Raw genomic sequence first — 72,089 nt, 5'->3', positions numbered from 1 at the left:
AACATAGACACACTAACTAAATGAACAAGTTTTGTGTCACCCGCGCACAAGCAAACATGAACACATCTCACTTGATCACCGTGGAAACTCGCTATAAAAACGCTGGAGTGAGCCAGCGTTTTTAATAATAACTAAGCAAACATGAACCGGAAAACGTAGTTGTGCTTAATTTCCAACACAATGGAGATTGAAATTTTGACAGGAAAGACATTCTACTTGAACATGGGTCTTTTCTAGATTGGTTTGCAGCTGGAAATTGAGAGCTGCATAAATACATTTGTAACAGGCAGAGTATATTCCTATTGATTGAACAGAGTCATACTTCATCTCCTTAAAGACCAAAATGTAAAATATGCGCAGGTACACATAAATCTCGTAATTCAGACTGCAATTCAGGTTGCCGGTAGCACTTGTGCTTCCAACTTCGCATCTAGCGCTTCTGAGGTGCAGGTTACTGTCAGACGACAAATCGCTGACTAACTTGTGAATGTTCAACTTATCGGTCGCGGCATACCATGCGCGGTATACGCGACAACTAGACCGATCAGCCTGATCAGCCGACTCGTCGGCAGTGGAGTAACGTAAGTGACGGGCAGCGGAGAACTACCTCATTTGTGCAGTTTGCAGAAAAAAATTTGGAGAACGCTTCAATTTCGCCTTTAAGAGTGGAACGCGACTGCATTCAACGATCCCTGGCTACTTATTTCTCGTATATTCAAATTACATTCCGATGCTATCACGTCTGTACGTTGATGATGATTGTTGGAGTTTTTTGGCGCAAGGGCCAGATGTGGCCAAAGAGCGCCAAGGCGATGATAATGACTTGTCAGTGCTACATAATGGTGAATTAGAAGGTGTGGATAAAACAGATGCGTCATGGCTGTAAAGAGGCCTAAAATAGTCGCTGTAAAATGCGTAAAATCTATAGGTACTAAGAATATGGCAATGACTAATGAAGTGTGCTATGGATACGAGGGATGCATTGTGAAAGATTGATGATATACTAAAATATGTCAGAGGCTAAAAGTTTCAAAAACACTAATGCCTTAACAGAGCCCTTGAGATGTAAGGGCCTGGAGGCATGTGCTATACTGAGCTATTATCACAGTGGCATCCTCTTGAGAGAGGATGCGCTACGTATTTCTTGGGCTGATAACATGCAAGACAACATCATTCAAAAAAGCGAGGACTGCTTTGGTAATGAAAAGCGGTTCTTTGCCAAGAAACATAGCGGGATGAAGAGGGATAGAACAGCGGTATGCCAGAGAAAAATGTTTCTTCCTCTCTCTCTCGGCTTCCCTACACTCCAGGAGGACGTGAAGAACGGTGACCCTCTCGCCACATCTACCACAGGTTGGAGGATCATTACCATTCAATAGAAAATTGTGGATACCATGTGTGTCCTATTCTGAGGCAACAGAATAGGACATCAGTTCGCCGTGTTTTTGATGCAGCGGGCCAGAAACCTGACTGTGGCTTAATCAAGTGAAGCTTATTATTTGTTTGCGCATCCCACAAGCGTTGCCAGTGGCTTCGCAGTTTCTTCCGCAAGAAAGGTTTCAAATCTGTTACAGGGACAGCAGCGGTAGGATTAATAGCGTGCGATGTTATTGATGTGGCCATTTGGTCAGCAAGAACATTACCCTCGATGTCTCTATGCCCAGGCACCCAGCATATTATGATTTGTTGTTTAGACGCATAAACAGAGCAGATCAGTGAGTAGAGGTTGATAATTACAGGGTGTTTATGTTTTTGCGGCATCATTAACGCTTTAACAACGCTTAAAGAGTCGGTAAATATTACAGCCTTTTGGAGTTTCAATCTATCAATGTGTTTCACCGCCGATAGAACTGCATAGGCCTCTGCCGTAAAGATGCTTGTGTGGGGATAAAGTACATCGGATTCCGAGAAGGACGGACCGACAGCCGCATAGGAAACGCCAGCATGTGACTTTGATGCGTCTGTGTAAAATTCAGGGCAAGAGTATTTTGACTTTAGTTCTAAAAAGTGCATTTGAATGTGTGCATCTGGCGCGTGTTTTGTGACTTCAATAAACGATGTGTCACATTCAACCAGCTGCCACTGCCACGGCGGTAGCAGCTTCGCTGGAGGCATTAGGAAATGTTCAAGTAGTGCAGCACCCATTTCTTCACTGAGCTTTCTCACGCGTAGCGAGAAGGGCTGCTTCGCTGTTGGTCGATTATTAAATAGTGTGGCAGATGTGGTATCGTTTATGGTAAAATAGGTAGGATGTGTACGGTTTCAATGTATTGTATATTATATATTATATATAATATACATATTATATATATGTATATATATATATATATATATATATATATATATATATATATATATATATATATATATATATATTGCAATGTATATTTTAAGGAAATATGTAAAGCTGGCATAAGTCCTCTGAAGGTGGAGCGACCACACGTTTGCTTCCACATAAAGGCTTTGTATGGGGCTTGTCCTGAAGGCCCCAGTCGCGAGGCGGATTCCTAAATGGTGAACAGGATCCAACATTTTTAAAGTGCTGGGTGCAGCAGACTGGTAAACTATCGCCCCGTAGTCAAGTCGTGAGCCGATAAGACACCTGTACAAGTTCAAAATGCATTTCCTGTCACTGCCCCATGTTGTACGCGACAGCAGCTTCAATAAGTTCATTGTTTTCAGGCACTTAGCCTTCAAGTATTTGATGTGCGGAACGAATGTGAGTTTTGAGTCCAATATGATGCCTAGAAACTTGTGCTCTTTGCTTACAGGTAATGTGGTACCAGACAGCTCAATAGCAGGGTCTGGTACTATTCCTCTCTTATTAGTGAAAAGGACGCATGTGCGTTTCTGTGGACTCAACCTAAAACCGTTTTCATCGGCCCATTTAGCCACTTTATTAAGCTATGCTGGACGTGTCGTTCGCAGACAGCAAGGTTGCACGATTTAAAACCAATCTGGACATTATCTACATATACAGAGTAGAACATCGTTAGTGGAATAGCCGTGCGTAGAGAATTCATTTTCACAATAAACAGTGTACAGCTAAGCACACCGCCTTGCGGGACACCAGTTTCCTGGGTGAAAGACCTAGACAAGGCCTGGCCCACCCTTACACGAAAGTTACGGTTAGAAAGGTAACTTTGGATAGTACTCATCATGTTGCCGCGGTTACCCATAGCGGAAAGGTCTCGGATAATACCAAAGCGCCATGTGGTGTCATACGCTTTCTCTAAGTCAAGAAATACGGAGAGAAAAAAAACTGTTTGTGTATAAAGGCATCCCTTAGGATTGTCTCCATGCGGACAAGGTGGTCTGTAGTCGGCCTACCTTCTCGGAAGCCACATTGGTAAGGATCTAGTATGCCGTTGCTTTCTAGGACACAAATTAAACGCCGGTTAATCATCTTTTCGAAGAGCTTGCACAGACAGCTTGTCAAAGCAATTGGTCTGTAGCTACTGGGCAAGGACGGGTCCTTGCCCTGTTTAAGTACGGGGATTACTATAGCTTCTTTCCAAGAAGATGGAATGTAACCAGCGGCCCACATGACATTAAATATAGAAAGGAGTGTCTTTTGTGTTTCAGGGTGTAGGTGCTTGATCATTTCATACATGATACGGTCATCACCTGGTGCCCAACTGTTGCTACAAGCAAGTGAAGCTTTTAGTTCAGCTAAACTGAACGGGCAATTGTAATGTTCATTTCGGGCACATTTCCGATCGAGGGGCTGTCGCTATGCACGCTCTTTGAACCTAAGGAATGTTTGTGTGTAATGAGATGCACTGGACACATATTCAAAGTATTCGCCCAGACAATCTGCCTGATCCTCCAGGCAGTCTCCTTGGATATTCACTAAGGGCGACGGGTTCGTCTCACGGCCCTTTAAATAATTAACCCTATTCCATACTTTTGCCTCATCTGTGCAAGAGTTTATACCAGAAATGTACCTCTCCCAACTCTCTCTCTCTTTGCACCTCTACGTGTCCTTCTGCCTTGCGATTTAACCTGTTTAAAATTAGTAAGGTTTTCGGCAGTAGGAGAATCGCGAAGCAATCCCCATGCTTTGTTTTGATTTTTGCGCGCTTTACGACATTCTTCGTTCCACCAAGGAATGCGGCGCTCCTTAGTCAGTCCGTTAGTTTATGTAATACACTTCGTAGCAGCATCAATAATAAAACCTGTTAGATATGTTACGGCGTCGTCTACGTTAAGAGCAACAATGTCATGACGGCCTAGGTGTGTCAGCTCTCGGAACAGTTCCCAGTTGGCCGAGTCTACGCTCCATCGAGGTGATCGTGGCAAGCATCCATCTTGTTTCGTTGAGTTTAACATAATTGGGAAGTGGTCACTTCCATGGGGGTTCTTCACGACGGACCACTCCAGGTATGGCATTAGTGTGCTCGACACTATGCTTAAGTCTATGGACGAGTATGTGTTGTGTGTAATGCTGTAGTATGTAGGTTCTTTCTTGTTCAATAAACATTCACCTGAAGAAAACAGAAACTTTTCTATAAGGCGCCCTCGCGCATCGCAACGAGAGTCGCCCCACAGGGGGCTATGGGCATTAAGATCACCTACGACTATGTATGGTGGAGGAAGTTCATCGATGAAGCTCTGAAACTGCGTTTTGGAAAGCTGATAGGAAGGGGGGATGTAGACAGAGCTAATGGTGACTAGCTTATCAAACAACAATGCTCGGACAGCAACTGCCTCAAGGGACGTTCGGAGGCTTAATTGCTGACATGCAACGCCCTTATTGACCATTATGGCTACACCCCCCGATGAGGCGAGAGCATCGTCGCGGTCTTTGCGGAAAGTGACATATTGCCTTAGAAAGTTTGTCTGTGTTAATTTTAAGTGTGTTTCTTGTACACACATCACCTTTGGAATGAATTTGCGGAGGAGTTCTTTTACATCATCAAGATTACGTAGAAGTCCTCTCACGTTCCATTGTAACACTTGGGTATCCATATTGGAAGAGAAGTTAGTGATGTGTGCAAAGAGAGATAGAAGTTACTTCACGGGACCTTTCCAGGCCCCGTGATGGGGGTTTTGCCTTTCTTCCGACGGGCTCGAGGGAGCTGCGCCGTTCTTTGGGCGTCTGAGACGCCGGTGCTTTGCTTGTATCCATCACCTCATCTGAGGCGGTGGATAGTGCCCGCTCAGCGGGGACATTCGTGGGGGTTTCGGGCCTTATTGCACAGGCAGTGGCCCTGGGTCCAGCAGGCCAGCGGGTCTGCTGGCCCTCCTTGGCAGGGGGCGGAACAGCGCTGGCTGCTCCAGCCGGGGGGGGGGCTGGTGACGTGACCGCCGTCACACTCCGTGTGACTTGGGCGGCCGCCGGATGATGTGGTGCTGCCCCCCGGCGCGCCACATCGGTGTATGAAGGACTGGACTGATTGTGGAGATGGAAACGCTTACGTGCCTCTGGGAAGGATAAGTTTAGTTTGACTTCCAGTTCTATAATTTGCTTCTCTTTTTTCCACGAGGGGCACGATCGCGAGTAGGCGGGATGATCTCCTTCACAGTTGGCACAACGGGTTGCTGAAGTGCAAATGTCAGAAGCGTGTTCGTTTGAACTACACTTAGCACAAGTAGCGCGCCCTCGGCAGTTTTGCGACCCATGCCCAAAACACTGACACTTGAAGCATCGGCGGGGATTCGGGTTGTATGGTCTGACACGTAGCTTGCAGTAGCCGGTTTCAATTGATTCTGGTAGATCGCTAGTTCCGAAAGTAATGATAATATGCTTGGTAGGTATTTGGTTATCATCTCGCCTTAGTGTTATCCTCTGCACCTTGACTACGTTCTGGTCTTGCCATCCTTCAAGTAATTCACTTTCACTCAGTTCAAGGAGGTCATCTTCCGAGACGACACCGCGCACTATGTTCATCGACCTGTGTGGGCCCACTGAAACAGGAATGTCTCCAAATGCCACAAGTTTAGAAAGTTTATCGTACTGTAGTTTGTCGCGGACTTCGAGAAGAAGGTCGCCACTTCCCATCTTTGTTACCTTATAGCCTGGGCCGATTGCTTCCTTGAGAGATTTTGCTACAACAAAGGGTGAAATCATTCGGACTGTCTTAGTATCGTGTTGACTATGTATTACATGGTACTTAGGAAACATTTCTTTGGGTTGCAAAAAAAGATTGAAAATTTCATCGGTGCGCCCCCTTTCCAGGGAGCGATCAGGTAGTGGGGGAAAAGCGTTAGCCATATAAAATTGTAAAATTCGGCGGCGATGGTAGCCACCCACCATCGAGCCCAACAAGGGGACGCTACAAGGTTGGAATACTTGCAGACGCCAGCCATGCATCGCCGCTATAACCTAATATGAAATACCCAAGGTTGGATAAGTACACTAGGTTAACCCTTGCCGCCCAGAAATTCAGAAGTGAGAAGAAGTGACTAGAAGACAGGAAAGATAGAAAAGCAAGAGAGAAAGACAAAAGATTGAAGAGGGGGACAGGAAAAGGCGACTGCCGATTTCCTCCAGGTGGGTCAGTCTGGAGGTGCCGTCTATGTGAAGCAGAGGCCGAAGAGGTGTGTTGCCTCTGCTGGGGGCCTTAAAGGTCGAAACACCCGGCATCGGCTCAACCTCCAGGATCCCTCTTTCCCCAGACACGGCTAAGCCGCGCAAGCTACACGCAGGAGGGTCCAACCCCCATGTGCTCGGGTCCATGGTGTCGCAACACACCAAACGCCTGCTGACGCAGACGCCCCTGCGGGGCCGTCTGTACGTTGTGGTTAAGTCATACTTTACGAAATTTCTGAGAGATTTTGTTTGAAAAATTCAATTTTTGTTAACTAAAACCTTGCGCCACGCGAAGGGCCTGCCCGGTCCTGGTGATTCGAGATAATGTGGTTCGGGATTATTGTTTCCGCCAACTACGCCGGCGAGCCCACGCCGACGCTGACGCCGGATTTTCTGCGACACGGGGCCCTTAACACTTTCGCCGTAAACTACACTGCCAGTCGGTGTGCGACCACCGGGAAGCTTGCAATGTGCTCGGGCCTTAACTTCCCTTAACGCGTAATCATGCAGCCATCGGTATGCTTATGAAAATTATGCTCAAACATTTATGGTCACTCTTTTTAATGTATAATAATAGCCATTTTATTACCTATGAAACCTTCGTGGTGAAAAACACATGAGATTGGTCGTTCAGATATCGGTTCTTGTAGCATCCTTGCCCGAATAGCACCTTCAACAGAGCAAATACCAGACAGGATAGGCTGTTTGTATGAAATTAATGACTGCGATGAATAACTTTCCTAACCAGCAATATCTCTGCCGAGCATATACGTACACAATACGGAGCACACGCAATGCAGAACATCTACATTAGGCGCTAAATAATAGCGCAGTCACAGCGGTACAATAAGCAAGTGCCCGCGATACAATCGAATACAGCAACGGCTCTCACGGATTGCGTGGTGGTGCACCGCGTGACCCCAAAGACCGCTCACTTGACGCACCACTGAAGCAATTTTGTGCCAAAAAGATACAAGCAGACACCGAAAACTATGACAAATCAACAGTTAGCCGCCATTAATTAAGCGCGAACCAGGACTAATATTCTTTTTACCTATATATTCCAATCGTCCATGAATGGCAGATGAGGGGCTGCAATATATGCGCCAACCATATGGAAACGCTGTTCCTGCGCCGTGAGACCTGGGTGGATTTTCTTTCGTAAACTCCACACAGTTGCACTCTGTATGCCTGCGCCACCCGCACTGTACGCCATGAATGTCTGTAGAAGTGAACATGGCGATCCACACCAACTCTGACAGTTAGACCGAAAGCTCCGCGCTGCAATGAACGCCCGTCGTGACAGTCCGCCGGAGAATCCACACCAAAAATGGCCGAGAGCAGTCTTCAAAACACTACGGTCTTCATCAGCCTCCCCAATTAAAGTTTCGTATCCCCGTATATAGACCGTTTTTTCGTGGGCGCCGCCATTGCGTAGGCAGTGGCGCCATCTATGGGCAGTTGGCATGCTGGCTTGGGCGAACGCGCGTGTTGTATGCTGTGGTATACGTTCGGCGTCAGTTTCTGGTGGATTTTTTCGCACTCGCGCGGTCTACTTAGCACGAAATGGCGTCTTCTACGTGGGGAATGGTCCTGTGAGGCGTAGTGAAGAACTTTAAGCCTGAAGTAATTAAGCGGCTGGAGTAACTGCTGGTGTTAGGGCGGACGGAGCACCCAGCGCGATCGAGGTGCTCGCGTTTGTTTGAGCTTACAATCAGCCTCGGATATCAGTTAGGTATTTCTTAAAATTCGTTTCACGAATATTACCTTACTGTAGCATTCTCAGCACTGTAATTCTAAGCGCTGGGTTAGCTGCAACGAGTAGTTTCGAAACATTTCACGATCCTAACAGCGTGGGTACCCTTCTGCTGGCAAATAAGTTGTGCTGTTTACTTTGACAAGCGTTGAAGTTGTTATCTGTAGATACATTGGGCGACTGCCTTATTTGCTGGGAAAGGTTTCCGCCTACAAATAAAATAGTTTGGTTAATAATAACCGCATACCGTACAGTGTGAATCACACTTTTCGAGTGGTCGAACGACCAGCTGCAGACTGTGCGAGCATAAATGCTGTGATATAGATCTGTTTGTTCTATATAGCGTATGATCCAAGTGGTCAAAGCATACGGCATGACCATGCGGAATCTTATTGCGTCGTTACTTATCCCGTGTTCTGTTTTATTTTGCCGCAAAACGAGGACATTGTTTGAATTTTTTTTTTTTTCAGTCTCCTAAGTTCAGTCATTTGCGACGCATTCACCCACGTTACGGAAATTGTGCACTTACAAATAGCTGTTGGATTCTCTTTATGGGATCCCATTTGTATATTGTGCCTTACAGTGCAAAAAAGGTAATGCTGATCTACGCACGAAGCAATTGTGTGTATCATTCTTTGGCTTGCCAACCGCAGTGCTCGCTGTATACTGAGCAAAGCCTTCGGCCTCTTGCAGGAGGCTAACGTACACATAGGAATTTGAAGTCTACTAGACTTAAAATGCGTGAGAACGATGCCGGTGGCTGATGCAAATGTTCTACAACAACTCTTCGTCGAGTGAAAACCGATACATCCAACATAGTTCACAGCACATACACACACCGCGGATGGTAATACGCGTCGCATTTTTGCACATCCAAGAGAAATTTCCGGATACTGTAGCTACTGCTGCACCTAAAGGCTACACAGTGGTTGTTCGACGACCCCGTAAGAACTGACATACTGTAAATTGCACTCAGAACTATCTAAAACGCCTCCAAATCGTCCTGCAGCGCGCGACCGGCAACACATTCAAGCCTCGCCGCGCCGGCTCGCACAAGCCAGAGAGGAGGAAAGGCTCGTCGCGCGCCTTTTCCTCCTCGCCCGATGAAAATGTCTATAGAGCGGTGAAAAGGCGCAGCACGTTGCACTCCCTCGCTCACGCTTCGTGCAGATGACTTGTTGTATCACGGCTCCATTATTTGTATTTTTATACGCGTAATGAAAAGTTCGCGCGCGAGCGCTCCGCGGGATGTTAAGCATGTAATTTGTGTTTCTCACGCGTACGCGGCTCGCTCACGCTCACCAAAGTCCGAACCATGACACGCAGTCTTGTACTCACGCTTACATGAAGGAATGTCACGCTTATTTTTGTCAAGTGGAGCTTGAAACGTCATCCACGCCTCATTTACATGCGCATCACGCTTAAACTTACTTTTTAGCGTGAGATTAAGCGTGGAATGTTTTTAGAGTGTAAGTTAGGCTTTCATGCGCCGATGTTGAAAAAGAATATCAAGAAGGCCACCGAAATAACGTCCAAGCATTGCTGGTGAGGTGAAATGAGCGGTAGGGAGAGCGTACAATACCATTCGCTTCCCTTGAAGGGGTCAGTGGGATTAAATACGTTAGGATTAAAATCTGGACATCTTCGTTTTGTGTCTTCAGGCCAAAAGCGCGAAAACTACGACGACACACAGATAGACTGATGCGCACAAAGCGCCACTTCCAACAAGTTTATTTAGAAGAAAACGGGGATACTTTCTATATTTGTGGGACGCACATATTTTTGTGTGTGCCAGTGTGTCATCTTTTTCGCACCTTTTGCCTGAGGACCTAAAACGATTAGACTTAGTGCCATCCTGCTGGGCTACGTCGTAGTTTGCTTCATTCTGGTAACGGAAGTCTGCGAGAGACCTAGCCAAAAAATCGCTTCCGTGGTATACGGACAAATTGATGACACGTTTGCGCAGTACGATTCCAGAAAACGCTCTTCATTGCTGCCTCTTCAGTGCTGCTCCAAACTCCTTTTTCGCCAGGACCTCTTCTTTGCGAAGTCTCCTACAGGCGTTCGTTCCACGGAAACTACATCATCGCTAGACGTGATGGTACCAAGCCTGACCGCTTCAAGCCAAACGGATAGCCATTTCTGACCCATTAACCCAAATCACGGAAAGTCAATGGTGTCCCAGGCTAATGCCATCCTTTACTCACCTCGGCAGCAATGTGGATCGGTGGTCGTCTTGAGACTAGTTATCGATATCAAGGCATAAAATCTTAGCTCTCGTAACACAGAAGGTGGTTGTCATTGGCTTTGATTGGCGTGGCTTCCAGCGAAGAGGGGGACGGAGTTGTAGGCAAACAAAACTTCGCTTTCAAAAGTTACGAGCCCAGAACGCTCATGAACGCCAAAGGTTGTTGGAAATCACAGTGTGGCGCATGACGGCAGAGGAAGACTTAGATTGGGCACACCCGTTCGGCTTGCGAGGCTGACACCGTCACGCCGCCATGTTCGAACGATTTCCCATAAAGCCTAAATCATCACCATCAGCCTATATTTATGTCCACTGCAAAACGAAGACCTCTCCTTGCGATCTCCAGTTAACCCTGTCTTCCCGATTCCAACTAGCGCCTGTAAATTCCGTAACTTCATCACCCCACCGAATTTTCTGCCGTCCTCGACTGCACTGCCCTTCTCTTGGTATCCATTCTGTAACTATAATGCCCACCGGTTATCCATCCTACGCATTACATGGCCTGCCCAGCTCCATTGTTTCTTCTTAATGTCAGCAAAAAATATCGGCTATCCCCGTTTGCTCTCTGATCCACCCCGCTCTCTTCTTGTCTCTTAAGATTAGGCCTAACATTTTTCTTTCGTTTCATCGCACTTTGTCCAGTCCTTAACTTGCTCTCGAAATTATTTGTTAACCTACAAGTTTCTGCCCCGTATGTTAGCACGGGTAGAATTCAATGATTGTATATATACACTTTTCTTTTCAACGACAGTGGTAAGCTCCCAGTCAGAATTTGGTGGTGCCTGCCGTACGCACTCGAACCCAATTATATTCTTCTGTAAATCTCCTTCTCATGGTCAGGCTCCCCTGTGAGTAATTGGCCAAGATAAACGTACTCCTTTACAGACTCTAGAGGCTGACTGGCGATCCTGAATTCTTGTTCCCTTGCCAGGGTATTGAACATTCTCTTTGTCTTCTGCATATTGACACAAGGTGCCTTCAAATCTCGTGCGCTAGCCGTCTCCTACGCCAGTCCATGTGTTTACGGCTACGTACGAAAGATAGCAGCAGCGAAGCGGCCAACACGTGCTCACAAGGCACGTGCGATCGGAGCAAGGTGTCATCAGGGCGGGGCACGAGGAAAAGCAAGAAGTCGTGTGGAACTCTTGGCGAAGACTGTGTACGTTGGAGCGGGACTCTCGCTTAGCTGTTTGTCGGGCACAAGTTCGCCCAACGTTAGCTAATTAAAGTACCTTCACTCAACTGTGCGTTACAATATTAATCTTCAACCCCACTCTTACACTTTCTCGGTTAAGGTCCTCAATCATTTCTTGTAATTCGTCTCCATTGTTGCTGAATAAGACAATGTCATCTGCAAACCGAAGGTTGCTGAGATATTCGCCGTTGATCCTTACTTCAAAGCCTTCCCAGTCTAAGAGCTTGAATACTTCTTCTAAGCATGCAGTGAATAGCATTGGAGAGATTGTGTCTCCTTTCCTGACACCTTTCTTGATAGGTAACTTTCTACTTTTCTTGTGGAGAAGCAAGTTAGCTGTGGAATCCACGAAGATATTTGCCAAGATATTGTCACGTACGCGTTTGTACCGCTGTGGACCAAAGGGTGTTGGTTGGTGAAGAAGAGGCTGAAGTGTCTCGGAGCACGTTTGACGGTGTTACCCTGGACACAGAGCTATAACCTACTAACTGTATATATTGTAAATACATATATTTTCTCCCCGTAACAATATTCACGTATGCCTCCTGTACTCCTTGATTACGCAATGCCTCTATGACTGCTGGTATCTCTACTGAATCAAATGCCTTTTGATAATCTATGGGAGCAATATAGAGAGGTTGATTGTACTCCGCAGATTTCTCGATTACCTGATTGATGACATGGATATGATCCATCGTAGAATATCCCTTCCTGAAGCCAGCCTGTTCTCTTGGTTGATTGAAGTCAAGTGTTGCCCTGATTCTATTGGAAATTATCTTGGTGAATATTTTATACAATACTGAAAGCAAGCTAATGGGCCTATAATTCTTCAATTGTTTAAGTGAAGAAATTAATTCTTAATAAAGCCTACATTCACCCATAAAGCCTACAGAAGGAATTTTGCCACAATTTTCAACAGACATTATCGGAGAGCACTCAATTATGCTCACTAGCTACTCCATCTTCAACAGCAGCACTTAACGCAGGGACAAGTTTAAGAATAGGCTTGCTTTGACTACCAATTGAATTTATGACATCAAAACAGCGGGTGATATACCCCACTACCCTCACCCCTGCGACCCCGCGTGTACACACATTGTCTGTAACCAGATGCCAGATGCTAAGACGGATCTTTACCAACTTACCCAATTCGCAATGCTAGTAACATCAGCGATTCCACATGGTGCATGATCGCAAAAGAAACATGGAATCCATTTAAAGATCGTGAGAATTGACATAGTGCTTAGCAGTTTAAAGGGCAGTAGACTAGAGGACTATGCTATAGCATGTTGGAGTTAGAAGTGAAGACGAAAATGAAAACATCATGAAGACAATTTGCAACGTGGGCAATGTTTTATTTATAAAGTCTGTGCAAACATCATGCTCGCCACATGCAAATCACAGAACGTGGCAAGTCAGAGGATGCCGAAACGTCACCGCAATGCATATAATTTAAAGTGCAGGTATTAAGGAACGCGAATTTGTACTGTGCCGCAGTAATGGCATGCACATTTTATTCAACGGCTAATTCTCATTGATTCTAACGGCATAGCAGCACATGCACGAAAGAACATCAGACAGGTAGTGTGCGAAAAGTCGTTTGTTTCAAAAGTCACAAGTTTATCAAGCTGCCCAAAATCGCAAGGTACTGCGCTGCAGCCCAAGTCGTTCGCTATTCTCGGAAGGAGCCAAGCACGTTAGCAGAGTCCATACTGTCACCTCGCGCTACTAAGCTTCGTATGATGCCTGTCATTCTTGACATTACCTTTCGCACGACCGCGATTCATTCATTCTCGAGTTCAGTTTCAGCGCTGGAGGACAGCAATCAACTAGCATCAAATCTGCATAGAGGAGGCTGCAAGTGTTGAAGGTAGTGCTGCCAACCCTGGGTAAATTTCCCTAGCTCTAGTGACTTTAGGCTTCGTTTAGGAGCAAGGAGAAATTTATCTAAATCTGGAAAAAAAAATTGCACTAAGACTTGGCGGAAAGAATAATCTCAGAGACGTGAGAAACCACTGCCGCGACGCCGCGATGACCGATACATGGAACTGATAAAGTGACGGCGTGTTCGGAGTTAAGTCAGTGCAAATTACTTTTGCATTAGCTTTCTAAATGTAACATATGACCATACTGCAGCGTAATGAATGCATCTTGCCAAGTAGACGACAAGGTACGGATGTCCTGTGCTCGTAAACGCAGCACTGCTACTGCGCTTTCGGCATTTGTATACCTCTAGTTGTGCTGTCGATTTAGGTGCCCTTTGAATAAAATATTATTATGTAACCAGCAAAACGAACCTATGCTGCAGTACCAAACAAAGTAGCACAGGCAAATCTCGGTATAAGCGAGCATATATACCTAACCCTAAGTACGGCAAGGTGGTTGTGGCGCTGTGCAGCTGCAATAAAATTTACCCGAAACCGCACATAGGTAGAGCATGTTATGCCGCGTGGCACACGAAGCGAAAAAAAAAAACACGGACAGAGTCCCATTGTAGAAACTAAACGGTCACGTGTTTCTGTGAGTTTTGGCATGCATGAAAACAGAAAATTGGTCGTGTATCAGCGTGCTGCGCTGCAAATGACATGTAAGCGCGCAAGTGTAGTGGTACTACGTCAGCACGTCGCGGCATGCAAAGAAAAAATCATTGCACATATTTTACATTAGTGTCGTGAAATGGCCCACTAATTTGACCCTGCTAAATTCGGAAAGGGTAGTCCGGCGACCATATTTCTTACAATTCGAATAAGATTCCATGTTAACATTGGCAGTTTGTTGTTGTCCTAAATTCGTTTGCATATATAGGAAAGTATAAACGTCCTGATATCTTCTGTGAATATGGCTTCAAGCAGCAGGCTGTGTTGTTATCAGAACTTGCAATGCGACATCATTTCAGCTTTAGTGAAGCGACTTGAGAGTATAAATATTTTAAAACATGCTTAGAAATAAATTTAAATTATAGTTCTGCAGTCTATTTGCTTAAACATCATCTTTACAGAAACCATAATGACAAACTGAACAACCCTATCAGTAAAAATGCTGAAAAATAAGAGAATTTTCGTAACCGAGTTAAAGAAAAACAGACTTCGAAGGCTGGTAGCACTGCTTGAAGTTGACTTCCAGGGTTTACCAACGCGTCGCGTTTGCTTTTCTTGACACGCGTTTTCTAGCAGCTCAAGCGGCGGGGCAAATTTCTCCCTTGTCATCGTAGCGTGAGAGGAAACCTAGCAGCTCTTTGTGAAGGTATATTCCGTTGGTGGTAGACACGAGGAAGTGAACGTGCGTGTAGAAGGGGTCGTCGATGTAGTAGCTCTTCTTGACATGTCGTTGCAGTGATGTCAGGAGTTCGCGCACATCTTCAGGGGGAACGAACTCGTCGCCGGCGCTCCAGAAGATCCCCAGGTCGGTCTTTACGTTGGACAGCTCGTATTCCGGAACACTCCGCTAGAAGCGAAAGAAAAATGATCACAACAAAACAGGAAAAATCTTAATTCCTTCTCTATTTCCTGCTAGTTCTACTGTACGATGTACTATGAAGCCTACTTACTGCAAGGTACTATGAAATGTAAATCACATGTCATCACAACTTCACATTGTAATAATTATGCGCAACTGCATTTCAGAAACACGTAGGACATTGTGCACAGAACTTCCGTCACGTGCACATGTAGTCGCCGTTCACAAGTGGCGGCCCTTCTGTCATAAGTTAGCCGGTGTGCTTTTTGTTCCTAAAAACAGTTTCTTGTGGTCCGATCGCTTTTTTCATGTGTCTCTCAATGATTATCTCGCAGTGCCTGTACTTGCAAAAACTTCTACAGTACGATGATTTGTGAGCATTCTGCACCTCACCGAACATTCCATTACGCTGTTTCCTTTAGCCGTCATTACATTCCACACATTGTTATGGCGGTACAAAGCGCCAACTGGCGCAGGCATTCGCAGACCGCACTTGTTTAAACCGTCAGGCCAGGCAAGATCGTGCTATAGTTCAACCGTTCGGGTTTACGTGAGCCAAATTCCTGGAATATCAAGCTAGATAGAGTTGCCGTGCCTGTTTGGCGCCTTTCGCGCCGCCAATCGTCGAAAGCTGTCACGTGGAACTTCAATGTTCACATTAAAAGCCAACGTAGCAGCGGCATTCCCTTCCCTGGGCTGGTTTCAGCGCTGCTGTCCGTGCTGAGAGCACCAACACGTTTTTAACGGCACTCTTCCTTGCATTCACGTACGCCACAGGGAGTATTGTCTTATAGTTCACTATACTTTAGAGACACGATCGTTGTCGGTGTTTTTCAGCGCCAAACTAAAACTATTTGCTCTTTGTGTCTCCATTATGGGGCAAGCATACAAATACTCGACCCTGTACACTGCCGCGTTTGTTGTGTTATTTAAGACTGAGATAACCGTTTTGAGCATATCTATATAACTATATATCTATCATGACAATGAGCAAAACGAGAACAAGGTGAAAACAGGAGCCAACGTTTCGACAAGTGGACTTGTATTTTTCAAGGCGACTTGCTCTACTCGGCACAGGATATATAGGCACAGTTCTCTTAAAACGGAGAGAGGGTAAGGCGGGTGGGCGAGGGAACGACCGAGGGTGTGTTAGCGGCGAGGGTGCAGAATTGAAAAGAAAGGTGTGCTGCTCAACGTCGGTAGAGGAATGCCAGGTAGCGCGATGTCTCATCTCCGTTGGAGGTCAGTGAACTATCGTCTCTCTGAAAGAGAGCTTAAAGTAGCGGCATAAAATGGTGGTCGTGGTAAAAAATGAATAATATATAAATGAGCGAAATGAATGAAAGAAAGAAAAGGGAGGAGGAGAGTTGGGAATACTATTGATAACAAAAAAGGTAAAAAAGACAGCTAAGCCACCCAATGAAAAGTAACTCAGTGCTGTTGCCTATGGTATGAAATTTCGCATAGCGAATAGATTCTAAAGCTTCCCTAGAAAGGTTTATGCCTATTGGTTGCAATGTCTTAAATTTATGGATGAGGTGTGATTCTCTGTATTTTCTGTCTTGTGCAGAACAGAAATTTGACTGTAGGATATAGAGTTTAGTTCATCAAAGTTATGACCTGGTTGGTTGAAATGCTTGGCGATAGCTTTGGGAAGCTCTTTAGGTGTGTCCGCGCGATGTCCGCTTAATGTGACGTTCATTTATTGTCCCGTTTCACAGATATATTGTTTCGTACAGTAGTAACAATCAAGCATGTAAATTCATCTACGCTAGTGCAAGTAAAAATAGTTTTCACTTTGTGTGTATAGCTAATTGCGGTGCTTCTAATTTAAAGGCCACCTTCAAGGTGACGGCATGTTTTGCACATGGGGCGAGAACATGTTTTTATTACATGGGAATGACGTTGGCTGACTTTTGCGTCCAGTAACATTTCTTTAAACTTTCAGTCTGAGAAAAGCGTTCCCGGTGGTACCAAGGGTTACCTGTCGCCGAAACAGAAACTTTAAAGAAATGTTAGTGCGTGCAAAAGTCAGCAAACATCATTCCCCCGTAATAGAACATGTTCGCGTTCCATGTGCAAAATCTGCCGGCACCTTCAAAGGGATTTTAAAATTAAAAGCGCCGCAAATAGCTATATACACTAAGTATAAACTAGCTTTGCTTGCACTAGTTTATATGTATTTGCATGCTTGAATGTTCCTTCTGTACGAAACAATATACCTGAGAAACGGGACAATCAATGAACGTCACATTAAACGCACATCGCGCGGACACACGGCGATGGCTTCCCAAAGCCATCGCCGAGCATTTCAACCAACCAGGTCATAACATTGATGAACTAAATTCTACATCCTACAGTCAAATTTCCGTTCTGCACAAGACAGAAAATACAGAGAATCACACCTCATCCATATATTTAAGATATTGCAACTAATAGGCATAAACCTTTCAAGGAGAGCTTTAGAATCTATTCGCTATGCGAAATTTCAAACTATAGGCAACAGCCCTTAGTTACTTTTCATTGGGTTGCTTAGTTCTCTTTTTATTTTATTGCGATAGCAATTATATGGACACTTCCACCGGATTTCTGCCGTCGGCGTCGCCGTCGTCGTCGCCGTGAGGTTCCGTATAGATAAAATCTTCGCCACGCGCCGTATGCCCGAGCGGAAGCGTGCGGGGACGCACGCTGTCACGGAGAGCAAACGCACTCAATCTTCCACGCGCAAGCAAGGAAGCGGGAAGCGAGCGCCGGAGGGAGGGGGGGCGCATTTCTACTCTGCCAACAGCCGCGCGCGTCGCTCGCTCGCACCGTCTCTTATCTCCACACGGCTCTGACCTTTATGCGCTGTGCATTCGCCGGTCAGTTTCCATAGAAGCGATAGACCGCACGTACCTTAGCCCGCTGCGGCGTATGCGCTCGCTGCCAGCGTTTTGACAGTCGTTGGCTGCAGTCATTCAGTGTGATCTATTCATGTTTGTGCGCGCTCACACCACGCTTGTTCATTCAGTTAGTAATAGTCGGGCCACATTTTCCAACGCACGCTACACATGCAATGCTGCCCAGATCGGCAGTGCAGCACTACAGGTGTGTCCCTTCGCACGCGCTGCCCACGGTAAGCGCTTCTCATCAACACCACCGTTTCACACGCGCCTTCTCGTGGTCATCGAGTCTCTCTTCATGTCGGTCTACTTACGCCGCAGCACACCTGCTTACTTAATCAGCTCATGTTTACTACAATTCATATTGCTACCAAGGCCGCTCACCTTACTTCGTATGACATTGCTGTGTTGCTATCGCATTCATTGCTTCGCCCTTAGGGCGAAACTGTGACATTTTTTTCCCTTTTTTTGTTCTCAATATTCCTACCTCTCCACCTCCCTTTCTTTCTTTCATTTATTTCGTTCATTTATAGAAGATTCATTTTTTCCACGAGCACCATATTATGCCACTACTTTTATTCTCTCTTTCAGAGAGACGATAGTTCACTAACCTCCCGCGGAGGTTAGTGAACTAGCAGTTGTTCACCTGATTGCGCCACTAGGTATGTGCTGCTGGTCGTGATGCGTCGTGGTTGTTCCATTGACATCATCCCAGCTTCGTCATATCTTACTCTCCTCATGCCGTCATCGTAACGCCTTCTATCCCGACCCAGTGGTCGAAGTTGTCTAACAGCTTGGGCCATTAGGTATGACCTCATGCTCGCGGTGCCTTCCTGGTCGTTGCATCGCCGTCACTGTTTCTTTGTCATCCTACACTCGTCGTACCGTCGTCGTCATACCGTGGTTGTCATACGGTTGATGTCATTTCATTATCCTTATGTTATTGCGTCGTCACGTTGTTATAGTTGTTATAGCACTGTCATAAAATAAATAACGGCATCACGTTGTCGTCATGACATTCGGGTTATACGCCTCTGCCGTTCAATCGATGTTCATTCCCTCTTTGCAATGACATCGCCACTGCGTCGGCGTAATACAGTTGTTGTCATATCTCCAGGCTGTCAAGCGAATTGCTGGCCACCTTGGGACGCAAATTTCACTCCAAAGTGGAAGAATATCAGAGTGAGTGGCATATAGCTGAAGCTTCGAAAGTCTCATAATTACCACTGCCCGTGTTCACTAAGCCTGACTTCAGGTATATTATCTGTCGCTCCATTGCTCGATTGCTATTGGCGTTACCATCGACCGTCATCGCGAGATTAGTTCTGCCGTAATATTTTAAAACTTAATTTACGTGTGTTTACGGTGTTTCCATTTCTTTTCAATATACACGAAAGTAGGCCGACATCAACAGCGATGCACAACCGAAAAAAACTGCAAAGCTTGCACTAGGCCGCGCAAAGCTCGAGACACAGCGAAGCTGGCCGATCGATTGCGTCATAAACGTCATATACCTGGCATAACCAAGCTCAACTCAGGGCATAGCCAAGGCCGCACCTAGCTGCTACGACATCAACAGCGATGCACAACCAAAAAAAAAAAAACCGGCAAAGCTTGCACTAGGCCGCGCAAAGCTCCAGACACAGCGAAGCTGGCCGAACGATTACGTCATAGCCTGAGATATAACTGGCATAACCAAGCTGAACTCAGGCATAGCCAAGGCCGCACCTAGCTGCTACCAAGTTCAACCTAGATACAACCAAGTTCAACCTTGGCATAGCCAAGTTCAACTTAGCTACTACCAGGAGACGCAATCTGTCGGCCAGCTTCGTTTTGTCTCGAGCTTTGCGCAGCCTAGGGCAAGCTTTGCCTCCCCATTACGATGACAGAAGAGAAGTGAAATTGCACGCTGGAATCATTGGCGGTCACGCAACCAGCTGTGGAAGAAGACGACGACGAACGCGGGAGCATAGGCTTGAAAGCTACCTTGAAGAGCCTGAATCCTCGCTCAAGGTAAGTTTGAAGTATTGTCTGCTTATCTATTAACGAATTTGGGAAATCTTATTTTTGATCATATCGCTGTGAATCACTTAAAAATTACCTCATATTCTTTAAGCACGCGCTCATGCTTGGCATGGCATCCAACGGCACGAAAGCAAACCGAGGGGCGGCAACGAGCCAGCTGCGGAAGACGATGACCACGCTCGAGCCAATGCTGATGATGATATTTTCGTGAAACGCGCACTTTTTATGGCTGGCTTAAACAGCTTCGCTGTTAAAGAAACGCCAGCTTAAAGTGTAGTCGTGTTTATCAATTGTCAGATAAAAACATTGCTGTAGAAACACTGATCTGCGTAGGACATCTGATGCAATATAATTCCGTCAGAACCTGTCTTCAAGGAGATGAGTTTCAGGTTCGTAATCAACAAATTGTATTTTAGCCTCGTCATATTCGTGGCAATGAAGATTAAAGTACTGAACATTTTTGACACTCGCTAACGTGTTCGTGCATGCTCTAAGAGTCGCTTTCCTTCATGAGAAAGCATCGCAATACGTGGTCGACATTCGCGCAACTCTGCTTCATACAAGGGAAAATACAGGCACACTGCAGCAAGCCATCCAGCAACGCCACCTCGTGTCGAGATGGAGACGGCATGACTGCCAACACTAACCTGAACTGCATAGCTATGCGCGACCCTAAGAGAGAGAGAGAGAGAGCAAGGAAAGGAAAGGCAGGGAGGTCAACCAGAAGAGCGTCCGGTTTGCTACCCTGCACTAGGGGTGAGGGAAAGGGGGGAATAGAAAGAGTAAAATAGGGAGACCCTAAGCTTCATTAAAAAACAGAACCACTTCCGTCAATTTTAACAGTGCTCTATAGTAAATATTGGTCACTTGTGCCAAGGGGGCATTTGATGCACCTGATTTATTCGCAATCGCGAGTGTAATGCGGATTGCGCCGGTCGCCTTCAGTTCATCGAAGCCGAACAACTGTTTGATTGATCAGCTCTTCTTGCAAAGGAGACTAGATGAGAACGCCGACTCGAGATGGTTCAACTGGGGCTATGGAGTAGTTTAGGTGTCCGCCAAGAGCGATACACTTACGGTGTCAACAACAGGAAGTGACACACTCTCCCTTCCACCATAGACGACCAATAAAAAAGAAGCACTGCAAGAGGTACAAACACACAAGGAAGCATTGAAGACCATCGTTGGTTTGCTTGACTGCTATGCTTGTCAGTATAATTCTTTAAATAATTTATTAAATTCATGGGTTTTATGTGACAAAACCACTATCTGATTATTAAACACACAAATTTTGACCACCTGGAATTAGTGGACGGTACACGGGCGTGCAGCCGGGAACGAACAGCCGGGAACGAACCACCGGCTTCGTGCTCAAGACCGCAATGCCAATAACACGAGCTAAGGCAACGCGTTATTCATAAAACATAATAAATTATTACGTACACGTGAGTCTGATATGTCACGCAAATTTCATCGGCTCCACTCGCGTCAAAAAGCACAAGCGACACATTTTTACACAAATTACCTGCTAATGTTTAATGAACGCTTGCTTAATGTACTCGATTCCTTATAATACCCCTGTCAAACGGACCATGTAATGTCATTTGCAGTAAATGACATTCATACCGAATGTCATTGCGGTCTCGCGTACCCATCTACACGGGTATTCGCAAATGATGGCAATGTTTATCGGCAGGCTGCTGTGATAACGAAACCTTACAAATCGTGCTTCTTGTTGGCATATTTTCACTATATTGTTAGCAATGCAATGGTAAACATTGGATGGTTATTTGAAAATATATTACATTTTGTTTCAACTTATCGATTTTGTAATTTTTTGCGAAGTCCCTGTCGTCGAGATTACACAAGTCCTGCGTGAATGAGTTCGGGAAACTCATTCAATGGGCGAATGCCATTAGCTGTGAATGTCATTCACTATATATGCCCGTGTAAAAGTAACAAAAATGGCATTAACACGTAACACTGCGAATGACATTGCACGTGCCGTGTGACAGGCTATGTCAGATGTTTATGGACCGTGGGCTTAATGGATCGGTATTCCAGGCTCCTATTTGTAACCACGTGGGGAATAACCATGTGTCCATGCAGGTTCTTGATTCAGTGAGCAGCCACATCGGACCAAGGATGACAGACCAGTCGACGTGTAATTACTCAACTTATATATATATATATATATATATATATATATATCGATGACTCGAAACCAATTACTTAATTATGCTGATAAAGGATTGGTATCCAGCAAGAGTAACCAAAGTCGTAGCACTTACTTTTCCATAGTAATCCTTGTTGTAGAACGCTCCATAGTCAAACTTTTGGAACTTCTTAGATTTCACAAGCTGTAATTGAGAGGCAGGTCAAGGTGGGAAAGCAGTCGTTTTAATAAGCAACGCATTTCATGTTTTCACGCACATGCAGTGTCACTGCTTTGTGCAGAATAAACAATTCCGCTCAGCCGAAGTTTATATTAATTATAGTGGCGAAACTAGTTTCACCAAGGCAACTGAAACGATGAAGGTGGCCGAACAAACGCCCGCCTTGGCTGCGGGAGGCTGTGGGTTCGATTCTCACCGCCGCCGGGCACCCACTGGTTCAAAAGGGTACAAGCGTACCCCGGCCTGGCGTTCGGCTTCCTTCAGGGGTGATACGCTTGGGAAAGGAGCCTGCGCCCTGAATTCCCGTCGAAACCAACGTGAGCACGGAAATAAAGTGATGTCTGGGCCGCTCCCATGGCGGTCATTTCCCATGTGGCGCCCCAAGCACCTATTGAGGTGGGGGCACCTTCGGGTTGAGGTCAAACACCCCTTTCCACGCGTTGAGGCCCCATAATGGCCGAGCACCAGGCCGGGAGCGCGCTTGTACCTATTTTACCGGTAGGTACCCGGCGGCAGCACTTGCCTCCCACAGCCGCGGCGGATGCTCGTCTACAAGGCCGTCTGTGGTTGGACAAGAGGCACCCAGAGACAACAGCTGAATTCTCTATTGGGCCCTCCACAAACTCCACTGTTTTACTACCGCTCTAGTGATGGTTACTGCAGCGATAATATTTGCAGCTATCAACGTCTTGTAAAGACGGTGACTAGTTTATTGGTATTATTGGTGTCATTTTATAAATTGCACGTAGGTTAATAGTTTTCTCAATGTTTGCAGCCATACGGAATTTGTTGCTTCAGTTAAACGCATCATCAAGACAAGTTCAAGTTGCTTTAAACATCAGTAAACCAATTTCACTTAAAATCACTGTGGTCTGCGAATAGATTGATTTGTCTTTCCAATAAAATTGGCAATGTCATTCACATCCAGTGAAAATAAAGAATGCCCCAAAGCGCTGTCCTAGCGCACGCCTGGTTCAGCAGTGAGATGACTGTAATTGCGCCCATAAATAGAACACGACCCGTTTGGATAAATAATCGTAGATCCATGCGATAAGCCTACAAAGCCGTATAATATTTTTTTTCGGTTTTACAAGAACTTTGTTTATGAATAAACGTCTCCAACAAGCCCATCGCTATTATTTCAGTCAACGGATATCCATCCATAGTACTGGTCAAACTAGATTCCTGGTTGAAGAATGAGATGAACACTTAAAAGTTCGCACGAATTATTAACACGATAGCCTTTAGGGCCCCGTGTTGCAGAAAATCCGGCGTCGGCGTTGGCGCCCACGGCCGAGAAAATCATACCCAACCACGCAGGCCCTCCGAATATATTTTACCACTAAAGTTGCTCACACTTTGTCTTGCATTCTTTACAAAGTTATTCCTTGGAATTTTGAGAGTGACAGCCCATAAACAATCGCCTTGAAACAAAACACCGACAGCGCATGCCTTTTATGCTAAATCTTCTCAGGCTGAAATATTAAAGGTGCAAACAATAAAAGAAGGCCGGCCCACGAAAGAGGCCACGTTTCTACCAGAAAGCACGCCTTCGTACATAGCGTTCTACCGCCAGCGTTTCCCGGTAAACATTACGGTTGCATAAGTTGCAGTTTCCGTAAGTGTGAGAAACAGTCAAGGATCTTTGAATGCTACCGCGTTCCACTCTTGAAGGCGAAGCTTAAGCGTCCTCCAACTTTTTTATAACACGCGGGAAAGTTTCTTTGGTAATTGTACTTTCGGTTAAAAGAAAGCATTCTGAAAATAAAATTACATTTGTTGAACCCTTAGCAATAAATATATATGTATGCGCCAAACATCGCACATTGTGCAAATCCGCAGAAACCTTTTCCACAGTAGGTCAAGTGCAAATGGCAACTGGACCTGGCGCTTTCGTGCCTCGTGAACCAGAACAAAAAAAATTGCTTCCTGAATTCTATCAGAGGTGCACATTGTCATTTTCAGCAGCGCACAGAGCACTTTCTTTGCGTAAAGTGAACGTTGCAGCGCATACTTTTGTCATAGAATTCGGCCTAGTGTCCCACTTGGTCTACCCGAACATTCTTTGGTGGCACAGCTGCTACTGGTTCACGAGCTTTCTTTCTAGCTGTACGTCGATAGCTTGCAAAGGTGGCCTTCCTGGTCTCTTCAGTGCTAAATGTTTGTAGTAGTAATTAACGTACTTGGCGATCTCTAGCTCGAATTTAGCGAGAGGAAGATCTTCACTCTCATCAAGCTGCGGCGCCCTCCTCCACAAAACCCAGGCAGCCACGACGGACCAGTCCAGCGTGTGTGCAAAAAGAAAAAAAAATATGGTTCATTCCTCTCTCATAGGAATTGGTAGAAGACGAAGGTGAAACGTGTCTTCGCAGAAGCTGTTGCATGTTTGCTTCATGAACTCACGGTCCGGTGTTGCGAAAGGCGCACGACTTGCGGGACGGCGGCCGTGTTGCATGTTTCCTTCGCGCGCGGCGACCTGTTGGTGAGCGGCGTTCAAACGCGCCAGGCGTCTCAACGCGCTTACTTGCCCGCGAGAAATTGATAAGGGCGTTGTAAGCCGCATGTCGGTGCATGCGTCCGTGGTGTAATCATTCTGCTTCCGGTCACCGGCGCGTGCGGACGCAGGATGGTTGGCTCCGAGCGAGCTGCGACAGCGGTCGTCAACGGTCGTGGTAGCCCGTCGTTTTTTGTGCCCAAGGACTACAGGATTATTCTGCCCAATGCTTCATCAGGTAAAGCTATGAAGCGTGCAGTCATGCTGCACTGCGACATCTCAGGTCGTCCATATCGCATCGAAGACTTTCCAAAGCCCTTGCAAGACGCCGGCGTCATCAAGGACGTTTCTGTAATAGGTGCCTACCAGATGTCCCACATCTGGCTCGTTAAGCTGCGAATGGATGAACCTAAGAAGAAGCTTATAGAAGCAGGACGGTTGGTCGTCAATAATCGTCTTTGCATCGTCATCGACCCCAACAGGCAAGGGGCGCATCTGAAGTTGCATTGGGTGGCTTTGGATGTCACGAACGATAACTTTCGGAGAGCATTCAGTGAATACGGTGAAGCGAAGCAGGTGACCAACGACCGGTGAAAAGCGGAGGGCTTCGAATGTGCTGACTCTCTGACAAAGTTTGTGCGATTGTTTTTGAAGGAAGGTATCGCGCTAGACCACATACCGCACCAGATGCGCCTTGGCAGCGTAACAGTGCTCATTGCGGCGCCAGGTCGAGCCCCTCTGTGCCTTCGTTGCAGGCACACGGGTCATATACGGCGAGATTGGAGGGTACCGAAGTGCGCCGAATGTCATGCGTTTAGCCATGGACAGGATCGAGGCATGTACTCGCAGCTACTCCAAAGCCGTGGGAAGATCTACGGTTGTAGACCAAAGTGAGCTTGTCATGGACGAGGAAGAGGCAGATCAAGCTACAGCACCCGCGACAGCTGACAAGAGCGGAGCCGATCAGGGAGCAGACAAGGAAGACGGCGTCTCCGGAATGCAAGCGCCGGCCTTGACGATGTCCAGCGTCGGTGAGCACCAAGAGACTGCTACAACGAACGCGGCCGGCGTTGGTCCTGTGCTCCAGGATGAAGGCCCCCCACGAGAGAGGGAACGCGGGTGGCGCTCGAAGACGGCGGACGCTCTCCGCATCGGCTCCGTCAATAATCTCCGATTATTGCGGTGCTTCACGCCATTGTCCCAAAATTCTGGACTCATCGTCACCGCCAAGTTCTCTGCTCCACCCGGATACCACCCGCGCCAAGGTGGGCCCATTTTTCGGCAACTTCTGCGTGTTTGATCTCCACGACGGCTCTCCGCCGGGCTTGACTTTGCGTTAGGCCTAGCTCCGCATCGCCCGGGTTTTCCCGGCGTGATGGCGGACGCCACCACGGTTACGGGCTATGACCCGACCTCACTTCGGGTCGTGACGATGGAGACCACCTCCTCGGACCAAGCCATGCCCTCGGAGCACGAGTATTTAGCCGACATGGTGAAACTCTGGCAACGGAAGCAATCCCAGGCCGCGGCTCCGCCCAAGGGCCAAGGGTCGCGCGCCGCCACCCTGCCACAGGTGGCTGCCTCCGGCTCGTCCACGCGCCGCTCTCCAGACGGAACGCGCACCGCACCACCTCCCCGCCGAGGCGTCAACCCAAGTGGCGACCCCGCCATACTCCTCGTCTCTCCCGTGACGACTACATCGTCGTGCTGAAGCCTCGCGCTCCTTTTGAGCTCAAGTCGGTCCTCCCGTCCGATCGTGCCGGCGACGCGATTCGTGCATACCTGGGAGAACACTCGTCCACCTCTTTCCACGTGTGGCCAGTGTGGGACCAAAACGTTCTCGTGTGCAGTGTCACCTCATTACCTATGGCGCTGCGCCTACTTGGGGACATCCAGTTGCCGGTGGGAGACCAGCAGCTCCCTTTTCGGGGCCATGCCAAGGCGTCCGGGGAAATCTGCCGGGGTGTCATCACCATCAACCCGGCTGAAACACCACAGCGCATCAAATCAGAACTAGAATGGTCGCAAGGCGCTATCCTGGCGGTCCGCAAACTCGGTGACTCTACTGCAGCGGTGGTGACCTTCGAGGGCAGGAAGCTCCCCCGCTTCATCTTCTACCACAGTGTCGTGGCCTACGTGCGCCCGTACAAGAAGACAATCCCGGCCTGTTCCCTCTGCGGCACCATTGGGCATCGACCCTCGGCCTGCCCGCGACCCACTCCCGGTCGCTGTACCCGCTGTGGCACTCAAGTCCAAGTGACTTCGGAAGGCCTAGCTGAACACGAATGTAACCCGACATGCCTTCTCTGCTCCGGCCCGCATGAAACCGGCGCTCGGGGATGTCCAGGGAAATATCGGAAACCTACACCACCATCGACCTCGAAGCCACCTGCACCCCCGTCACCGGGAACGCGAGCGGCTTCCCAACCCAAGCCTGGATCACGTCTCCAGACCCCGGAGAACCCACCGCCGACCACCTCAGTGCACTACCCGCCGCTTGTCGTGGCGCCACCTCAGGTGAGCAGCTGGGCAGGGATTACTGCTCCTCAGCCTCTCCCTCCCTCCCTCCCTCCCTCCCTCCCCCCCTCCTTCTCCAGAGCTCTCCGCTCTACGAAAGCAGAACGCTCTTCTTCAGCGGCAAATCGCAGCTCTCACTAAGCAGGTGGCAACTTTCCAACTGCAACAACAGAAACCGGCAGGACCCCCCACTGCCGCTCCAGTTGTTAAACCCGTCGACCATCAGCCTAGCCCTCGCGCTACGCCCACTCTGCATACTCCCCCCGCTCCCCCGGCTTCGTCCACGGCGCCGGCTGCTCAATCAGTTACGGGGGCACCTCAGAGCCCTCTTTCTATAGACCACACCCTGCCGCTCGAGGACCGTATTACTCGTCTAGAAAATGTAGTCCTCTACCAAATTTCCACCATTAATGTACAATACATTGTAGCTGAGGTGGTTCAGGCGGTTCAGGCCTGGGCTCTCACCCAGTTCCGCACCAGATCATCTCGCTCGCGCTCGGCCTCCACGAGCAGCAGCTCTGCCCCGCGTCGACGCAAAGTTGCCGGTTCCTCTTCCCCGGCCCTCAACCCGGCTTCCATCCCCCTTCCTGCTCCGCAAGGCATGGAGGATGACCCATAAAATTTTGGATTTTCATCATGGCGACTCCTTCATCTACACATTCGTCATCATCCCAATTCGAAATCATCCAGTGGAACTCCAGGGGCTTCGGGAACAGGCGAAAGCGCTCGCATCTTCTCCTCTTCCTTCAATCTCGGGGCTCTCTCCCTTCCGTTCTTGCCCTCCAAGAAGCCGGTCCAAACCCTACCCTTTCAGGCTACTGCTCCTATATAGGCGGCACCACCACCAGTCTCCTCGTTCACAAATCATATACGGCTGTTCAGGTCGATCTAGACCTTGACCTTCCCTATGATTACTGCATGATCTCCGTTCTTCCCCAGAAACGCGGGGCCCAGTCAATCCATATTCTCAACGTGTACTGTCCCCCGCACCTTCAACGGGTCAATTTCGCGGAACTCTTCTATCGGGCTCTCCAAGCGGCGGCTCGGCAACCCCTTGTGGTGGTTGGAGACTTCAATGCTCCTAGCCCACACTGGGGGTACCACTATGAAAAGGCTCGGGGCCGCAAGCTTAAGGAGCTTATCTCTACTCTTGGTTTCACGCTGCTCACCGACCCAGCGCATCCCACACGCCTGGGAAGTTCAATGACACGCGATATCTGCCCGGACCTCTCGCTCACACGAAACATTAGACATGTTACGTGGGAGAACCTCGAGGACACTCTTGACAGTGATCATTTCCTGCTTCGGATTGCCTTCCCGACGCAGAAAATGTGCCAAATCCGGGGCGCAGCAGCCCGCTTCACGGACTGGTCAGCTTTTCGCACCACGCCTTTCCCCCTGCTCCCATCCCCGCAGGACTACCAGGCATGGGCATCATACGCCCTCCACACCCATCAATCATGCACCCGATGTATTTGTACCTCCACCTCAGCCCCCGCAGTAGATCCCCACCTCCTCCACCTTTGGGAGGCACGCCACAGCCTTACCCGCCGATGGCGACGATACAAGCTAAAGTCGTAAGCTTCGCTCCCGCATGCAGGCGCTTACCGAGGAAGCAGCTGACTACTCTGCACAGCTTGCGGACACAAATTGGGTCGATACATGCATGAAGGCAGCAGGTCAGATGAGCTCCAAGAGTACGTGGCGACTCTTTAGGAGCCTTCTGGATCCTTCCCCTACCCGCGGGGAAACACAACGCCAACTTCGTCGCGCCTACTATGCCTACCAGGGCCCAACGAGCCAACTCGCGAACGACCTCTGCGACCGCTATCTGTGTCGTACCGTCGACCCCAACGGCCCGGAGTACGTCTACTCCGGGCTCCCCAACCCCGAACTCGACGCCCCCTTCACGCTTCCCGATCTTCGGGCGGCGCTGGCCAAAATGAAGCAAGGTACTGCCCCAGGCCGGGATGGTATTACGGTCACTCTCCTGGCCAATCTTCCCGACTCAGCATACCTCTCGCTCTTACATTTAATCAACACAGTATGGGAGGGAGAACCCCTCCCCGCGGAATGGACCACTTCGGTGGTCACATTCATTCCCAAACCCGGTAAGCCCGTCAGCATTGAGGCATTGCGCCCCATCTCGCTCACCTCCTGTGCGGGCAAACTCATGGAGACCATGGTCCGCGACCGTCTATCCGCATATCTGGAAAGGAAAGGCGTCTTTGCTGACTCGATGTTTGGGTTTCGCTCACATCTGTCGGCACAGGACGTCCTTCTCCAACTCCAGCACGACATCATTGTACCTAATACTATGCGCCACAATGACAAAGCCGTTCTGGCCCTCGATCTCCGAGGCGCTTTCGACAATGTCAAACACAGCAGTATCCTTACCAACCTTAGCACCACGAATTGCGGATCTAGAGCTTTCAGGTACATCTGTGCATTCCTCTCACATCGCACCGCCTTCATCCGCATCGACTCTGCAGAACACGGTCCGTACCCACTAGGCACCCGGGGTACACCACAGGGAGCGGTCCTCTCACCGCTCCTCTTCAATCTAGCCATGCTCCAACTTCCTTCGCTCCTCGCCCAGGTAGAGGACACACACCACGCTCTATACGCAGATGACATTACCATCTGGGCCAACTCGGGCTCCCCCGCACAAATTGAAGACCGCATGCAGCGCGCGGCACTTATTGTAGACACCTATGCCTCATCATGTGACCTGGAATGTTCCCCTACCAAATCATCTCTTCTCTCAATCTCACCTCTACCGCCACCTCAGATATATCTCCCGTCTGGCCCGATACAGGTCGTCTCAGAAATTCGCATATTAGGCCTCCACATCTCCTCTACTCTCAACCCTGGTTCTACCATTGCCCGTCTTCGACGCACTAGCGAGCAGGTTAGCCGTATGATTCGGCGGGTCTCCACCAAACGTGGCGGCTTCCGCGGCTGGCACTCCCTCCGCTTGGCTCAAGCGTTTGTGACCAGCAGAGTCCTTTACGCCACTCCCTACCTTCGCTTGCGTCGCCACCACGAGAACCAGCTGGACGCACTGCTCCGCTCGGTTCACAAGCGAGCACTAGACCTTCCCATTGCTACCTCCAATCGCCGCTTTGCGGCCTTGGGAGTACACAACTCGTATGACGAGTTGCGGGAGGCCCATCTCGTCAACCAAGTCAATCGCCTGTCTCAGACGACTCCTGGGCGCCGCCTTCTGGATAGGCTCTCACTGAACCCGATCTCTACCCCACTTCCCCCTGCTTCCGTCCCGGAGCTATGGCGGCACAAACTTTGGGTTGAACCTCTTCCTCGCAACATGGATCCCACTCAACACACAGGCAGACGCCTAGCCCGAGCACACTCTCTTCACACTCGGTACTCCAATTCTCCTGGCGTCTTCTATGTAGATGTCTCGGGACCAACTCCCTCCGGACACTTTACGGCCGCAGTGATCTCCGAGGGCCACCACATTGATGGCCTCTCTTTCCGCTCACCGGACACAACACAGGCCGAAGAGGTGGCCATCGCTTTGGCCGCCTCCCACCCGACCTCAAGGGTCATTATCACGGACTCGCGCTACGCCTGTTCCCGATACCTCCAGGGTACCATAGCTCTTCTGGCCGCCCACCTTCTTTGGGCGGCCTCATGGCGCTTTGAGCCTCACTCCATCCGCATCGTCTGGTCTCCTGGCCACGCCGGTCTCCCCGGTAACGAAGCGGCGCATGCCGCTGCCTGCGTCTCTCCCTCCCGGGCCGTTACCACCTCCGACTCTGCGTCTACCCCAGACACCTCAGCTCTTACGCAGTACCGCGCAATTCTAGAGCATTATCGCAGCTCACGCCGCCTTTACCGAGACCCTGCACGGGGCCTCTCTAAAGCGGATGAAAGACTTCTGAGACGCTTGCAGACTAACACCTTCTTGTGTCCTGCGGCCGCCCAGCATTTCATGCCGGGTATACACGGCTACTGTGCGCATTGTGGGGTCCTGGCCGACACCTATCACATGATGGCAGTATGCCCCTCTATACCCCTTCCTTTTTCATCCCCCTTCCCCCTACCCACAAGAGAGGCTTGGGAGGAGTTCCTGCTTGGCTGCTCTACCCTGGACGCTCAACGCTCCTGCATGGTGGCCCGCGCCCGAGCGGCGATCATTTCCAGTGGACTTCCGGAATAGGGAGACCACCCAAGTGCTTCTGTAGAGCAACTCTCTGTAATTTTCTGATTAAATGTTTCTCCACCACCACCCACGAGAGAGTCTACGTACGCGACCAGCATCTCTCAAACGCAGCAGGCAGCAAGCATAAAGCCAGTGGCCGGCGAAAGTGTTGTGGGAATGATGGACGCTGAGGGCAAGCCCGGCAAAGCGTCGTCATGGCGACGTGGTTGCGGTGTCGCAATATCAGCGTCTGAGACGGGTCGAAGCTTCGCTGGAAGCGAATGGGGTGAAGAAGAAGCCTCGCAGAGCCGTTCGGACGCGCGCGTCGTCCCTGTCAAGGGGCGGCAAAGAGGTGAACTCTTGACGCCTCTATGGCTACTGCACAAAGCGTCGAGATGAAGATAAGGGCGTCTTGCCGGCGGTCTCGTCCGGCAGGAAAATTGTGTCGTTGGAAAGGTATCTGCGCGTAGGAACAATTTAGGTCCGTGGATGAGCGACCAAAAGAAGGCAAAATCAGTTGCATCGTATTGCGATAGAACAATAATTATATATAATCGCAGCGCAGGAAACTAAAGTTCAAGGCGAGGGCCAGACCGACGGCATGTTGTTCCCGTTCTCGGCGCATTATAATGTGTCCATCAATCATGCGGTCGGGACGTCAGGAGGGTGTGTATTATTTGTGCATAGCTGCTAAGGGATTGTTATACAGTCGGTTACAAGCTGTACATCGGGTCGCATTGTAGTTTGTGCCTTTGTTTTTGCCGGCAATGAATGGCGCGTGGTTTGTTTGTATGCTGCAACTGACGTTGCAAAGCGTCTAGATTTTTCAGCCGCATTAGTGAGTATTGTAACACTGATCGTACAATCATCCTTCTCGGTTATTTTAGTCATCGAGACAAAACGAGTACTACGCCGCATCGTGAGACTAGCACGATAAAGTTAATGGATATCATCAACGACTTCATTCTTGAAGATGTGGAAGAATGTATTACCAGTGAGAATATTGTCTAATTCACGCATTTTCAAGGTTCTAATTACGCACGCTTAGATCGTGCATATGTGTAGCTGGATATTGTGCCTCTGTGTAAGGACTATTCCGTAACCCCTCTCTCCTTCACTGACCATTGCCTCGTGATGTTTAGCATTTGCAGCAAAAAAGAAAGAAGGGGAAAATTCAACTGGGATTCATGGAAAATTAATAAACTATTCGATGACGATGTTTTCAAAACTTTAGTACATGAGGGCATACAAGAACTGTACCGTGACAATAACTCAGAAGTTGGACTGAAATGGGAAACATTTAAGCAAAAAATTAAAATGAAAGCTGTAGAAAGAAGCAGCATACTTAAGCATGAATAACGAATTCACGAGAGATTGTTACGTTCGAACTTGCAAACTCTTGTCAAAGCAGAGTGTCTAACGCATGGAACCTTTAAGGGAGATATCCGTGTGGTGAAAGAAAAATTGGCGTTGTTAGACATGGAAAGATTTCAGGGTGCAATTATGACAGTGAGAGCAGAGGAAACGGCGATGGCCGAAAAGCCTACAAAGCGCGAACTAGGTACGGAAAAAAGTTACGCGCAACGTAATATATTTGCATAATAACGTACAATGGTGCCTTGACAAGTACAAAAGACGAGATTCAGAATGCCTTTTACGAGTATTATAGTGCTCTGTTTTCTTTAGCCACTGTTGATAGCGACCACTTCAAAAGTGAATTTTTGTCCTTCATGCCCCAATTAGTTCACGAAACAAAGTATTGGTTAGAACTTTCAATCTCGGTGATAGAGGTCGAGAAAGCAATCGAAGACCTAAATCCCGGGAAGTCCCCTGGCCCTGACGCGCTAAGTGCGGCTTTGTATAACACCTTCAAGCGAGAAATATCTCCGATATTGGGGCGCTTATTCAACGAAGCCTTTGAGTTTAAATATCTGCTTTCATGATTTCTGACTTCCCATACTACCTTTATTCCTAAAACGAGTGATTCTATCAAACTTCAGCAGGCATCAGCCTATCGGCCTATCAGTCTAACAAATGTAGTACAAATTTTTCATGAATATAGCGGCCAGAAGGTTGCAGAGCGTAATAAAAGAAATCGTGGGCCCCCATCAAACGTGTGGAATAAAGGGCGGAAGCATATTTACCAACATTCACAAAGCGAGGTGTGTATTAGAGTGGTAACGTCATGAATGGTGCAGTTTTGATGCTCCAGATTGATTTTGAGAAGGCCTTTGACCGCGAGCCTCATGACTAGCTTATAACTGTCTTAGAACATGCAAATGTTCGTACAGTAATAACTGAAGCTGTTCGTATGCCGTACAGTGGTTGTAGTACTAGGCGCATTGTTAACAAAGAAGTTGGAAATCTCATCCAAGTGCGGCGCTCAGTTCGCCAAGGTTGTCCTATTTCCCCTCTCCTTTTTTGCATGTTTATTGAAAGCTTTTGCCTAAGTATTATAAACCGCAGTAAAATTAGTGGATTCAGGCTAGACGCATCTGAAGTACGCGTTCTGGCCTATGCAGACGATATTGGTGTTTTAGGGGCGAAGCTCCTTAGAGTGTGGGTCTGTCCCTCCTCTGTAGTACGTAGTAGTAGTAGGTAGCCACGTCTACTCTTATGCAAAAAAATTCCGAAAGCTGTGTCCATAGCGCGGAATCAAACCAGGGACCCCTCGCTTCCGAACGCGCGGCGCTAACCACTACGCCACGAAGCGCACATGGACACACGCACCACGATGACAATAAATACCCAACATTAACGAAAGACTGCGCGTTTCTAACGCGTTTGTGCTAGCGCGTTACGGCCCGTGTAAGAAGCTGGTGTAAGACGCTGTGGCCTCTCCGCCTTACCCCCGTATTCATAAACGCTCCTCGACTTGAACTTGACTTGCCACCGCCTTCAACGCGTACGCGTTGAAGGCGGTGGCAAGTCAAGTTCAAGTCGAGGAGCGTTTATGAATACGGGGGTTATACGCTCTCAGCAGTCATGTGATGGCGTCGGAAAACGCGGTGCACTTTCCGGCATCTGTAAACGGCTGCGTAAGACGCTGTGGCCTCTCCCCCTTACTAGAGAGTACTGCACGTTTCTAACGCGTTTGTGCTAGCGTCCACTTAAGCGGGAGATGGTGCAATTATAATCAAGGGCGCTGTTATGAAATAGGAATGACGTCTCATATGGCGCGTGTCATTGGTAGAAGTCAATCGTTCGATTTAGTGCGGCGAGACTGGGCGAATTACACGGAAGATTCACGGTTTACCGATGATTCCCTCCGGAGCTTCGCCAACTCATCATCATTCACCCCGTGGACATGCGGTGTTTTTGTTCAAATCTCGAATGTATAGCGGAGGTCATTGGCATTGTAAAACGCTTTTGTGAGGTAAGGGGTAGTGCAGTCAATTGGGGAAAATGTCTTTGTTTTTGGCATGAAGATTAGGACCTCACACCACAGTTTTTTCTAAATGTGCAGTTGGCAACAACCCCAATGAAGTATTTAGGCGTACCCTTAGAACATTACACCGACAGTGATCCCTATTGGCGGAGACAGACAGAAGAAATCCAAGAAAAAGCCCAGAAATGGAAGCGCAGGGATTTATCTCTCTTTACTCGTGCTACGGTTTGCAATTTGTTTTCCATTAGTAAATTGTATGTGTTGCAAGTGCTCTACTGTTCTTGAACGAATGTGCAAAGACTTCATCGAGTTTTTGCCGTGTTTCTATGGGGATCGACATGGGAACGAGCAAGTTGGACTAACCTCTTTCGGCGTGTTTTATGACGGAGGCTTAAGTTTATCGCATTTATTTCTGAGACAGCTTGTAAATAGTTTTTTGTACCTTCGATATGTTCAGGAACTTTTCCTGCACACAGTTTGCTAAGTACAACTGGTCAGTGCTTTGTCCAACTTTGTCATCTCTTCTAATAAAATGGAAGGTCAACTACTGTAGGGTTACCTTAAAGAAGTTGTTGAGTCGTGTCGCTTTCTGGAGGCCCGTTTTTCGATTGAATATTTAAGCACGGTGTCCCGTAAAAAATTTTATAAAGATTTATGCAATATTGTTATCCCAATTTCATTGTACCTGACTCATTTGTCTGGGGGAAGATGGCGGAAAGTGCTGAAACATGTAAAAAGCATGCCTGTGCGTCCTGGGGTGAAAACTTCCTTTAAGTTACATGCAGGCGTTTTGACAGTTAAGACATGGCTTTCTGAAAAGCGATTCTTCGTTTCGTGGGGTGAGCACTGTTTCTTTTGCCGCAAACCAGAAGCGATTGAACACGTGTTGCGGGAATGCTGGGATGGCGTGTTCTTCTAGGATGTCCTGCAAAGGACCTTAAAGAAGAATTTTCCTTTGGATGCACAGGGAATAAGGTACCTAATAGTTGATAACGAGGATGGTTTTCCATATGATATTACCATGTTACTCGCTCTGCATAGTATATGGACGTCACGCATGGCTGTTCGCCAGGCAGACGTTGATGTTCGCCCTGCTATAGAGTACTTTCGCGAGTCTCTGATTTCATTTCTCGAAATGGGAAAAGTGCAGAAGTGTGTACACGATTGGGTGCCCCACATGGAATGTTTGCTACATATGAAAAAATTGTAAAATGTTAATTTGTCATTACGTGGTTGACTATTATACCATTGCAATAAAGAAAAAAAGCGTCCATAGCGTAATGGTTTCAATGTAGGGCTTCTGTACTAGACGTCCTGGGTTCGAATCCTGCCATCGGACACTTTTATTAATGATTATTTTGTTATTTATTACACTGTACTTCGTTGAAAATGACGAGTTTACAAGGTCACGAAGCCGTTTACACTTGGTTCATTATTCTGTTACTACACAGCGCTCGTCCTGTCTTCTTCCGCCACTATCCGGGTCTTCTTCGCGCTTATACCAAGAATTGGATCCCCCGTTGCACTGTGACTACAGAAGGGCTCCCTGTCGGCGCTCGTTAGTGTTACGCTGCAGTGGTTCGCTTCACCGCTCCTAGATGGCGGCACGTTACATCCGCTGCAGGAAGTCATTCGTGAAAGCCGGCACAAAACACTTTCGTGTTAAAACACGGAAATACCACTTCTTCAACTGGACGCGCGGATGAGGTGAAGACCGAGAAGGCAGTCGTGAAAGTTGACACATCCCATATGTTTATTAGAAATTTGCGAAATCTTTGGGCAGTCAACTAACTTCGCGGAATTGTTTCGAAATTGAAAACCAACGCCTAGCTTTCTGCATGGGCGATCTGCCGACAAAGTTGGAGAAAAATGTCCCAGCCCGGTTGTCATGCCGGCGCACATAGGACAATTCTACACCCTCAGCTGTTCAAAACACTTTGAAAGCTCCTCTTCCTTGCGTTTTCTATTTCTTTTCACTTTTTATTGGGCAGCCAGGTACCCTACTCACCCTGATAGTTCCAAGCGAGAGAATTGCAGTTTTTTTCTAGGGTTGTTTCCAGTTTAGGGTTATTGAAATAATTACCAAAATATACAATGTGGCGTGCCCCACATGGAACAGGGCTGGTAACCCGGAGCACAACGTTCCTGCTTGCTCCACAGTCAACCATGCCGTCTGTGACAACATTCTCCCAACCACTGTAAAGTTCAACGTTGTACGGAAAACTGCTAATTCCTGACAGAACAAAATTGTACCCCCATCGGTGCGGCTTTGGGGATTGCCCTGTTTGAGGACACTTCTTCCCTTGAAGCGCAGCCTTGTTCCTCAACAGAAAGATTTTCTTCAAACGACACGCACAGGCACCGTTCTTTAATGCTTTCAAGCAATGGTCTGATTTTAAATTGCCTGTCACGACCATCTTGGTCCTTTGGTACGGCAGCCGCCTTGTCAGGAAAATGAACCGAGGACTTGATTTCTTTCCAGCTATTCACTGGCATAAGTCTTGCAACTTGAGGGATATAGAACTTAGCACCCCAGCACATTCTTGTACTTGGGAGGCGGATCAGTGACATCCATAGCAGCGAGCCTATACGAAGATCTCCATATCAGAGTTACTTATTAAGATCGGTTTCTCAGGCATTGATTGTTTGGAATAAAGGCAGCACTGATCAGTTATTGTGTGAAGCAGCTCGGGAGTAAATATGCAGCCGGAGAAATTGTACGGCGTTGCGAGGTCAGGCATTTCCTAGGTGAACTTGTCTGTGGCGCGAAATGCATTTTGTGAAAAGGGGACAGAAGAGAAGAGACAGTGAAGCGCCAACTACCAACTGTTTAATGACAGCGTCAGAGCATACAGAAACAAAGATAACTTCCGCGCGTGCGCAGAGAGCCAAGGTATGACATGGAACTACATGGTCATGATAACATTTTATCAAGAAAGCACATTTCTGCAGAATACAATGTGATGGATGTGTCACTAACGCAATCAGACCCTTTCTTTTTAATAAAGTAAGCTTCCAACAACTCCCTCGAAGTTTTGTCGCTACTTTTGCCCAGAATCGACACTCGCTTAAAGCGTGGCGGCTCACAATGACAGGCCTTACAATGCGCAGGAAGATGCGCATTGTCACACTTACCAATACTATTGGCATGCTCCCTCAGTCTGTCATTAATGCAACGTCCCGTTTGTCCAATGTAGGACCTACCGCAGTCTAGGGGTATCTCATAGACCACCCCTTCAATACAGCTTCTGACAGGGTTGGTGTGCTGCTTCTGGCAGCCCCGCGGCCCATCGCGTGTGATACGAGGGCATAATTGAGCCAACTTGTTGGGAGCTGAAAAAACAACGGGAATGCCATATCTGGTAGCTACCTTCTTGAGGTTATGGCTCAAACGGTGAACATATGGGACTACCTCTGGCTTAACACGCTCCCTTTCCTTCGAGTGCGCCTTCACATTGGCAGTGGAGGCTTTCAACTTTTGCAGCAGGGACTCAATCACAGAATTTAAGACAGACTGAGGGTAGCCAGCCCTTAACAGTCTCTCAAGCTGATTGCGAAAACTCGCCTGCATCTGATGTACACATGACTTGCGCAGAGCCGATTCTAGGCAAAGTAAGGCGATTCCACGCTTCACAGTCTTAGAGTGTGCCGAGTCGTACTGCAACAATTGCAGTACGACTTCCGAAGGACAGTACGTTCAGCTTCCGAAGGACAGTACGTTGCAATTTTTAGACCTTAACCTAACACTTCTGAGTGATCACGTTTGCTGTGCGTACATCCCTCGAGGCAAAAAAGAATTGTTGCAGTACGACTCGGCACACTCTAAGACTGTGAAGCGTGGAATCGCCTTACTTTGCCTAGAATCGGCTCTGCGCAAGTCATGTGTACATCAGATGCAGGCGAGTTTTCGCAATCAGCTTGAGAGACTGTTAAGGGCTGGCTACCCTCAGTCTGTCTTAAATTCTGTGATTGAGTCCCTGCTGCAAAAGTTGAAAGCCTCCACTGCCAATGTGAAGGCGCACTCGAAGGAAAGGGAGCGTGTTAAGCCAGAGGTAGTCCCATATGTTCACCGTTTGAGCCATAACCTCAAGAAGATAGCTACCAGATATGGCATTCCCGTTGTTTTTTCAGCTCCCAACAAGTTGGCTCAATTATGCCCTCGTATCACACGCGATGGGCCGCGGGGCTGCCAGAAGCAGCACACCAACCCTGTCAGAAGCTGTATTGAAGGGGTGGTCTATGAGATACCCCTAGACTGCGGTAGGTCCTACATTGGACAAACGGGACGTTGCATTAATGACAGACTGGGAGAGCATGCCAATATTATTGGTAAGTGTGACAATGCGCATCTTCCTGCGCATTGTAAGGCCTGTCATTGTGAGCCGCCACGCTTTAAGCGAGTGTCGATTCTGGGCAAAAGTAGCGACAAAATTTCGAGGGAGTTGTTGGAAGCTTACTTTATTAAAAAGAAAGGGTGTGATTGCGTTAGTGACACATCCATCACATTGTATTCTGCAGAAATGTGCTTTCTTGATAAAATGTTATCATGACCACGTAGTTCCATGTCATACCTTGGCTCTCTGCGCACGCGCGGAAGTTATCTTTGTTTCTGTATGCTCTGACGCTGTCATTAAACAGCTGGTAGTTGGCGCTTCACTGTCTCTTCTCTTCTGTCCCCTTTTCACAAAATGCATTTCGCGCCACAGACAAGTTCACCTAGGAAATATCAGCACCAACTTGCCCAAGAAGAAGTTCTTTTGGAGGTCAGGCACTGATGTTGGAAGGAAACTGCTGCCGGGTGAATTCGGGGTCAGACTCGTGAAGTTACATATGAGTATGCTTCCACATAAAGCAGTTCCCCTTCCTTCGTTCTCCTGGGTTGTCGTTCCCTTCGCACACGTAGGCATAGATTCACCAAAGTCTGAATCCGACTCTTCTTCCTCACTCTGCAAGCTTCCTTGGACAGAGTCATCTCCCTCGACATTTACGCCTGTAGCATATAAGGAAGACCGTGTCACCGAGAAATCTCTGTAATAAGTGAACGGTTTGGCTCAAAAAGCAAATAATTCAAAACGATTGCACCACATTGCGTTGCACTCAAACTCCTCTAACGGTATGTAACGATATGCAGCGCAACACGAGGCAGCCGTTGCTGCGCAGCTGAAAACCGTACCGCCAGTTTCAAGGCATCCCAGAATGCTGGCGTGATGAACGCGCCAGCGGCGTTGCAGGCGGATACCTCGATGGCCCCGAAGATGAGAACAAAGGAAAACGTTTATCGTTTGTAGCTGGAAATTTAGTATTGGGTCAACGCAGAACAGCGTACACACCGCGGTGTGGTATGGACACAGCTTCGTCGCAGGAACGATATAGTGTATGTGCGCACAGCACTCATATACCAGCAAAAGACAGAACGATGCATTGTCTATACTGCAGAGCTTGAGCGCGGGTGCATGACGGTGCATACACATAGCTTGGTCGTTTACGCAGCATTATTCGTGTCTCTGCAGACCTAAACCTTAGTCACGTGCCGAGCATGCGCCATGGATCGTAACAGCCTCACGACGGTGGCACTGGAGGTAGCAAAAATGCTCCTGGAGTGGTCGTATAATTGCTAGCACAGTAACACATGTATTGCCGCGCATGAAAACCACCATTGAAACCTACTGACTGCCTACACAGGCTGCCTCCAACCAACAAAACATTCCGTGCATCTGATCACGTTTTGGCGCGAAGGCTTGAAAAGCTCGCCAATGTCAACGCAGATTTACCACGGTTCGCGATAATTATATCTCATTTCTTATTCACTCACCCATTAGATAATCACCGTCCGAGTCCGAGAGTTGCGCATCTTCGCTTCCGGGGCGAATATCAGCGCCAGATTTCCTTTGCCGAGGCTTTCGCAACCCGTAAAACTGCTTGAATCCATGCTGTCACTCCAGCTGCACTCATCCGGGCATTTGCACAGTGTGCCAGACATGGTGTTTCTCACTATTACACTTAGAGGGTAAGCTGGCGCCACCGTCTATGCCAGTTTATGAAAGGGTGCTGTGCCGTCATGGGAATGACGGGATATGTGTCTGCGAGGCTTGTGTGGGCTGGTGTTGTACGAGGCTTCGTCTAAAACGTGGATATGGCTACACAAATACTGCGTTCTTAAAATAAAATCTACATAAACGGCTTTCATTCACCCACAATACACCTCTCAATAAAGTTTACTCACATTAAATGCAGGATCAACCGAAGAAACGCAAGAACAGATGACAAGTTGCCGCAATGCGAGCGAGAATCTTGTCGTCTGTCCGCCAGCTGATACTTTTTACGTTTCATATAATTGTACATCCAATAATAAATCCACAAAATTAAATAAAACATGTTTTTGTGTAATAATAAAGATAAAACAGCTTTTTACGTACTGTTTCAGCAGGATATTAATCATTGTGACAGACAGAACGCTGCTAGCCAGGCGCGTCTTCAAGGCGTTCTGGCTCTCCAAGAACGGTGCCAATCTGAAGTCACAATATACCGGCATTCCCAAGCAACAACTAGGGTGCCTCGATGCCAGCGCCGCCGTTCAGGGTGGTGCCATCCTTTGACCGCCCCCGCGCCGCCGCTTTCTCGCTGCGACGCCATCTTGAATGACAGCAAACGGTTGCGATTGCTTGGTGCCGGTGCTTAGTTCGAGACACAGTGCGCGCGGATGCTTCGCTGACGCTTCTACTTGCTGGACAGTGTTCAGCCACATGAATGACAAGCTTGTCAAGTGCATCGAGTCGACATGACGGGCTGTTGTGTTCCCAAGTGCACCGGATCGACGCGTAAAGGGCTTCGTTGTTTACGCTTCCCCCGGGACCCAGAGCGAAGGAAGAGATGGGAAGCCCAAGTAAAGCGGGATCCCTGGAAGGCAACGGATAACTCCTACATTTGCGAGGTAAGTGTCAAGAAATGTTAGACTATCGCACCGTGTTTTTCATTTAAATAAGAAAGTATTCTCTGATCCTCGCTCACATACCTACGTTCGCTCACGAACTAAGCACTGCACCGATGCTGTCTGAATAGCCTATGGTTTGCGAGCGCGCGTCGCATAGGCTTTTGCCGTTTTCATCGGCTCAGTCTATGCGAGTAGTACCCTTATTTTAAGGACTGACGAAAATGCTTCGCCGCGAAATAGTCTTACATTAGCTACAAATGGTCATGTAAACCACCTATTTTACTTTTTCACGGGAAGCAGACATCGTGTGTCTCTTGTTTCTTTTTTCGCTACTGGTTATTTGGGACTAAAGAACGCAGTGCTTCTTCTGGGGAGAGCGGCTGTTGTGTACGTGGCAAGCGAAGCATTGTGATTTTCTCTGATTTCTCAGCAGATATCTTGCGGATCTCAGGTTGTTACGTTATATAGCTGATTTTTTAGACGAATATATTTGTAGCATGGTGCTCGTAAGCCGATGGTCATTCGTGCTCATTCCCGATCGTAGTGGGTACTGTGACGGTCTTTAAGTGCCTGTGCACGGTATTCCCAGGTGTAGTAGGGTTAAGGGCCATCATGGGACCAAAATGTTTCGGCGCTTTCTGGCATGGTGTCTGTTGTAGCCTGTGCATTTCTTCGAAACTTGTGAAGCGAGGTAATACAGCATTACTTCAGCGAAAATTTATTTTTAAGCACTGTAATGGGTTCTCTGTATTTACAAGGCAACTTTTCATATCAATAATCCCTTTTGTTGTTTTACTTGTACTTAGAAACACTTTGAAGAGGACCAGTACGAGGGAAATCGACAGGATGGGCGCCGTCTGTTAAAGTCAACAGCCCTACATCATCATGGACTATATTTTCGAAGTGAAAAACATTGCTAATCTGTATTTGACTGTCTTAGTTTCATTTACGGTTTTTGTACGCGATACGTATGCAGTGTTGTTTATTTTTTCAATGTAGTTATCAGTGTTCTAACGGTTATTTATAAAATGTTCTGTACTCGCCATCGATGTGTTTGGCTGATGCGACGTATTCAATGGTAGCTGATGTATTCTGGCTGGATATCTTGTTTAATATTACCCGCGGTTGCGTTTTCTTGTTTGTATTCTAGTTTTCGATTTATATTGTGTGTAATAAGGTTGATGTACTCACTTGAACCCCCCCCCCCATGTAATGAATAAATTAAAAAGAACTCTCCCTATCCCGAATTGTGTGTGTCGAGCCTACCTTGCGAATTTTTTTTCTCGTCTTTCAACATAACCTTCAGTCGCCACACAGTACATATAATTTTTCATGTACATATCTCTTTAATGATTGACTGTACTAGACATTACTAAGTAAATGTATTTTGTACATCGTTTGGTTTCTTGTGTGTACTACGCAAGATTGACACAGACAAGTTACGTTACATTTTTCTCTACAGCACTAACTAAACATTATTTTCACATCGCAGTTATTTTTACACCCGCTTAATCCTGTCAGCACAAAGTTTTGTGGCCAAAAAAAGCAAAATTGCGCGTTGATATCGTCAAATAATTGCAACGAACGCGAAGAGCACGCGCAACGCAAGGGGAACTAACCGCTGTGCGCGAGTGGCTGGCTACGGTAAAGGAGGCGTGACGTGTAAACCAAAATACAACAGTGAAGAAGAAAAACTTCCACACACAGGGGGTCGCAAACCTTATATACCAAGCATCGAAGCGCAAAAAAAAATTGTGCGCATTTCAAACATACACACGGCATACTAAATGTGATTGAATTAGGCAACTTGAGGCATGTTCCCGGCGCCATACATTTACGTCTTCGACCTTCGACGAGTTAACGGCTATTGGTTATAAAGATGTGCAGATGCGATACCGATAAAAAAATCCTCATCGAGGCAAAGCACTTGGAAGTGCGCCGCGAGTAACACTATGAACGCAAGCGTAGCTGAGTTAGCTGAGTCTGATCTCGTGTGATTCAACATGGCGGCACCAGCGGGGTTGTCTCCACCCTGAACGGCGGCGCTGGCATCGAGGCACCCTAGCAACAACAGCACAGCAGCGCCAGATTTCCCTCTAGGTAATATAGTGAGAAACTCTATGGTGCGGCACATACCGACTTTTCGTCCAAGGCCCACAGTTTTGTACACGAAAAAAAAGCTGTTTCTCCCTGCTTGCTGTTTACCCGACAAATTACAAAAATGTAGTCATTTAACAGTTGTCCCATACGTTTAAAATACAAGAACAAATATCCAAACATCGATCCGCACGCAAAATTATTCCAAGCGGTCTTCCAGGACAAGAATTGCATCTGCTTTGGAAAGCTTTCAATAGATGGCAGGACAAGTTTTATTCAATATCAGGAAAACTATCGGCGTTGTAGTGGGAGCTTCATTTTCTTAACCAGCCTTCCTGCAATGTCCTAAACAAATGAGAATCACTATGTGCGAAATTTGGCACACTGCGCAGTAAAGGGTTAAGCAGTCGCAAAAAAGTGACCTATGGTATGAGGGTTTCAATAAAAGTTCACTTGTTTCTTACTACATATACCCTCCTGGTTGTATGCTATACGTTTATTTTGAGCCATATAAACCACTATTTTTTCATTGGGCAATACATATACATACAATACATGCCCAACCCATTACACGCCTTTGCAACATTTCAAAATAATCTAACATACACCAGTTTCTTATCCAATCCTGTGATACTATTACGCAGTCATAACACGTTGTGAGTTCACAAACTGAGCAAACTTGATGTTTGATAGACAACTTAGAGTGCAAACTTGGTATTCCTCTAGACACCCATTTATTTAAGGTAAATTTCCAGTACCTATATTTAGGAGCCTTTCCGATCCCCATTCATAGCTCCACGGGTTTCGCGAAAGAAAACAAGTTGTTACGTATGCATAAAACCAATTATGGTAAATTTACATCTTCCTTTGCTGGCGCTTTTTTCCTCGAACACATAGCCACTATTAACTAAAAATAAGACTCATGTCACCAATTTCAAATCTAATCTACGCGAATTTCCTTTATCGCTGATTGTACAATGTAAGTTTAGTGTTCGTTGATCGCCTAAATACTGCAGTGTAGTTTTTAGTCTCCGTGTTGTGGCGTTCTGCAGGAGGTCCCCCGTCAGTCTTTGGCCCTGAGAACTCGTTCTGTGTGTGCCTTTTTCCTCGTGTATGTATATATTTGCTATTTATAAACCTTCACTGTTTGATTTTAAAAAGTTATTTCTGTAATTCGAGAATATTGTGTTGGCTTGCCCTTTGTCAGCCAAAATTTTTGCAATAACATGAGCTGCTGCGCATCTGGTTCTGTCACTTCTAAATTCTACTTCCCAAATCTGTGCTCAAGTTCACACTTACAAAGTCCTGCTCTCTCCACTGGACAATTGAGCACGCCTCTCTCCATGATAATGAACGTCCTATTGCAGTAAACCAAACGTTTGCTGACCGGGCGCCATTGTTCAACCCTGACAACGCAACAACAGAGCCACTGAACTTGACTGAAAAGTTAGAAAAACAGAATACTTAGCAGAAAACATCTCCTGGCACCATACTCTTCTTTTAACCAACAAACGCCGTCTCGTGGCGACTACTTCAAAGTAACCTATTCCCGTGCCCCTATACCCTTCACAACTTCCACCCTTCGTAATATTGTTCATACTGTCTCTAATATGGAGCAAAACCCGCAGTATATCACTAGACCTGGGAATGCCCACACCCTCCAGGCTATCCCCCTATTCCTTCGCCAACTTCCTTCTGGGAGACAGCGCTGAACAACTCAGAGCCTCATGAAAAGCAACGGCTGACCCAGCGGCGCGAGCAAATGGAACCCTGAACGAAAGGCTGTCCTACCTTGTACTACCCCAGACAGCCTTGTTGAGGAGCATCCACCGCGGCTGCGGAAGGCAAGTGCTGCCGCCGAGTACTTACCGGTAAAATAGGTACAAGCGCGATTCTTAATTCTTACAAGCGCGATAACCTTTATTTTTAGTATACAAAAATTGTTCTAACGGGCCACGTTAAAACGTTCAACATAAAATTCTTTGTTTTATCAAGCTTAAGTCCTAACAGTACTGTTAAATGAACAAAATATTTACGCTTGTGATTTACAAGAGGATTACTAGCTATTTTATGTACTCCATGATAGAGCTCCCATTTACGAGCGTCATGGTCTAGCGTGCCCTGATGAGCACGACCCGAACGTCCCACTTACCTGTAGCGTACACAACTTATCCCTCCGATAAAGCCAATATCCCTAGCAGTGCAATCCGTCTCAAACCCTGATGTGTGTTGCGATGTCAAAGAGTATACTTCTTTTGAGGCACTGCTCGGGGCTCGAGCATCTGACCCACAGTTGAACTTTGAATTTTGCCATGTCACCGAGAGGCCCGAAGCACCTCTTTTATTAGTTTGCTGGCTAGCAGAGGTACAAAATGACAGCATTTCCTGAGCGGAGCCCACTGACGTTTACGTGAAAGCCAATATTGAGCACTAGTTCTGTAAGCATTCATTCACTCGTACGACTGGGGTGGCCAGGGCATGCGAATTATTGCACGAAATTGAAATTGATTCTGCTTAGCACACTCATTGGCTGAAGGTTGCGGAGCTTGTGTGGTTTCTTACTAGTACATAGCCAAAGCAGGCAGGAATGTCAGAAGCATTGAAATCATCAGTGCTCCCAAAGCACCTTCGCGAGAAGGCATACTTTGCGAATTACAGTAAGCCCAAGCAGAGTATTCGTAACGTTACTGTTTAAAAACATTCTAACGGCAAATATCTTACCTGGTCGAAGTGAATTATATTCTTCATAGATGTCCCGGCCGGCAAGTGGCACAGGTATACTGGAATCCTGGACTGTTGAAGAACAATGACCATATAAAATTAACTTGCATTTAGAAGAGCTTTGACGTTAATTCGTAAGGTGAGAGACAGAAAATTCACGATTTAGGGGCCCATTAGCTTGCTCTTGTTATGGTGCAAAGCACTCTCTAACGTATGTCATTTCAAAAGGAATCAGGACTATACTTGACAGCAATCAATCCAGAGAAACACCTGCCTTTAGAACGCAATATTTAACAATGGGTCCCATCCATGTCGTCCATTAGCTAATCGAGAACTTTGCGGAATATAACTAACACCTCCGTATGAAGTACGCACAAAATGAAAACGCAATCATTTCAACTTAGACGCCAGCAGTCACGCAGGCATTTGGTTGCCAAGGAGTACAGCAAGCAAACAATAAAAAGATATCAAGGTGGGCGAGTTGGTTAGGATTCATCATGCGTTTTGTAACAGCCCAAGAGCGGCATGGACAAAAGGCGACTTGTCGTGCTTTTCTTCCTTTTGTCGGTGTTGATTTTGCTCTGTTGCAAATCATACAATAATACTTTAGGAAATGACAGATTCCATGGTTACCGTAATTATTTTGATAACAGAGGGGAAATACCCGTGAAGAAGAGTGTTCATCGAAGAGGCACAGTATTTTAATGCTATGTTAGATAGGGAATGATTAGGTGCAAGGATCAACGTGGGAGCATCCCCGCAACGATATAAGATTACTATTTTATTTGGCAACGCTGGGGATAACACTTTTTTATTTTTAGGTGGGCTGCCTTAAGGGCATAGAAAAAAATGTATTGCAACAAACGATTCAGGACCTTAACTGACAAAGTTTAAGAGTAGGTTTGAGGATTAATATGTAGAGGGCGCATTAGGCAAGAGAGCACGAATTTAATATTGGTGGTAAGCCTTCAGACGCTGTGCAAGCAGGCATTTATCAAGGCCAATTTGTACTATGGTCATTCGGAACCTGGGAATCAAATTTGTGGAATAACATAGGTTGCAGTAAACGTGGAAAGGCCTCCCAAGTGATGACTGGCACCTTACGGTTGTCCTCGAAAATTGTGTAACCACTGTATTCGACTGGTACTAACACATGGGGCAGAGACTTCGAGAATAGACAGTTTTAGTTTAGCGTTAGCGTAATAGCGGGGTTACGGGAAATAGCGTTACCGTTCCGCAAACGAACTTTGCAGAAAGAGAGTTTTAGTATAGCGTGATAGCGTAGTTTACGTGCGGGACGCTATTCCATTACGCTTTGAATTTTGCATACACACGGCACCTAATTCTATGTGTGTGTACGTCCGGAAAGTGCGATAGGCAGCGCAATGGAAGCCAGGAGCGCGTTGTATTTTTACTTCACATGTCCGTCGATCTGCAACGAAACAGACAAGCAGTACAAGCTGTCTATCATAGCCTCCGAAATCCTCCCATCTCAAAGGCCATATGCCGTCGTCGCGCCTATCTCCCGACTTTAGCGACAGATGGCGCTCGCATCTCAGAAAAAATAGAGTTGCTGTATATGCTTACCTTTGTAAGCATATACAGTAAGAGTATATGCTTACCTTTGGTAAGCATATACTCTAAGAAAAAAATTTTCTCGTTAGGCTTAGGCGCGTTCGAAACGAGAAGCGATCTCGAAAATTCCTCAAGATTAGCCATAACACTCTCTCGGCGAAGCGGCATGAGACTAAGCAAAAGCCGTTTACGCAGTCATTTGCTACGAACGAAGTGAATTCTACAAAAACAACGCCAAATTCAGTTCGAAGCGGGCGACCGGGACCGCCGCCATGTTTTACGTACACTACGTACACCACGCTAACACGGTAACGTTAACTCTGAGAAATAGCGTGCGCACGGTAAACGGTATGGGTCGGTTAGCGTTCTGCGCATGCGCACTTCGATTCCGCTATTCCGGTACGCCCGCTATTCCGGTAACCACGCTAAACTAAAACTGTCTAATAACTCAAAAGCGCAGGAAGAAGATAAGCATATAGCGACAAGTGGTCAAGTTAATACTCTTGAGATTAAAAAGGAGAAATGGAGTTAGGCAAGCCCTGTAATGCCTAGGGATGGTAACCTGTGTTCTGTGAGAGTAACAGAATGTGTGCCAAGGTAAAAAACAGTAGAGAGCGGCAGGGGATGCGGTGGTTTGACGTGGTGAGGTAATTTGCAGGCGTAGCATCGAGTGAGGCGGCATCAGTGAATGTTGGCGCGCGTTGTTGCCGCATGTACATTCCGTGTTTCCTTGCTCAAATAAACACCTTATGACTTATACTCCTTAGATGTTAGCCCTTTCTGCAGTGCAGTACTTGAGAAAGCACAGTCGATGTAAATTCTGACATCACAGTGCGCCGTAGCGGTCGCTTTATTATATCGTGCCTGCTTCTTTCGTTTTTTTTTTTTTAGTTAAGAGTTCAGCCAAATTTGCAAAAGCCCGCCGGCTGAAAAAAATCAAGCACTAAGGAATTCATGGCACCGGCACAGCAGTAGCACATCGTCGAACAAAGCTCCAAGCGATGTTTGGAAAAGTCATCTTAGATGTCAAAGGAAGACAACGTACGGAGCTTGAAGGCTGATGTATTTTGCAGTCAACCTTTATTTCATTGTAATTGTACAACAAGCGATGAGACAAGACCCGGTTAGAACGTAAATTTAGGAACGAAGATGCTTCCTACTTCGCGATTTGGCACACTCACAACTTAAGCATGAATTGACATAACGTGAGGAACTTGACAGCGTTTCACGTACCTCGTTAATGTACCTGCTCCCGAAATTGGCGAAGTTGTCGGCGAAGAGGGAGCAGAGGCCGCGCGTCGCGTATCCGCAGAACTGGCGCACGAGACCCGCTACCGGCATTCCCTGTGGCAGCAGCTCGTAGCCACCCGCGGCATGGACCAGTCGCTGTCAAGGTCAGAAAGGAACCGAGGTATGTTGAAGCTATTGGAAGTGTTGATTCACCTCCCCACATAAAACACATACTCTTCACTAAGCAAATTCACCTTGTAACTAGCTATAGTGCGAAGGTACGACTGCAGGCAAGCAATCTATATATTTTTTTTATTTAATGGGCGCATGGAGGCTTCTCTTGCTTGAGTAATCGTTTTGTTGCGATAACAATTATATGGACACTCCAAGCGGATTTCTGCCGTCGGCGTTGTCATCGCCGTCGTCGTGGGGTTCCGTATAAAGTCTAAGAGCGATAAAACGCTGTATGAGTGCGTGAAAGCACCCGAGGGACGCGTGCTTTCACGGGGAGCGAACGCACGGGGGAGAGCCAACGTGACGTCTTCCGTTGCGCAAAGGCCGTGGGGGTATGAGAGGGAGGAAGAGGAGGGGGCGGCGTTGTGCTGCGGCACCATATGCGCATCTTGCGACCGGGCGCAAGGGGAACTGGAATTTTGCAGGCGAAAGGAGGAAAGCGACAAGGCAGCACGGGAGGGAGGGGGTGCGGCTTCTGCTCTGCGAGCAACTGCGTACTTGTACTTCGCGCGGCGGTGGGCGGTCGCGCGCGCCGTATCTTGAAAGTGATCTGCCACACGGCTCCTACCTTTGTATGCGCTGTGCTTCCGCCGCTCAGTTTCCGTTCAATCGGCAGACTACACAAACCTTCGCTCGCTCATGCTGGGGCGCTTCCTCACGCCAGCGTTTTGACAGCGGTTATGTGCGGTCATCGAGTGATATATTCACGTTTGCTTCTGCGCGCTGGCACCACCATGCTTGCTAATTCAGTTAGTAGGCGAATGTCTCCATGTTTATACAGCCGATAAAACTACTCTCCTTACTCCGTATAGTTCTCTACTAATTTGCTATCGCAGTTGATGCTTCGCCTTTCAGGCGAAACTAAAAAAAGAATGCACATGAAGGATGATTTATAGCACTGATCTCCTCCCGCTCAGTATTGTATTCTTTTACGTAGGTTCAGAAACGTTTGAAGGCACACCTAACGCCATCTTCCACAAAATTGACATATGCATCATTGTCATGCATTTCACCTGACTGCGCAAGACACAAAATTTTTCGTATCACCATGATGATTCAGCAACAGCCAATTTAGTTCTCATTCCTTTACGAAATTGAGTCGGGTGATAGAACGATAGGTTGCTGCGCTACGTATGCTGTTCTGTGTACAATAACGCTCGACTGGCGTAGGCATCAGCTACGAGAGAGGTCATACTGGCGGTTTTATAGTAATTTAGATCATCCGCAGGTCATTCGCCTGCGAGGAAATCTGGCACGCATGATTATGCGTGCCGCTTATCATAGAAATTGTGTCGCCCGGGCACCAGTCTAATCTGCTGCCTCATTCTCCCCAAAGCAACGAAATAGTCACTCATATCCGTCCAGGGTAAAACTGCGCGTATGTATACAGACTTCAGTAGGCGTTGAACGCGATATAAAGCAGTCAGACTAATTGTGGATTCATGACGGAATAATTGCAACACAGACCAAAATATAATAACAAGCAAATTAGCGGACGTTGTACGTACCAGCGGTGCTTCGGCATAGGGCGAGAAGACAGCTAATGGCGGCACCTTAAGGTGTGCCAGCTTGAAAAACGGTGCCAACCCAGCGAAGGCTTTGATCTGAAAAGCAAAATAGATGTTCTCGTGTCTCCACAGAAACCTGAAGTTAGCTACTGCATGCCACCGTTCTTCTAAGAAGGTAACACTCGTTTTTCATCACTTTGCAGCTTACTTAGGCAATTCTCATCTCACTGTAATATTGTGCCGATATGAAGAGAGTACCAAAAATAGGTCATTAGAAAATGCCCCTTCAGCCCCTTGAGGTTCTTCCGCGCTGTGTGAATGTAAGCGTGTAGTGTGCGCGAACTGCCATTCCAACACTAGCACACTCGTCCAATTTTTCCCCAAATGCTTTACACTAGTGTCCAGAAGATTTCAAAACAAAGTAAAGAAATGCGAAGAGAAAAACATTCTCAGACACCGGGTCGACACTGTAGTCTAAGACAAATTTCTAGCACTCGGGAAACGGTCAACTTGTTTCTGAACAAGGATCTGTAGATAAGAACAGGCGATAGTGATGGCAAAAAAGAATAGGAAGTTCACCCGTTATGCAAGATGATGACGTTTGATATTTTGCATACTTTGAAGGACAAACATGATCAGCGGTTCATCATGCTTCCACTTAGTTCCATATGAGGAGTGACTGTATTTCTCCCCAGTGAAATCACGTGCACGAAGATGTCGGTATTTACGGTTTTGAAAAGCAATGTAAAGTCCATTATTTTCCCCGCTTGCTTCAGTCTTTATCGGGGCTCACCCATACATACATGGTCGGAAACCACTTTTGAGCAGGTTCGGAAATCTTACTTGGTTTGAAAGAAATCTAAGCACTCCTTTGTATTGAATTGTACACAACTACAGCCGCCTATCATAAAGGTTGCCCACCATGATAGCCTCAAGCGTGATCTAGAGCTCCTGCTCTTGAAGTGATAATAATAATGACGTCAAATAGTTCATGAAGGATTTCAACTCAGCAAAGAATGTATTCCCTCTTTCGCGACTGCTATAGGGAACTATGCACCTTTGTTCTCTTTTAAGCATAGCACTTCATCACTGTGTCGTTCGTATAATACGACCTCTCATGTTAGCCGTTCTGGTCAGCTCACCCTGTCGTTGTACCACGGCTTCTCCGCCAACATGGTGAAGAAAGTAAGGGTGCCTTGAGACATGCCGATGTAGAGCAGGTCCTTTCGTTTAGTTTCCTTCAGAATGTAGTCGACCTGAGCTGGGACGTCAAAGATGGCGTGCTCGTGAAATCTGTAGATACAGTGTTGTTAATTCTGACGTAATTATAGCGGTAAAAGCCAAGTTTCGCTTAAAGTACTGTCGCTATTTTTTATTCATAAAGAGTCCGCTTTCTAACGTAGTGTCACGTTGTGGTGACATTGAAGAACACAGTAGCGAAACTCTCAGTCACGAAACTATCTCTGTATTGGGCGAACCTGCGCCCAGAAAAAGCAAGTGACACTGCAAGCACAACGATAGCGCCGAGCGCAGTTGGCAGTCGTCGAAATGTGATCTACGCGTCAAATACGTTGGCTATTTTTGACTCAAGGACGCTTTCAGCGTAATCGCTGGTGCGCGCTCAAGTTCTAGAATGTAACACTATTAGCGTCACCCGCCACGGTGGCTCAATCAGCTAAGGACGTTGCGCTGCTGAGCACGAGATCGCGGGATCGAATCCCGGCCGTGGCGGTCCGCATTTCGGTGGAGGTGAAATGCAAAAACGCCCGTGTGCTTGCGTTGTAGTGCACGTTAAATAACCCCAGGTAGTCAAAATTATTCCGGAGCCCTCCACTACGGCGTGCCTCATAATCAGAACTGGTTTTGGCACGTAAAACACCAGAAAGCAGAAGAAAGCAGAACTATTCGCGTCACGCCTTCAGCTTGATTACAAAAGATTCGGCCACCACACAGACAGCAGATGGAACCGGCTACAAGAATCGAGAATGTTCTGATACATACAGAAGCGTCCTGCGCCGAGCGATAACGTTTAACATTTCTTAGCCGGAAACAACTATTATCTCTTAAGACTACAATGGACGAAAGAATAAAAAGGGCAAATATTCTACGCACTGTTAAGAATAAAAATAATAAAATTATGCTGTATAATGTCTTACTCATACCACTGAAATAGGGAGGGCTGTTTCTGTGTCATATTGAGAGAAACTTTGCAAGACCAATTTGCAATCCATAGAAAGCTGAAGCTAGACGTATGCATAATCTAGCCGTCACCAAAAATTCAGCGTTATGTAGTCACACTCGAACAGAAATTCTTTCTTTCAAGCCATGAGCCTATTAAAATTGGATCGCAATGAAAAAGAAAAAGTTTCGTTCACTGAAAAACAAAACTACTTGATCTTTGGCAGAAGCAACTTTCAAAACATGTCACATTCGCCACAAATCCGAAATCCAGGATTGTATCCAGTGAATCATCATTCCAATTTTTACTGGTCTGCAATTATGAATAACCTGGCCTCTTAACGGTAATACCTGTAACGAAAAAAAGCGCAGCTCCAGCTTCGCTGGGGCACTGGACGGGCTGGTTTCTGAGGCCCGCGCCCGGCCGGAGCCCGAAAGATTCCGGCCCGGCCTGACCCGGTTCTATTCGATCCGTCAGTCCTTGAGCCTATGCGAAACTAGGTCGAGTTTTTGGTTAATGCGAAGCTATTATCATGTTATCAACGGGCGTCGGGCGGTCTTCAAGCTGCATCAAAGCAGGTTTTTGCTCTGCGTCCCCTCTTGCTGGCTACATTAACTGTGTGAGAAATAAACATTTCCTTACATTGCTAGTCCGAACACGTACAGATTATCATTCGAATATTTGGTATAAGAAGACACCTATATGCAATGTAAAGCTAGGAAAATATCAATAGATCAGGCTGGCAACAGCCACCAGAAGTGGCACAACACCCGCTTACATTTAGGAAAGAAGATGTAGAAAAGTACAGCCGTTGACCACCATGCTCGTGTTTTAAAGTGTACGACAATGATGGCGTGACTAAGACAATCTGACGGCTACTTTATGACGAAAATTGCGGGATGACCACAATATGACGAGAATCAGATGGCGAGGCTGGATTATGGAATGACCACGACGGCATCACGACCAAGGTATGACAACAAATGCATGACGATGCCCGTATGTCGACGACACAGTGACGAAGATGGCATGACAACCGCGACATAATCACGATTGAAATTACGACGGCACGATTACGATGAAATGACGTCGATGGAACTGCGAAGGCGGTACAACGATGAAGGTACAGCGGTAATTTGATGACGTTTCTGAAATGATGACGATGGTGCGACTTTGTTATGAGAACGACATGACTATAACGGTACGATCATGACTGTATGACGACAACTGAACTACCATCACCCCGAGGACATAGGTAGTGGTTCAAGTTAGTAGACAACAGTTGCTTCACATGGCGTAAGAAAGAAAGAAAGAAAAAAAGAAAGAAAGAAAGAAAGAAAGAAAGAAAGAAAGAAAGAAAGAAAGAAAGAAAGAAAGAAAGAAAGAAAGAAAGAAAGACGGACGGACGGACGGACGGACGGACGGACGGACGGCTGCTGTGTCATGGCCTGCCTGCCTCGACTTTCCCACAGACCGACAGTCACCACAGACAGCAAGTTTGCCTAGGGCTGCAGTTTTTATACTCTTCAGTTTTCCGGAGTTGCAAATGGCCTTTCCGGGCCTAATGCGGGCCCGACTAGGCGTGGCCCGAACTAAGTGCGATGCTCTTAGGTCCGAGCCCTGCCTTGGCCCGAGTCAACAATTGCGTACCCAGCCGGGGCCCGTGCAGTGCTCTAAGCTCCACTACGGCGGACCCTGTGCAATACGCAGGCCATCATCAAAAGTGTACTTCTGGCTGCAGCAAATGTCGCCCCATACATTTATAGTGACTTCCCTTTATGGAAAGGTCGAACCTGTCACCATCCCGATACAAAGAGGCAGCCAGTACCAGCAAATTGACCGATTTATCGATTCATTTGTTGACTGATGAAGTTTAAGGTCCCAAAGTGGAAATAGCGCTTGGAACGTCGCCCTGCTGGGGATCTACAGATTTAATCTTTACCAACTGGCGCTTTTTAATGTGCGCCTCGAGTGAAGTAGACGAGCTCATTTTCATTCCATTATAGCGGCATGCGGCTGTGGTGGCAGGAAATGAACCTTTGTCCTGGCGCTCAATCAGCACCACAATGCCAGTCACGTTGAAATTTCTGCAGTGCCTGCCCATGACATAAACTTTAGCTACTTATAGTCAATGTTAGGTAAGTCTCCCTTAATAAACAACGTTATGCAGATACAATCAGCATGCTTTAATCTATGTGAAGCCAAGCTATCGTGAAACGGTAAATTAAATTATGTACAACTAAACCCCATATGTAATCTTCTCGTCATTTCCGTTTGCTGCTGCTCATAAAGTCCATTTCACTATTTATGTACAGCACGTGTAACGACATTACCGTCATGCAGTGTTCATGTTTCATAATTTCTACATTCACATGCTTTGCTGAAATGGGAACACTAGTTCAGGGCGATGTACACTGTGTGGCGTGAAGGCAATGTTAGACTTTGTCGAGTGAAGAACGCTCTCCAGAAGTGCATGAAGAAAGTTCATGTACTGTGTCATGAGGAGTACTGTGTCATGAGGGGTATAATGCACACATGCAATATACCCCTCATGACACAGTACAGATAAAGTCGGCCGCTTTTATAACGAAAGGGTTAGGGCCTCCGAAATCATTCGTTATAGATGTCGTTTCGTTATAAAAGTCGCGCACCGCACCTCTGAAGATAACCGGAACAGAATTATTACCTTCGTTATACAAGTCATTTCGTTGTAGAGATGTTCATTGTAGAGGCGGGTTTACTGTACATATAAAGTACATGTGGGGCTTCTATAGTCCTTGTATCACAGTGGCGCATACACAGACTGAGAATTGACCGGAAACGGGTGAATACGTACTGGCGCACACGCGGTGGCCCGAAAGTAGGGGTAGCCTAAGTTTCTGAACTTTCGCAGGGAAGAGAAGCTGTTGAATATCGTGCGCTATATAATTCAGAGGTCTGTGTGCATTAGGATATACCTACGAGCCGACATTATTCGTGCATGTTTTACGTCCTGATTCATTGTTTGATCAGCACAACATAGTTCGCTCATTGGCACTACTTCGAAGGTCAATGTGCAGTGCTTATGCAGGCCGGTTCGCTGGAGCTTGTATCTGGTGTACATATAGCATGTATACTCATAGGTCCACAACTACCCGTACATATTCGGTTACGTATTGCGTATGTGCTTGCGATTTCTGTGTGAGCTTGCTCCCGTACTAATCTGATTTTTTGCATATATGCTTTTCATGCCGTCACTACTAACTCTGTAAATTGACTCTGGCACATCGTCAATTGTACACCCGTGAGCAAAAGTGCACGGACCAGGGATTGCGCGATAAAGCCGACTTTCTCAACTGCTTGCGAATGCAACTTAATATTCAGGACTGCAGCACAAACTTGGCACAGCCAACGTTCCAGTGTACTCGTCAATTTCACTTTATGGATGTTAATTATCAAGAAATTCAGTGCTTTCGGCGACCCTGTGGTTCGTATACTTTTGCTCACGGGTGTACATAACCTTCATGTATTTGTATACCTTCAACATGAAGTATACACTGTATAACATGACAATTGGTTTATGTGTAACCGTGTATTTCTATTGGTTTCAGTAGTAACATGCTGTAGTAAGATCGTGTGGACTCGGATATTTCTGTGAAAACGTGCTGTGTACGTAAATGACTCCGTTATTTGTATGTGATCGCCCTTGTGGTATAGTGTCGTCATCGCCATTTACGATTTTCGTACCGTCACCAAAGGCGCGTATATCGTGCGAGATACTGATCAACCGACCCACTAACTGACGGAGATGAAATGGCGGTGGGCTAGCACATGAAACTTCACATTGACAAGAGATGATATTGAACTCACAAACACTTGAACTTTGAGCTTGAGAACTTTGTGATAGTTTCATGCATAAAGCGGACAAAGATGCACGGAAATGCACGGAAATGCTCCAAATTCGTGCTGTCGCTTCGCAACGCCCCACCGCCACTGGTGTTTCATTTTTTAATACAGCTCGAGATGATATGCCTACTCTGGGGTCGTATTTTAACGGTGTCGACTGTCAATAATTGCTTTTCTATTTGAATTTATGTGCTTATCACTGTTCAAAATGTAATTGCAAATTATGACGAAGTACACAAACTACAGCCCCTCTTCCGTATGATGGTGGAACATCCTATATCTGTTATTCACTGAAACTACGCTAAATGTAGCTGCCCTTCTAATGTAAAAACTTTTTCAAGGTCATATTAAATGAGATAAGAGACAAACCCGGCATATCACGCGCTATTCAAGGAACAAAATTTCCGAAAACATCCCCGGGCATTATTCGAAATAGCCTGCCCCATAGTGATCTCTTCTAGCAGCCTTAAACCCAGCAAGATATGAGAGTGGGCTAATTAGTTATTCATGATGTGTCCCCTGTGTCTAGTGCCCTTGTGTCTAGCCCCGTTAGTTATTCCTTGTGTGTTTTTGAGCTGCACTACTATCTTTCAACCCAGTGTCATTTTGGAAGATTTTAACCCGCCGTGGTGTCGTAGTGGCTTTGGTGTTTCGCTGTCAAGCCCGAGGTTGCGGGATCAAATCCCGGCCGCGGCGTCCCCATTTAGATGGGGGCGAAATGCAAAAACACCCGCCTACCATGCATTGGGTGCACCTTAAAGAACACCAGGCGGTCAGAATTACCTCTGAGTACCCCACAACGCCGTGCCTCATATTCTGGTTTTCCTACGTCAAAACCCAGAATTTAATTTCTACTTTGGAATAGTTTACGGCTTTCAAGCAATTTTAAGTAAATTTCTTTTATACAATTAAACTCCGTTCTTGTCTTTCCACAGTGATAGACTATACGTCTTCTCTCATGCGAGTGCACATCTGTTCTTGGATCTTCATGAGTCCTCACAATATTCTCAATCCTTCTGGTCTCATCGGCTTCTGCACTCCCCCCGCCCCCCCCCCTCCAATTAATTGCTACTGTGCCAAGTACTTTACCGTTCCGCACTCCTTTAATGGCTACCAGGTTCTCTCCCCTCATAATGTCCCGTAAAGCCCTTTATTAAGCGACACATTCTCGTACAAAGTTCGTTCGTTCCACACGATGCACGAAATTAATCAAAATATTTGTTGGTTAGTGCGCTGCAAGAGTTATGCGGTGTATGAGCTGTCATTTAAATATTTATACTTTAATTTGTTATGCCTCCGTCGTTACAAAATTATATGAAAAATTATTGATGTAGAACGCTCCCTGGCGGGCGCTTTGCAATTTCCTTGGTGCAATAATTTTTTTTCAGTCTGGCCTGGTGAAAGGTCCTCAATCTTCAATGCAAAAATGTGGCGACAATTTCCTCTTAAACTGCACGCACTTGTACCGTTGTTGCCACCCGCTTAAGACATTGGCAGCGTTATCTATGTAAACGTTTGAGAAAATGTACACCCATCAGGGATGGCGCAACAAAAGTAGTTTTGACCTCTGCCTGTGAATGTGACATCAAATTGAGGACTGCAGTCCAAACTTGGCATTATGCACTCGTTAATTGTACCAGTCAGTTGCATTCGTCGTCATTCCTCTCATCAATTTCAGTTTATACATGGTAATTCTGAAGGAATTGAGTTTTTTCGGCGACCACTTGGTCCTGTATACTTTTGCTCACGGCTGTACATAGAGAAGGCTGCTCAAAAAATGATAATATGGTGCTTACGAGAAATTCCAAAACTTCTTTGATTTCACGTCCAAATTCTTGTGCTTTTTTCCGTAGGTGTTACCGCGGACGTTTCCTAGCCACACGTCGTATCCGTTGTCAGCCAATACGTATCCTGCATCACCATGAGAACAGAACAAACGTAATCATGAACATAAAAGGTAATAATTGCTTCATTTTCTGCAAGAAAAACTTGCATTCTTACTCCAAATTTACGCTGTACTCCGCAACCATTGTTTCTCCATTTCTGAAAATTGGCGATGAAATGCTTTCCATCGCACTTTTTCGGCGATAACTCTAGCGTGCCATGTATTCTCGTTAATCCTACTTATCAGTGCGACCACTGTGCGGTGTATGACCAATATAGTAATAACGAAAATGACATACAAACTCTTGGACAAATACGTAGTCGAGTAGGTTAGGATGATGCATTGATCGTACCTCCCACAGCAAATGCTGAACAAACGCAGGACCAGACTATACTCATGGCGTCCATTTGATATTAATTGCAGGTTAGCTTCGAATACGCGCTTTGCTAGTGCCCACAAACGAGAATCCTCGGAACATTCACAAATATTTCCAATCTATCTCCGATCTGGCACCCCTTATAGAAAAGAGTGAGAGGAATTATAAAAATAGGACACCGGAGCTCACCCAGCGACTGCTTGGGGAAGTCGAGTACAATGGAGGCAGAGTCTGCCAGGAGGCCCGTCATGAAGAACAGGGGTCCACGCTCGCAGCACGCGCTGCTTGTCTCGTTGGCGCCGCAGTGTCCATCCCTGCCGTGACGTATCCGGTGCAGCTGCAGCAGGTAGCCGTCCTCTGTGGCTACTTCGTGTGTCTCGAAAGGGTAGCCCTTGCTGCGCACCAATGTCTCCTGCATTCGTGACAGGGCACAACGCACTGTATATTAACGTGGTTCTAAACGTTTGAAGGCGACAAATATTGATATACGTCGTGGAATGGCCTAATGCTTATCTGAATGGGGGCGTGGATTGATTATGCGATGCAAGTTTAACAAGTGGCCTAGAAGTAGGCAGCAAGGAAAGCAAAGAGGCAAAGCGTCACTTGAAAATTGGGCCGAACCCATCTCACGATGACTGGAGACAGTACTGCTGTAGCATTTAATCAAACAGTGACCCCAGCTGGCATCACAGAGGTTGATTGAAGGCCATAACATACGGAGTGGATGATACCCACTGGTGCAATTCGGCGTCAAAGACTTTCTTCGAACAGTGGCCCCTACCCAATCCCGCATTTACAAAGACACATGTCGGCGTGAGAGAGCTTCTCTGAAGAGAGGCAAGACCACCCAAGAAAATCTCACCAGCAAGATGGCACGTACTCAGGGACCCAAGTTAATCCGATGGTTGTTTTAACAGCGGAGCTGTTTAGGCTCTCCTTGCGCCACGTAGCGTAAACCAGAAATGTGGATTGATCCTGTAGGTAGTGCAGAAAGGGTCCAAGTGCAATGGCACATACTCCTGTGAACTAGCGAAGATGTCCAAGCTCGAGGATGGTCCTGTCGAGTGTCCACCGCAAAACCTCCGCCTGGCGATGACGTCACCATGCGTCGTCTAGCAACGCTTCGCCACAGCTGCGCCGACTGCGCCGAGCCTCGCCACAGGAAGAGGAAACAACTTTAGTCGTAATTTCAGACGGAGTAGATCTGAAGGCCTTGGCCTCCAGGTGGCCTCGGTTGAGGCGACCTGCAGAGCCCAGGTCGTGAGATTTTCTTGGGTTGTCTTGCCTTCTGACCTTAAGAGGGCCTCCCAGGCTTCCTCTGAGGGAGCTGTCAGTAGATTTTTCGGAGGGGGCTTGGCAGTGCATCCCCGTAAGATATGATTTTGGGTGGCCAATTGGTTCTGGCCCTCTGGCCACAATTGAGGAAAATTGGGTCCACCTGTCCGCAAGTAATACACGCCAATCTGTGTGGACAGGGGAAAGAGTCGGTTTGTATCTGGCGTAAAATTGCGGTCTGTTCCCTGGATAGCTCCTTATCAGGAACTGGAAAGATTTTCCTAACCTCTTTGAAAAATGTGGAAAGTTCATTAAATATGGTCGCTGGCTAGCTCCAGAATTCCACTGATTCTGAGGTGCACCCCGCCCGATTGGTTACAGCTGCGTGAGCCGTGACGTCATTGCGCGCGCCGCATCGCTTCGCCTTAGCTTTGCCGAGCCATGACGTCACTGCGCCGTGTCGAGTGGTTGCCGCGGCTGCGCAGACACAGAGCTAAGCCGTGACGTCACTGCTCCGACCCACGGGATATATAACTCCGCGTCGCCGCCACGGCGACACCAAAGCCCCGCCGTCTCCTTGCCGAGCACATACGCTGCTAAGATGTGGCGGCCGAAGAAGAGCGTCACTCCAGAAGCAAAGGAAGCGCGGCGTGAAAGCCGCCGCACCGCTACTCGAGAGCGAGTGAGAAGACTTCGGCCCGATCACGAGTATCGCGCCGCTGAAGCGGCCGCGAAACGTTGGCGATTCACAGAACATCCAGAGTTACGAGCCCGCGAAAGCGAGCAAAAACGTTTGAGCGTCCAGAAGCATCCAGATACTTTAATGATCGAGTGTTCGTTGCTCCTTGGGCTGTCGATAATTCCGGGGTGATCTTGCGCAAAACGTGGCCGAGTCTCGAAGCATAGCCTCGCAAAAACTTGGCTGAACCGAGATAAAACAAGGTGGGGTCGCCAGCTTTACTGTTTGCCCAGTCTTCACACCACTAGTGTGAAGCTGCATGCCTGAAATTCTTTTGAACTCTGTTACCTCAGCACAGCCTTCCGATGATCTAACCATTCGACCACTGTGACTCAGGTAAGCAGGGAAACAGTTAGATACAAACATGTATATAAATGCAAATATACATACAAAGAAAAATAGGTAGCCCGCGGTAAGTGAGTGAAGTATGCTAAGAATGCTAGGGCATTATAGAAACACTGTTGTTCTTGAAGCGTATACACAGACAAAAGGCATTATATGGAGATGGGCCGCATACACACTCATTTACCGAGACGCATGCACTAGTACGCCACACTTTTCAGTCAGTAAAGCAAGGCTTAGCCAGCGACAGACAAATGTTTCCACTTGTGTGCTCATCAGGACGTTCGAATTTCACGTGTTTCCTCCCTTCGTCTGCGTCGTGCCCCACACGTTACGATTCTTGTCATTGTTTCTGCAGCCACTTTCGCGAGCATTTTCCAACAAAAAGATAAATAAATAATGGCTGTGCTGTGTTCTGTTTTTCTTCGCCCTTCGCTTTCTACGTCCTGCTTCACTTCTCGCGAGAGCGCGCTGAATGTCAGACACGAGCAACCTTGCGTTGTGATGCAAATGAGCGGATTTGCATCTGTTTGTCACACGCGATGCCGCCGCAACCGGGCCTATGAGATCCGCTGTAGCGTGACGGCGCGCCTCCGTCACAGTGGCGTTCCCGCTCATCCGCGAATGCCACGCGCGGAACAATACGCGTCAACATCATGCAGGCGCTCCTTTCCGCGAAAGTCATTCCGTGCGCATATGCCGGCGGGCACCCTTCTTCCTGCTCTCATCGCCGAAGACATTTGAAAATTTTAAAGCATTACTATAAACAATTCTTCTAACAGTTGTGTCCGATCTACCGTCGTCCGACGGAAATTTGCGTTTTTCTGCCCCGCTAGGTCTTCCTGGTCCAAATGTTTCCAATGAAGTGAAAGCTTTACATTGCGTCCATCTGAACCGAAAAAGAAGGAAATAAAAGAAAATATTCCCACTACAGTTCTTGGAGATGAACTGAAGGTGTTTCCCACGAAATTCCAACACCTAAAGCTGCTGTGCGCCGCATTGGGTTCTTGAGGCTTTTTTAATTTCACGATTATAATGCGGTGAAATATGGGCACACATTATTTGAGGACCATGTTTGTGCCACCTTAGGCAGGTACAGCGCCTCGGCTATGAGAGACGGTGCAGTGGGAAATCATTTAATATTTATCAGCTGGGTTTTTGTGACTGGCATAAAATCCTAAGCACGTGCGCATGTTTTGCGTGTTTATTGCCTTGCATTTTGTTCATATATCCTCCTCCTCCTAAATGAATTTTTTCCCGGTCTCGAAACGAACCCGCGACCTCTTGCTCATCATCAGAATGTCATTTCCTCTTCATCTGGTGTTTAGCGAGGTATGAGCACTAGGAGCCCTCATGTTTTCTTAAAATAATAATTAACTTTTCGACACATTACCTCTTATGAGACTTTCCGCAGATGGGTGCGTATGGTGGAGAAACTTGTAGAGAATCCGAGGCTCTCCTTTTTCAAACCAACCTTATTAAAAATTTACAACTGGTGTGATGCATCTCCTATGACTCTCAATGTTAACAAATGTAAGCCGATTATAATCACACGTAAAACTAACCTGCCGGACACTTCTTACTAATTCCATAGCTCGACTCCCTGGAACCAGTCCTGGAATGACCAGTCCTGGAATGAACACACCGGGTACCTTTTCAGCAATGCCAACCGCACAATAGGTTACTCTCATGCAAGCTTTTCTCTTTCCCCTGTTCCAGGAAAAAATATTTTTGATATGACACTTCTGCCCTCCAAACTCGAGTATGCTTAGGTTAGGTTGCGTTAGATGCGATGATCGGCCAAACACGCATCATCCGTGGTGGGTATGCCATGCTCCACCATCCCCAATGCCATATCCCACCTCCCAGTCCACACCCCCAAACCTGAGTGGCTGACGGCGGCCACCACTCTTTCGGACAAGAATACCTGCTGACAGAGTTGACCTGTACTGAAACTCTCTGCTCATTAACCTCTTAGAAACAATAAAATTGCATCTCTTTTTCTTCCTTTGTATGTAACCCCCTTACTTTATAATTTCTTGGCGCTGTTGAGGTTATTCATATTCAATGTGTTTGCTTTATAAAAGCTTGATGTCCTCACTTTTCTGCTCTTACAAGTACGATACCTCATATCTCCGTACGTCGTCTTGTAAGTCGATTACGTGCGTCTCACAAAATTTGTTTTAGTAAGGAGGACCCAAAGCAAATACTTTTTACTAATCCTTACTATGATCTATTCGTTCCAATCACCATATGAAATTTAGTGCCCCAAATTGCCGGAATAATCAGTACTCTCCAGCTCCTTCATTCCAAAGGCTATTCAAAACAGGGACCACCTTTCCACCGTTATAGTCATCATTAGGGACCACCCTCCCCTCCTCAAAAAAAAATCGAAGTCGTCCGTCAACGCTAATATCACGCAAATTCCCTGTAAGTATTTGAATTCAGTATTTTTCTTGTATTTTCCCACCCATTTCATTAAAGCCTGACGGCCGTCACAGTAAATACATTCAAAATTATCTACTCAACCACCACCCGAGGTGTGCGTCGTATAGGCTAATGAACAAGCAAGGATTGCGTAAGAGGTTATCACTACTATGAAAATACTTTAATGGCTCTAACCACGTGTTAGAGCAAATCTGACGCGCAAATCTGTACACAACGAGGAAATGGGGCCAAGAAGCTCCCACGCGTCGAGGCATATAGGCCCGCAGCCCCACAGGCTAAAGTTAAGTATACATTCGTCCACGACGTATTATACATGGCCGTGCTCCGCGGAGCGACTGTACAGCTTCCCCTGCTGCTCATTCGAGCAAACCTGCACAGCTACAGTGATGCCTGGAGGCGTGGCCTCGTGTCATCTTCTACAATGTTTGTGCGCCGACGGAAATGCTCACTGGAGTCAAAGACGCGGTGTAGTGAGCTCGAGGCGGTAAAACCGTTCTTCCTTTCATACGTGGTACGTACACGCCAAGGCGGGCCTCCCGTGATGCGAGAATGCTACTGAAAGCATGCTTGGTTCACCGCACCAAAACGCAGGCTTGGTTCAAGCAACATAGCGTACGACATGAACAAAAGAAATTAAACTATTCTCTGTTACGTGCCAGAACCACGACCTGATTATGAGGCACGCCGTAGCGGGGAACTCCGGAACAATTTGGACCACCTGGAGTTCTTTAACGCACACCTAAATCTAAGTAGCCGCGTGTGTTCGCATTAAGCCCTCATCGAAATGCGGCCCCCGTGGTCGGGATTCGATTCCACGACCTCGTGCTTAGCAGTCCAACACTGGTTTACGACACGAAGCCACGCCTCTAGGCATCACTGGGTGTTAGCAGGTCTGCTTCGATGCGCCACCACGCTGGCTGCGGTGGCACTCCGCGGAGCGTGGCCACGCGCTCATGTACCACGTAGTATTTTCACGGGCGAGTGTACTACGTAGGTGTCACGCTAAAGTGCACAATGCAGTCATCCGGCAGCGCGCAAATATTTTCTGCACCAGGAGCGGGCGCACAGAGGCTAAAAGCTTGCAAAAGAAACGAAGCAACAATCTGTAACCATAGGGAACGCGAAGGATTTTCTTGCATATCATGTGATACTTTTTAGTAAGTGCCCTCATAATCAGCAATCGTGTCGAACATTCATGTTTGCCACCATTAAGCTAAACTTTCCTCCGCATGCACACACTTCATTTCATTTTATTATCTTAAAGACCGGTATTACACTTAAGCGTTGAATGCACAAGCTCTACAGATGAGTTAAAAGATTATGAAGTTCAACGTCCTGAAACGCGTGGAAGCAGTGCGCCATAAGAGACGCCGTAGAAACTCCAGATTAGGTTATACTGCCTGTGGTTCTCTAACGTGCACCCAAAGCACGACCCACGGGCGATTTGCCATTCCGCCCACATCGAGATGCGGCTACCATGGCAGAAATTGAACTACCCAAGATCTCGTGCTCAGCAGCGCTACGTCATAGCTACTGATCCACTGCGGCAGGTACAGGCGTATTGTTAAAATATACACACGAGATACACGCATAATGTATCGCGTGTGTAATTATAATCCAGTTGAATTATGAACATCACTAGCGTGAGGTGCAAACAGGATATGCACGCATATAGAGCAATAAAATAAGCATTTCGGGACAGGTTAATATTTAAAGCGTGTAGCAATCATCTTGAGCAGCTGATAGTAGCAATGTGCTTGGGAGGACGTTCGTGCCCGTGGGAGCTCTGTGAATAAGAGGGAGAGAGAGATCCCGCTTGCAGCGCTCGTGCGTTTCCACGCGTGCGTATCTATTATATATCGTAATATTAGTAGGGCCTATGAATCTACGAATCAACTTATTCGTCCTTTGTTATTCGTCGTTCGTCCTTTGTTATTCGCAACATATACCTGCAATGTCGTTCTTGTCGCAGGCTTTGGGTGCTTTTCACGCAGGAAAATATTCCATGTCCCCAAAAGCGTGCATTGCTGGAAAACCTCCGGAATTTGAAATACAGTCACGCTCTGGCAGTAGGACAGACGCCTGCGCGTTCGCGCTATTTTGCACTGCTCTTTTTACACACGCGTAACAATCCTAACAAAAAAAAAGCGTGCACATATTCTGCGCATGTTGGTATCTGTATGTACCGAAGCTTCCGTGTACCGGTTACTTACTAAAATCCAAATAAAACTCTTTATCCTATGCGCCTCGTTTTTCAGCACAGCGTTTATACGTGTCCACCCTGCATGGCATGGGGGTATCCCACCACGCGACCCACCTGAACCACGTGACCGCGGATTACACTTGTCTACAGGATCGGTCCACTTCATCCAGCGATAATGTGACCGAGCAGAAGTGCCCCGGGGAAGAAGGCACAGAAAATTTAGCTCTCATAAAGGAATTATGCGCTTGAAGGTGCGTATCTCTTGCAGTCGGGATGTTTAGGCACTATTTGTTATTTAATTGCGTAAATCCGTTGAGAACAGACCAGGCACATCTGTAGGCGTAGTACAGGTGCGCAGATGTACAGATACGAGGTGGTATCGAACATTTTTTAGACTACCTCTGTGTTCAAGGAAATAGTTTCCTTGGGTAGCAGTGCGGCCCTCTAAATGTTTGACACCACTTAGCGAACATGTCGAAATATTCGATTGTACGCGTCGAGCACCTTCTGCCATTCGCGCTGGACTTCAGCAATCGTGTCCAAACAACGACCTTTGAGCTGTTTTTTTTTAAATTTTGAAATAAGAGCTGTATCAGCCATGCCGAATGTGCCGATCGACCCGCCTTTCACGTCCGGTGTACGGGTATGAAGCTAAGACCAAGTAACGGCCTTCGCTGTGGAAGAGCCCAACGTCACTGCGGCCGAAAGTGGGCTAGGCACGTCAGCAGCTAGACAAAGTGCACGCTCATCGTCTTTTAACGCGATAGCGGGAAGGGCCCCGTGTCGCAGAATATGCGGCGTCGGCGTCGGTCTCGGCATCCGCGGCCAAAAAAATCATCACGAACCACCCCGACCACGCAGGCACTCCGCATGGCTCAGGGGCGCTGGTAAAAATAATTGAATTTCTCAAACTAAAACGCGTCCGAAAAATCGTAAAGTACGACGTAACCACAACCCTACAGGTGTGATAGCTTCGGATTGTAATTTGAATGTACGAGAAAACATAATTCTGCTGCGCGGAAAGTCAAAACCCCTTTCCAGCATTTCTACCATTAATACAGCGGCGCGCCCCGGTCGGTGTTCCTTGCAAAAACACCATCCAGGTGGCGCTCGCCTCTTCGGCAGGCACGCGCGGAGGCGAAATTGGAGAAAAAAGAAAGCTGCAGTTGCCGGGAAGCCTGACAAGCAGTCAGGAATCTTTGAATGGTGTTGCTTTCCACTCTTAAAGGCGAAACTTAAGCGTCCTCCAATTTTTTCGATATATACAGCATGCCATGTAAGCGTTCTTGCTCATGAGCTTCGAGCTCAAATTGAGACTCACGCCGATGCTGCTCACAATCAACCCGGGAACGACCTGTCCCACGCCACCATTTCTGAGCCGCAGCCGCGGGTGCAGTTGCACCAATGTTGCATGTGCACCGCTGTGCTGCATATGCGTCTCGCCGCCAATACACTGGGCATCGGAGATTTGTCCCGTAGGATCATACCATCCACCGCGAGTTTTACGGCCATGTTTTAGTGAGTCGAAGGGAGGCTGTTCATCGAAAACAGCCCGATTTCTGGCACACAACAACCTGGGCGCTGCATAACGACAATGCACCCTGTCACAGAGCTCTCCGTACATGCGAGTTTCTCGCCGGAAACAATGCGATTTCTCCTCCACACTCGGCCCACTCGGCCCACTTGGCACGTGCTCATTTCGCTCTCTTCCCAAAGTTAAAACCCCCAGCTCAAAGGTCGCTGTTTTGACACGATTGCTCAAATCAAGCATGAATCGCAGAATGTACGTGCTCGTCCGGTACACGGAATATGACTTCCAGGGCACAATCGCAAATTGACAGGGCACTGTACTGTTGCGCACTGGGACCATTTTGAAGGAATGTTTTAATGTACGTAAATAAATTGCATTCTACAAGACACAGCATGCCTCGAAACTTGTGGTACCACATTGTATATAGCCAGATTCGTCATGTGAGCGCAGTCCTCTGTGTGATCTATCCAGCAAGGCACCAGCAGAAGCACCGAGCAGCAGCCGCGACGGACAGCAAAGGTCAGCAGGTTATGCGAAGAAAGCTTTGCCTATAAAAAAGACTACAGACGCAGAGGTCAAGAAACCTGCGTGAGCCATGCTATCATGCTGTACTCATAGTTTTCCATGGGCATAACAGTGCGATCTTTATTAATTCAGTTAGACTGAGAATTATGTCCACATGCAACTATACAGCGACCTACCAAGCATGGGATTCTGTTACACAGTGCCGTTAGACGCTTCATGACCTTTTATCGTCAGTTGGTCATTAATACGTACTTAGATCGTGCCAAAACCAGAAGGGCTTGTGAAACAAGACAGTGGGGGCGAAATCGATCACTAACGCCTTCGCCTCAAGGAAACATTGCCCCAGTGCACAGGTGTGTCAATAACTTCCTGGAGTGATGCACCTGCGGTATATTTGTACAGGCAGCTGGTCTTCCCCTCACCGGCAGTAAAGCATAATGCGAACATCGCCCACAATTAGCGTATCTACATACTCTATGCATTGTATGGCGGTCATAACGGTCATAAGTTACAGACGTTAGCCAACAAACACTTCAAAAAGGTTATGTACGATAACTTTCTCGCGAGCAGTGCAAGTTTCCAAGAGAAAGTTAAACTACACTCACACAAGCATCCGAACCCAAACGCTAGAGTTCCGTAGATAAAGCCTCCTCGGAAATTCATTTTCCTCTACCTTTCCGGAGCCTCAGACAGTCACGTTTAGCCGCAGTTGTAAACACTTTCAGTCATAAAGGTTTCCGCCTGCATGCATTGGCTGCGAGGCAAAGTTAATGGGAAAAAAAAGAATGCCTAGTTACCCAATCTCTTGCGGTCGTCAGGACTATTAAGACTGTTGCACAATCTTGCAGAAACTTGTGTTTACAGGGAGGCAAAAACATTTGCTGAAAACGATGGTAATTGATTACCAATACTTTTTCATGTCCAAAATCTACATTTCAACTGAACACTGACGTGGACGAATTGACAGCTGCTAATAGCGATCTCCTTAGCTCAAATTTCTCGCCGCGATACCAGTGACCATATGTGCGTCGAAAACTCAGCACCTCAGGCGTTCTGTTTTTTTTTTTTAAAGTTTCGCATTGGGGGGTGAACACCACGACCGGAAACAAATCTCAAGACACCGAATTTCTCAGCGGCTGAACATCGCAGTCGCAACAATTCCACGAAGGAGAAAAAAACTAAATTTTGTTGCAGCCGCTTTAAGGCCTAACCCAGACCACCCTGACCAGCAGAAATGTGGGTCTCAGTCATAGCACCAAGGAGCAAGTTTACGTATAGCAGTCACCGCAATATCATGGAAGCAACAGAGGTACAGCATTTGTGGGAAACTTGCATACGCCCCCCCCCCCCCCCCCCCACTCATACCAGTGTGACATAAATAAATTCATACTCAGCGGTATGTGTCCCATCATGCGTCTTGACCACACATGGTGTTTCTTCTTTTGACGCGAATTGTTATTGTTTAGTTTTTTCGTGGTTTCCACTTGTCGTCTAAATATGACTTACGCTTATACCTCCGGTAGTGCTATTGAAGTTTGAGCCAACGTTAGACTAGTATCAATTAGAAGTTATCGCAAGTGTTTCTCGTAATACCCAATTTTCTGTGCCTCATGTCGTGTTCCGTGCTACGAGTAGAAATGAAATGCGCAGACGATATATAAACAGGGTGTTCATATTTAAGTTTGACGGAATTTTTAAAAATCGCCTGTGGCAGGTAGCATAATTCTTATCGTTGAGCTGGTTGATTTGAAGAGGCGGACATTAGTAGCACGAGAAATCGAAACACATATTGTATTGAACTAATTAACCAAATTTGCCTAATGAACGTCTTAGTTAATTACTTTACAACACATATTGCAATTTCAAAATTGTAGCCGGTGAGTTTCCAACACGTATTCACTTGGAATAAATTTCTAAAATGACACCAGTTTGGAGATACGCATACGCCATCAGACTCGCCGTAAATATGCACTGTTGTTCCACTTACTTTGTTACCGAAATGCTGTTTCATACACTGAAGCACAAAAGTAACTGGAACGCCCATGTATTTCGTCCCACACTTTAGTAAATAATATGTCGAAACTCGTGTCATCCTGGAAATTCATTTCAATCAATGCGTCTTGCAATCTCACCGGCTACAATTCGTAAATTGCAACATGTGTCGTAAAGTAACTTGTGTAACAGCGCGACAAATAACAAGGAAGGTATGACGATAGAGACAGAGTAAAAAGAGCGAAAACAGCGCTCTTTTGACTCTGTCTCTATTGTCGTCCCTTCCTTGTTATTTTTCGCGCTGTTACACAAGTTGCAATGAACCAACTAGCCCAGCAAGCCATCATTCTGTCGTAAAGCAATTAACTAAGATAATAATTAACTAACTAATCAAGGTATTTTTGTTAATTAGTTGAACATGCGTTTCGATTTCTCGTGCTGCTAATGTCCGCCTCGTCGAATACCCCAGCTCAACGATGAGAATTATGCTACCTGCCACAGGCGATTTCCAAAAATCCTGCAAAGCTCAATTTTGAACACCCGGTATATGGGCATATGAAGGAGTGAACTCACGATGGTTGTGCACACGTCGGGGTCTTTAGCGTTGTTGCTCATGAGCTTCGCGGTGAAATTGAGAGCCAGGCCGATGCTGCTCACTATCAATCCGGGAACGACCTGTGCCACGGCAACCATTTCTGAGCCGCAGCCGTGGGCGCAGTTGCACGAATGTTGAGGGTGCGCCGCTGTGCTGCGTCTCGCCGCCAATACTGATCCGCCACATCGCAAGAGCGCCGATGCAAGCTGTTTGTCCTTGCGCCTGAGAAGCTCCGCTGACTCCATCATCGCGTGCACGGCTGTTTCTATAGTAGATTGAGACAACGCCATCGCTTCTCGCGCTGGTACACACGTACTTCTTGTGATGCATCATTTTTTTTTGTGAGGAAGAGACTAATGATACAACGGAGCATTAGGGAAATTTTTCCGGTCTATTTGTATACGGAATTTCTCACTCGTGAACGGCACCCACTACAAGTTTGTCATTGCCGTAATTAACTCGAGTAGGAGCGAAACAATGTACTATGTGCATATATGAGAAATCGCTTGGCGTTTCGTTCTCGTTACGGGTCCATTGTTTCCTATGATTTATGTGATTTAACACTATAGGAAGCAACAGAGGCGTTATGAAGACGCATGCAGTGTTACTTTGACTACATTGGTTCTATAAAATGCACCGGGAGCGAAGCGAATGAACGTTCTTGAATTCAGCCTCCAACAGAATGCTGCCGCGGCAGCAAATCGAGCCTACGACTTCGCACCAAGCAAGAGAACGCAAGACCACTTAGTCACCGCGGC

The 72,089-nt window shown here is 47.0% G+C and overlaps 1 protein-coding gene across 1 annotated transcript; it reads right to left on the bottom strand.

Annotated features, from left to right (window-relative positions):
• Positions 1-13,086: 13,086 nt before the first annotated feature.
• LOC119441593 (lipase member J) lies at positions 13,087-71,561 on the bottom strand. Its single transcript, XM_037706201.2, has 9 exons — positions 71,310-71,561; positions 59,871-60,093; positions 59,217-59,331; positions 52,499-52,649; positions 51,357-51,452; positions 49,618-49,770; positions 46,810-46,881; positions 22,389-22,457; positions 13,087-15,178 (listed from the first exon to the last, which is right to left on the bottom strand). Exons 1-9 carry the CDS (start codon positions 71,427-71,429, stop codon positions 14,909-14,911), a joined length of 1,269 nt encoding a protein of 422 aa, XP_037562129.2. The 5' UTR covers positions 71,430-71,561; the 3' UTR covers positions 13,087-14,908.
• Between the last annotated feature and the right edge of the window lie 528 nt (positions 71,562-72,089).

This window comes from Dermacentor silvarum, chromosome 2, assembly GCF_013339745.2.
Source record: "Dermacentor silvarum isolate Dsil-2018 chromosome 2, BIME_Dsil_1.4, whole genome shotgun sequence".
Lineage (NCBI taxonomy): Eukaryota > Metazoa > Arthropoda > Arachnida > Ixodida > Ixodidae > Dermacentor > Dermacentor silvarum.
This window is presented reverse-complemented; position numbering and strand designations above follow the sequence as displayed.

Coding starts and splice junctions, on each gene's coding strand:
- LOC119441593 (XM_037706201.2), bottom strand. CDS start 71,429: ATGGTTGCCGTGGCACAGGTCGTTCCCGGATTGATAGTGAGCAGCATC. Junction 22,458..46,809: donor ATATAATTCACTTCGACCAG/GTAAGATATTTG, acceptor TCTCAATTACAG/CTTGTGAAATCTAAGAAGTT. Junction 15,179..22,388: donor ACAAGGATTACTATGGAAAA/GTAAGTGCTACG, acceptor TTTCGCTTCTAG/CGGAGTGTTCCGGAATACGA.